Below are 68,080 nucleotides of genomic sequence, written 5' to 3' on the forward strand. Positions count from 1 at the left end.
GGGCGGGGAGGGCGTCGAGGGTGAGAGAGGAGGGGGTTGTGTTCCTGCTAATATCTGGCGTCTCTGGTCTCAGACTCCAGGGTTTCCTCCTGTGCCCCGTGAGTCATTTTTTTCCCAGCGACTGAGAATTGGGAAGTCCCTCCTTAGGTCTAACTTCAGTCTCTGTTGCTGCTCCTTTCTACTTGCCAACGCTTGTGAACTGCCTTCAAGGAATATGAAAAGTGAACCCTTTTACAGACCTTCAGAGAATTGCCAGCTTCCAGAATCTTAGAAGGGTGGAGCAGGAAGCACTTTTAGGAATCATCTGGTAACTTGATTCTAGTTTTAGGAAGGCAGCTGTCCTGTAGTGGTTAGACATGTGGGCTGAAGCGAGACTCTCTGCCCTCAAGTCGTGGTCATACTACTTCCCAGCTGGACAAATTGCTTGAACTATTTGTGCTCCGATTTGTTCACTTGTGAGAATGAGATTGTGACAGATACTTAATGGTAAAATTTGTACGAATTACATGAAAGAATATATTTACAGGGTTTAGGACAGCACCGGGCACGTGGTAAGACTGCGCCCCACCCCCAACTTTGCACCCGCGATAAAGCCTGTGGTTCAGGTGGTCCAGGGTCCTGCTCACCTTCACAGAGCTAATTATCAGAGAGCCTTGATGAGAACCCTTGTCTCTACATTCCCAAGCTGATGTTCTTTATTGGTCCTGCTGTTCACCCCACCTGTCGGGGCCCCTGCCTCAGCACCCTGAACTTGACTCAGTTTTGAGGCTGCTGTGTGATCTTTGTTCTTTGGAAGAAGAACTCTCAAAAGCACGTGTTCTGCGTTAGGACACAGGATTCCTGGGACTTGGAAGTGGGTTGCATGTGAGGACATTGATCTGTCCACCTTGACCTATGGTTCTTTCTGCGCTCGTCTGAATCCCTCTGGACTTCACTTTGTTCCCTCCAAACCGTGGACTTGGGAGCGGGGAGGGGACAGCGTGTAGCCAGAGCAGCGGTACTGTCTACATGACTCTTACATTCCAGTGCTTGCACAGTGCCCACCTGCTCCCCCCATTTCCAACCAAATAGACAAGAAATATCTCATGAGTAATCATAAATGTCTAATTCTTTACTTTCCCGCCTAAGCTTTGGGGGGTGGGGGGAAAGGGGTGCAGATCTCTGGGTCTTTGCCCTTGCTGGCTGGGTGGGAGGCGGTCTGTGGCCTCCCCATCCCTGACACCTTCGGTCCTCAACAAGGAAACACAGAGAACCAGCGTCACCTGGTGGCCACAGGTGCTTTCTTTAAGTTCACACGGGTGCTGACTAGGGTGACAGGATGTTGGTCGTGCTAGAGGAAGGGAACATGGTCTCCCCTCAGCTGGACCCCTGAGCCCTGTTAACTAGAGTCTCTGTTCTGCTCTCATAACCCAGGATGACAAGAACAAGTCAGGGGGAAGTGAGGGGCCAGGACTTCAGTTGATTTAGGTCTGACTGGTGTCACTGCTAGGGCAGCCGGAACCCCTCTCTGCCATTGCCTCAGCTAAGCTCAGTTCATGTCCACGGAGCAGGGGATCATCTCCCATGACCATTCTCTTCGGCTAGGGCAAGGGCCAGGGGGTTGGACTCACAGGAGTGTGGCTATCAAAGCTGGATTACAGGGTGCCTGGGTGGCTCAGTCGGTTGAGCTTCCGACCTCGGCTCAGGTCATGATCTCCCGGAATGTGAGTTCGAGCCCCGCGTCGGGCTCCGTGCTGACAGCTGAGAGCCTGGTGGCTGCTTCAGATTCTGTGTCTCCCTCTCTCTCCACCCCTCCCCCACTCATGCTCTGTCTCTGTCTCAAAAATAAATAAACATTAAAAAAAAAAAGCTGGATTACAAAACTTTTCTGAGCTAAATAAACCTGTTTGCGGGGATTAGGGGACTGGGGGCGCCGATCCTGGCAGTAGTAGTTAGGGGCAGGAGCCATTTCTGGGAAGTTAAATGAAAAGACAGGTGGATCCTCTGAAACAAACTCACATGTTTTATGCCCGTAAACCCCTCAGCTGAAGGCTGTGTCCTAGGCCCTCTGCTTCCCAACCTTGCCGTGACCTAGGTTACACAAACCCTCAACTGTTAGGTTCCAGCTGCACACCGGTCCTGGCCTATTATTCCCCAAAGACCACATCTGAGCCCTAGAAGGATAGAATTCATTTATTAATAATTAATAATGCATCTTGGGCAGCCTCGAGCTGAAGCATCGATCAAGGGATGGAGAAGCCTGGTTTGGGGATGGGGGGAAGTTGTCTGTGAAAATGCTCACAGGCCTTCCTTTCGTCTGCTCCCCTACCAGCTGGCCACTTTAGCTCTGTTCTGGAGGAGACAGTGCTGGATCCTGGTGACTGGGGAACACAGTTCTAACGGAGCCTACGGAAACTCTGGGGCCCTCGTCTCAGGATGGAGCCGTAGGCTTGGCGGAACTGACGGTTCATGGCTGCATAGAGCACAGGGTTGATGCAACCGTTGAGCCAGGTGAGGTTGGCAGCGAGCATGTGGACAACCCGAGGAGCGCGGACCCTGGCATCCAGGATGTTGAGCAGCAAGAAGGGGATGTAGCTCAGAGCGAAGCAGAGGAACACAGCGAAACACATCCGGGTCACCTTCCCAAACTCTGACGGAGAGTCCTGAGTTCTTTGGGCTCTTTTGGTCGGCCTGCTCTTGGCAGGTGCTTCTGGATGGCTTTTCTCTGCCGCCTGCTGACCTACCTCCCTGCTGGGATGGTCCTCCACCTCTGATGAGTCCCCTTCCAGGGTCTGGGTGGTGGCAGCACTGACCGGCTCAGACGAAATCCCCTCGCTGGGCCTTCCTGATGCCCGCCCGCTGTCCAGCTCCTGGAAACGACCAGGTGTGGCCTCATCTGTCCCAGCCACATGGTTGGAGTGGATACTTGACTGCTTATACTGATCCAGCGCCTGTGCTGCTCGCTTCACTTGCCGGTGGATGAGCCAGTAGAAGATGCCGACGCTGCTGAGCCCCAGCACAAAGTAGATGCCCATGAGGATGGTGGTGTAGGGCCGGCCTCGGATGCGGTCAAAGCTGCAGGTGCAGACTACAGGCACCAAGATGTAGATGCGCCAGAGAGGGGCGAAGCTGGCCACGCCTACCACCCAGGTACTCACCAGTGCCAGCACCATCCCCTTGGCACTGAAAACTCGGGGAAAGAGCTTAGGGTGGGCAATGAGGAGGTAGCGTGCCAGGGCAATGAGGCAGAGGGTCAGGATGGAGACGGAGTTGGATGCAAAGAGGAGGAGTCCAAAGACCCTGCAGAAGGTGGCGCCGGTGCGCCAGTGCAGGTGGAGGTAGGTGTCCACAGAGAAGGGCTGGAGAAGGGTGCAGTACAACAGATCGGCCACGGTGAGGTTGGCGATGAGCAGGTTGAAGCGGGTGCGGAGCTTGGGCTGGATGGCCAAGGCCAGCAGGGTGAGGACGTTGCCCACGGTGCCGGTGACAGCTACCACCACCCCCCAGCTAACTGCAACATAACGATAGCCCAGTATGGACTCATGGTAGCAGGAGAAGTTGGCTTCGGAGGTGTTCCACATGATGGAGGCTGAAGAGGAGAGTGCGAGGGAAAGAAGGAGTCAGAACCTCGCCTTGAACTTAGGTCTCTTGGACGGCTCTGGGGCCCCGGACACCTGAGCTTTTTCACAGGCTTGCCAGCCTCCTGAGCCATTCCCAGGTCTCTTCATCCCCAACCTTTCCTGAGATCCCCAACCCCCCTCCTTCGGGTCTCTCGGTCCTCTCCCATTCTCAAAGATTTCCCCCAAATTCTTCTCTAAGTATCTTTTGGTGTCCACCCACTCCAAACTCCAGGCCTCTTCAATGTCCATCCAGATGTTCTCGGTAACCTCAGTGCCCTCTGACTTTTTAATCTTTTCTCTTTCCCCTAAAACCACCCAGGAATTCCCTACCTCTATTCAGGATGCTACTGGTCCCCTCTGCCCTTGTCTGCTACACACACGCAGGTCTCAGGTCTTTTGTTGTTTCGTTTTGTTTTTCTCATCACCCGGGAGATGAGGAGACAGACAGAGTAAAAGTACACCCACCACAAAAGTACTCACCTGAGTCTCCCAGCCTTCAATTCTCACTCCAGTGGGAGAAGTCCAACTCACTTGAGTAGTCTTTTCTGGTGGGCGGTCAGGCTCCAGGACATGGTCGTGTGTCTCCTATTAATAAACTAGACTGAACGGATAAGAAACTCCCCAGTTTCTCAACCTCAGCCACTTCCTCTCTTCTCTTCAGTCCTACTCATTTTGCTTCGGCTAGTGCAATCTGGGCTTCTCTGGTGAAAATCCCCTGCTACTTACATCAAAGCTGTTTCGCTCCTTGCTAAAGACGAAGGTGTTTCTCTCCCCTCTTTGCATAGCAGGACACCTACAAGCTCATGGCCAAGAATTGTCTGGACAGGGAGACAGGCCATCAGAAGGCCTGGGCCACTTCTCTAGGGGCCAAAGAGCAGACCAAGTTCCAGGAGCAATTCTGGACGCCCCGGAAGCCTTGCGTTTGTCAGGAAGGAGCACTGCCTTTCTTCTCTCCAGGACTCAGAGATGGTTCAAATCAGGGGGTCCCATGTGATACCCTAACACATCTGATAAAAGGAGCCAGGTGAAAAAAGGTGAGAAAAGAAGTATCCGGGATTCTGGCTTCATTCCCCACAGGAGCACAGGCCGCCGTTCAATCGTTCATTCATTCATCTGTTCACTCAACAAACACGTGCTGAGGGCCTACTATGCACAAGACTCCGAGATAGACTCTAGGGATACAAGAAGTTGTGACACATGGGCTTGCACATAGTCTAGCAAGGGACACAGATATATAGATATATAAATGCTTAATTGATTCTCTAAGATAGGGGTCAGCAAACTTTGGCTTATGGACCAAATCTGGGCTGCCATCAGTTTTGTTTTTGTTTTTGTTTTTAAACGTTCATTTATTTTTGAGACAGAGAGAGACAGAGCATGAACGGGGGAGGGTCAGAGAGAGAGGGAGACACAGAATCCGAAACAGGCTCCAGGCTCTGAACTGTCAGCACAGAGCCCGACGCGGGGCTCGAACTCATGGACGATGAGATCATGACCTGAGCCGAAGTCGGACGTTTAACCGACTGAGCCACCTGGGCACCCGTTTTTGTTTTTTTAAGTAAGCTCTATGCCCAGTGTGGGGCTTGAATTCATGACCCCCGAGATCAAGAGTGGCATGTTCTTCTGACTAAGCCAGCCTGGCGCCCCCACATCTGGTTTTTTTTTTAATGTTTGTTTATTTACTTATTTTTTTATTTTATTAAAAAAATTTTCTTACATTTATTTATCTCTGAGAGACAGAGAACAAGTGGGGGAGGGGCAGAGACAGAAGGAGACACAGAAACCGAAGCAGGCTCCAGGCTCTGAGCTGTCAGCACAGAGCCCGACGCGGGACTCAAACTCACAAGCCGCGAGATCATGACCTGAGCCGAAGCCGGATGCTTAACTGACTGGGCCACCCAGGCTCCCCAGTTTACTTATTTTTGAGAGAGAGAGACAGAGAGAGCGCCAGCATGGGGAGAGGCAGAAAAAGAGGGAGAGAGAGAGAATCCCAAGCAGGCTCCCTGCTGTCCGTGCAGACAGGGCTCAATCCCATGGACTGTGAGATCATGACCTGAACCGAAATCAAGACTGACTTGAGCTACCCAGGCACGCTGCCCGCCCCACCACCATCTGTTTTTGTAGGGGCCATGAGCCAAGAATGTTTTTTTCCCCCACTTTCAAATGGTTCCATTAAAAAATTTTTTTTTCAACATTTGTTTATTTTTGGGACAGAGAGAGACAGAGCATGAACGGGGGAGGGACAGAGAGAGAGGGAGACACAGAATCGGAAACAGGCTCCAGGCTCTGAGCCATCAGCCCAGAGCCTGACGTGGGGCTCGAACTCACGGACCGCGAGATCGTGACCTGGCTGAAGTCGGACGCCCAACCGACTGCGCCACCCAGGCGCCCCTCAAATGGTTCCATTTTAAATGGTTGTATAAGTACCTACATAATACCCTCCCTCAGTTTTGCCTCTTGGCCTGCACAACCTATAATATTTACTGTCTGGCCACTTAAGAAAAAGTTTACCAACCCTTACTCTAAAGGGTAGCAGCGACTTAAAGGAGCGAAATCGCCAAGGAGAAGGTCAGGAAAGGGTTCACAGAGAGATAGCTGAGCTGGGTTTTGAATAATGAACAGTTTTTTGGAGGGAGGTAAGTAGAAGGACATTCGGGGGTGGGGTGCCTGGGTGGCTCAGTCGGTTGAGCGTCCGACTTCAGCTCAGGTCACGATCTCGCGGTCCGTGAGTTCGAGCCCCGCGTCAGGCTCTAGGCTGATGGCTCAGAGCCTGGAGCCTGTTTCCGATTCTGTGTCTCCCTCTCTGCCCCTCCCCCGTTCATGCTCTGTCTCTCTCTGTCTCAAAAATAAATAAACGTCAAAAAAAAAATTAAAAAAAAAAAAAAGAAGGACATTCGGGGCAAAGGGAACAGGATGCATAGAGTCGCAGAGGTTTAGGTAGAGGTGAACAAATACTGGGAAGTAGGGAGCAACAGAGAAGATCCTGGACAAGTGAGCAGGACGGGGGTGGAGGAAGTCCTTGTGCATCGTGTGAGGAGCTGGGGTTGTATCCTGGAGGCCATAGGGAGGTTTGCACTCAAGAAGCTGTAAGGAGTGAAAGCGTGCAGGCCAGCAGTGAGAGAGACCAGTAAAGAGGCACCAGTTCAGACAAGAGCGAGGCAGAGCCTGAGCTGGGGCCAGGGCTAGCTTCAAAGACATGCCACATATGTGATCACACGGGGCCCTGCACTTACAAGAGGCTGGGGTTGGCTTAACACTCCACACTGTCTTAAGATCCATTTTGAACAAGAAGTCCTGCTTTTTCCTCTTGCACTGGGACCACGAGCTACGTAGCCAGTCCTGGTTAGGGCAGTGGCTGTGGGCATACAGAACAATGATCAGGATCCATGGGTCAGTAAGAGGTCAAATTAACCCGGTAAGAGGATTTATTTAGTGCTTTAGTGGATGAAGGGTTAGGAAGAGGGAAGAGTAGGCTGATTCCCAGTTTTCCCAGTGGCTGGTGGTGCTTTGCATCAGGAAGATAGGGAATAAATAGGCAGAGCAGCAGGCTTAGGGAACGGGGTGAAGCATGAATTCAGTTTTATTTATTTATTTATTTCAACGTTTATTTATTTTTGGGACAGAGAGAGACAGAGCATGAACGGGGGAGGGGCAGACAGAGAGGGAGACACAGAATCGGAAACAGGCTCCAGGCTCTGAGCCATCAGCCCAGAGCCTGACGCGGGGCTCGAACTCATGGACCGCGAGATCGTGACCTGGCTGAAGTCGGACGCTTAACTGACTGCGCCACCCAGGCGCCCCATGAATTCAGTTTTAAACCAGGCTAGAGGTATGTATCTCAGCCCTCCTCACTCTAGTCTCTTCTAGCCTCCATCTCTATCCCCACGTGTGATCCAGCCCCTGCTTTTCTCCACCCTCTCTCTTATAGGACCACTCTTGCCTCTTGGACTTGGACTTCTGGATCGCCAGTCTCTGCTTTTTTTTTTTTTTTTAAGCTAGATGGCCTGAAAAAACAAAACACAAAAACCTAACCATCCTAAACTTGTTGGATTCCATTTCTAAACCCACGGTGAACTCCCACCCCCAACTTCATAGCTGACAAACCCAGGAGGCCCCTATTTCCCTTTCCTTCTCTGTCTCTTTTTTTAATATTTTTAAGTCTGTTTACTTATTTATTTTTTAAAAATTTTTGTCCACTTATTTTGAGAGAGAGAGAGAGAGAGAGGGAATGAGCAGGGGAGGGGCAGAGGGAGAGAGAGAATCCCTAGCAGGATCCGTGCACAGTGCCCAATGCAGGGCTCTATCTCACAGACCCTGAGATCATGACCAGAGCCGAAATCAAGAGTCAGATGCGTGCTTGGGGTGCCTGGGTGGCTCAACAGGTTAAGCATCTGACTTCAACTCAGGTCGACTTAGGCTCAGGTCATGATCTCACAGTTTGTGAGTTGGAGCCCCACATCCGGCTCTCTGCTGTCAGCACAGAGCCTGCTATGGCTCCTGTGCACCCGCCGCCCCCCACCCTATCCCTGCTGGTTCTCTAAATAAATAAATAAACTTAAAAATTTTTTTTTTAAAAGAGTTGGATGCTGAAGTGACTGAGCCACCCAGGTGCCCCTATTTATTTATTTATTTATTTTGAGAAAGAGAGAGAGTGTGGGGGAAGGGCAGAGAGAGAGAGAGAGAGAGAGGGAATCCCAAGTCAGCTCCAAGGAAAGGAGAAATCGAGACCTGAGCTACAAGTGGGACACTTAACTGACGGAGCCCCTCCCTTTCCTTCCTCTTTAACAATCTTTATTTCACCTTCCCTCCCCCTTTCCTCTGAAAAACTGAAGTGGGTGGAGGGGGGAAGTGAGCAAAGGAGATGCAATTCAGGGGGACCCTTGGGAAGATGCTGGGCTCTGGTCTGGCCTTTCTTTCTTTCTTTCTTGCCACGCAGCAGGGCTAGAGGGAAGGGGTTACAGAGTCAGAACTGTTCTTGGGAGTGTGACTGAGCTGAATTCTGGAGATAATAAAGAACATCTTCCCCCACATCATGTGCCAGGCTGCTGAACAGAGTGCACGTCTCTGTCCCACAGACCTGTAGGGACCCAGAGGAGAAGGTGTTCTAGCATACCTGCATATCTGTAAATGGCATAGCCTCAGTTCTTTAGTCTTGGAACATGAAGTCTCAATGAACTTTTAAGAGACCCAAAGCTGTTCATTTTGCATATGGGGAAACTGAGGTCCAGAGAGGGGAAGGACTAACTCAAGGTCACTATATGGGGCCCAGCAGTGCCTAGAGCTCAGATGCCTAGTCCCTGTCCCAGCGTCTTGCCATGCCTTGCGTGTTCCTGGCGTGGGTTTCCTATCAGAGGCACAAAAGCCCGGATTCTTTCCTTTGTCTGAGGCTGGATCTAGACTTGTTTTCCAGAATCTCGAGACACATGTGCCACAGGAGCGTCTTAGCCTAGGGGAGACTCCGTTTCCATGTCGTTGGCGCCGCCTGGTGGTGGAGTCGTGGAGAATTCTCAACTGCCGCGGCTACAGTCCGGCTACAGTCTTGAGACCTGGACTGGAAATGATTCCCCAGGGCCGAAGTTTACATTAGATCTGGGCGGGAGTGGGGGTGAGTGATATTGGGAACTTCTGCTCGCCTTGCACAGGCTTTGGATCTTGCCTTCTCCCACCCCCGTCTTTCCGGACCCCTCCTTCAGGCCCCCTTTCCCGTGTACCCTTACCCTTCACCATGCAGACAGATCTCCGGTTGAATAGCTCCCATATCGGCGGGCAAAGATTGAGAGTCTGAGTCTGGGGGACGGAGGGCAACGAATCCAGACTTTATTGTCGGGGAGAAGGAAAAGGGAAGACGTGGGTGGGGGGCCGGGGTTGCTACATTGTCAAGCAGAAAGAGTTGATGGGGACGGGAAGGCCAGTGGGGGCCCGTCCCTCTCCCGTGTCGGCTGCTAGAAGGGCTGACGATACGGAAACCACAGAGGGGTGGGGTGGGGGGAGGGAGGTCACGCCCCCGCCCGAGTTGTGCAGTGGAGGTGTCTGGTGGGAGGGACAGCCATGAGGTCTAGGAGCTGGGACGGGGAAGGCTACAGACTCAGCGAATCCTGCGGAAAGGGGAGGGGCGGGGGCGAGGCTTCTATTGCTTTTTGCTCACAGTTTTGCGGAAGGCGAGGCGGGGGTGGGCTCGGACTGGACACCCCTTGCCCCCCTCGGTACCCCTTGGGCGATGGGTGCTGGTGAAAAGAATGGAATCCAGACTGGGGAGGAAGAAGGTGAGGGAAGGGTCTGTAGGGGCATCTACTTGGTCCCACCCAAGTGCCAGAGATGCCCCCAAGTGCTGCCCCCTAAGATGGGCCCAGCTAGACCTGGGGCTGGGGCATGGTGCGGGGCGGGCACAGTGAGGTTGCAGGCGGTAAAACCAAAGTGCTTCTGAGGGACCCAGGATCCCGCCTGCTCCCCTCCCCCTGCGGAGGATGGGGGTGTTCACGGAAGCGCTTCAGTTTGGGGGCAGGGGCCGGAGTCCCAGAGTCCGCTTATTGCCAAGAAAAATCCATTTCTGCCCCCCGGACTCCGACCATGGCTTGTGAACCCCGTTTTGTGCTAGGTTTGGGGGGGAAGGGCTGAATGGACATGGCTTTTGGGAGGGGGGGTGTCTCCAAGGGGGCTCGGGGGTGAGACGGCCCCCCCTTTTCTAGGGGAGAGGGAAGGGCAGGGGGCGGGGTTCCCTGAGATCTGGGGTGTTCCCCCCCTTCTGAAGCCCCCCTCCCCCGCTACCCCTCCCCTTTCCTGGAACCCCGTACCTCGGGGTGGGGGGGAAGGAGAGAGAGAGATCATTCAGGGAGTGCCGGGAGTAGGGGCAGGCTTGGAGCCCGGAGGCCTGGGTCCCGGCTGGAGGTGGGGGGGGAGGTGTTGAATGGGAGGGGGTTCGGGGTTCAGGTCAGTAGGGGGAGAAGAGGATGGGTCCGTGCGCAGTTCGGATGGGCCCGGGTGCCGGGTGGAGCAGGGGGTGGGTGATCGGCGGTCCCTGGAGAAGAGGTGCGGCTGGGGCCGGGCGCAGGGAGAGCGGGGAGCCTGCTGCCGCTGCCATCACCGCAGCCACCGCTAGGGGGCTGGGTAGCAGGCCTCCCGCCAGGGACTTGGGCAGCTCCTTGGAGAAAGTCAGAGTGCCCTGCAGCGGGGAGAGGGGCGGGGAAAGAGAGACCGAGGAGTCATTCTGCGGCCCGCAAACCCCACCCCTCCCCGTACCGGCCCGCGTCCCCTTCTCCTCCCAGCTCCGGTCCCCCAATTGCCGAATTCTCCAGCGCCCAGGCCTCACCGCCAGCTCCCCCGCGCCTCTAGGTTTCTTGTGACGGCTCAGCAGCGGGTTGGGCTTCCCGGCCACGCCGTCTCGGTGCCGCCGGCTGGAAATGTGCTGCGGGGTGGGGGTGGGGGTGGGGGTGGGTAGGGAGGGGCAGTGGGTAAGGGGCTGTGAGCCACCCGGAAAGGAGTAACCGACGAGCCGGTAGGCACACCCAAAACACCTGGCCCCGCCCCTTCTGTGGTCCCAAGGAAAGGACCTGAGAGAAGCGCCCTCACCCAAGCTCCCTGTTTGTGAGTAGAACTCCCTAGAATTCCCAGGAAAGACCTTGGACCCACCTGTTTCAGTTGGACCTCCGAGTTGACCTTGACATTGCAGATCTCACAGTGGAAGGTTCGGTCCTGGGCAGGGGCCTCTGGTTCCCCAGGAGTGGGGGGCCCCAGACGAGGGTAAGCTTTGATGGGGCCCAGCCCACTTCTGGCCTCCAGAATTGTCTTGTGCTTAGTACCTGGGGCCCACAGAGGGCAGAAGGTAAGGGGTGGAGGAAGACTTCTCCAGGCCTCCTCGGCAGCAAATACCCACCTTCCCAATTAAAATAGGGGGAAGCATCAAGTGTGGGGGTTTTCCAATCCCCTTGGGACACCCCCAAACACAAGGTAGGTCAGGGGAGAGTCACAGGTCGAGGAGTTAAGCAGAGGGGGGACTGAAGAAGTAAGTGGGAGATGATTAGGGAGGGAAATAGGCTGGTAAGTCTTGGAGGGGCCCGGATGTTGGAAGCCAGGGGCATTAGAGGTGGGGAGCAGGAGTGGGCTGAGGATAGGGGAATAGGGGTCGGGGTGGGAGAGTCCTTACCTTTGTTATGAGCCTCAAGCTGGGACAGGGAGTTCACTGCCACCTTGCACAGGGCACAGTAGAGCAGCCGCTTGGCCTTTTCCTCCTCTTCCTTGCTGCCTCCAGGCAGGGAAGCTGGGGCTGGAGTGCCCCCTTCGCCCTTGGTTGTACCCTGACCAGTCTCCGGAATGCTGGGAGGGGATGGGGAGCCAGGCTGTTTCTCTGGGGATCCTGGGGCTGGACCCAGTCCATTCTCCATGGAGACTGTTGTGGGGGGAGAAACATAGGGGTCACCTCAGATGGTTTTTGGAGGAGATTCTTTATGTGGAGGAAACCCACCCCCATTTCCTGGAGGGCAAGGGCCCAGGAGTCCCCACCCTGTGACAACATGCATGCTCTCATGCCCTGGGCCCGAGCCAGATGTGGTCTAGCTGCTGCAGGCTGGGTGTGAGGCTCCAGTGCCTGGCCCATTCTCGAGAAGCTGGGAATGGTTGAGGGGTCCAGCCGCAGTGGCTTCCCCTTCAGGTTGAAGCTGGCAGCCAGCCTAGCCCTGGGGAGAGGCATGGAACAAGGATTCACCCCTCAGTGCCTGCCAGCCAGCCTGGGCTTCCTGCCTGGCCAGCCCCTTCCCAGAGTCCTGCCCAGTCCCCAGGGAGGCATGCCAGAGAGCTCTAGGAGGGGGCAGAGGCAGCGTGAGGAGAGGTCGAGAGAGACAGTCGCAGACACGGCAAAAGGGAAACAGAAACAGCAGAACTGGAGAGGGAACAGGGATGCAGTCTGCTCTATAATTCATGGCTTGATTAAAGATGCACAGGCCCCAGGCCTCAGCGCTGGGTTCTGGCCTCTGTACAGGGGAAACTCTAGCACTCCCATTCTTGCTCCAGCGGCCGATCCAGTTTCCGGGTTGTGAGACCGCAGGCAGTGGGGGTGGGGCACTGGCAGAAAGGGACCTCCTGACCCCTGCACGTGTCCCTTTGCTTGTCCATCCTGTGATCTTTCCCTTTATTTCTCTTACTCGTTTGACATCCTTGACCTCCATTCCGATCCAGATAGCACACCCACGTCTCAAACTGGACAGGGCTTCGTGGTTTACAAAAGTAGGGCAGGTATCATTATCTCCTTAGAGATATCCTGTCGGAACTAACTAAATGAGGTAATATGCATAAAGCACCCAGAACATGAAATGTTATCTACCACCACCACTATCAGCGTCATCCCCATTTTGCAGAGATGTTGCCAAGTTAAAAAAAGGTGACCAGGCTAAGAGCAGCCAGAGCACAATTAGAACTCAGCTCACCTGCCTGCCCTATCTGTGCATCCCTGAGGGATGTATGTGTGTGTGTGTGTGTGTGTGTGCGCGCGCGTTGACAGTGGGATCCTGGTTCCCAAGCTGCTGATGTGGATGCCTGGTTCTCATTCTACTTGGGGTGGCGCCGAAAGGACAGGCAAGGATAAGGAGGAAATGGGGATGTTCAGTCTTTCTGGAGTTGATCATGACTGATATCTGATGTGGCAATCCCAGCATGAGGGGGGCTCATATCCTCCTGTCTTGATATTCCTTCCTTCCAATTTCTTGGCTGGGAGTAGGACTGAAGATGGCCACCAGCCATGAGGGAGAAAGTCTCAGAGTTGCTTTTTGTAAACCTGGGAAAGACCTCCAAGATCTTAAGGTCTCACTCCCAGGACGCAGACTGGGCCAGAGAGGTCAAAAGATCAACCAAGATCATCCGGGGTGTTGCTTGAGTGTCCTGAGCTCTCAGTCTCCCCAAGGGGAAGCCCAGTGGGCAGGCCCTCAGATATCCTGATTCCCTCCCTGTCCCTCTCCCCAAATGAAGAGGCCTCTCCCTAGATTTGATGGTTCCCTTTTTCTTGAGGAAGTTTGCCAGGTGGCCTCACCCTAGCCCCTCTCTGAGTCACTGGGCGGTGGGGAGGACAGACAGTGGGGACTCTGTTGAGAGGAGCTGGGGCGGGAGTACGGGTGACAGGATGGAAATTTTGTATCACTGTGTTTGGCTCCAGGACTCACCTTGGGTAGGGGTGGGGGGGTGGGGGTTGAGGAAGAGAGAGATGAGAGCAGAGAATTCTGGGAAGCGGGCAAAGAACAGAGACGAGAGCAGCTGAATAATGTCGGGGTATTCAGACACACCTGGACGGGGGGCTACGCCATCCCCATTTGGGGGGGTGCTGCCTGGGGGAGCTGGGTCTCCAGGTTCCCGGACGCCAGGCTCCCTGCCTCGGGTCTTGGCAGCCTCGATGCCTTTGACTCTTCGGGCGTGGCGATTACCCTTGTAGTGTGCCTCAGCCTGGCTCTTTAGGGATGAAAGAAAAAAAGGGAATCTGAGATCACCTTTCACCCGACCATGCTCCCCACAGAGTTCCTTCGGGTCCTCGGGGTGGTCTCAGGAGGCTGCAGTGAATCTCTTACTATACCAGTGGGATGTAAAGCCATGCCGAGGAGCCCTGGTTTTTCCTGGGGCTCAGACTAGCTTCTCAACCTTGAGTCGCTGGGAACCTGGATCCTCACCTAGCCCAGACTCCACCCTACCACCGCACCCAGGGCCTGGCTGCTGACTCAGGCTTCTCACCTAGTTCTGGGTGAGGGAGGGTTACCCCAACCTATAATAGAATTCTAAATGGGAGGGGACCAGCAATCCAGCCAGCTAGCAGTCTCTTGGCCCCCTGGCCTTCTATGCGTGTGTCGTGTCTCCCGGCCTCTGGATCCAGGCTGCACTGCTTCTACACTCAGGCTAAGAGTCCCAAGAGCCCTGAGGCCTGGGCCCTACCCTGACTACTCCCCCCTGGTTCTCATTTTTCCTGAAGCCTCTGTGGACACCCTGGAGGACCCTGGCCCCAAGCCCAGCTCTGGAGATAGAGACAGCAGCAGAGACAGCTGTCAAAACAGAGCCACTTGGTGGGGGAGGGAAGTGGAGGGCTGCCTACTATTGGCCCCCTGCCCCTCTAGTCCTCCACCCTCCACCAGGGAGTGGAGCCAGGGTTGGGAGAGGGGATGCCTGGGGTTGAGGTAACCGAGAGGCCTAAAGCTGGGTTGGTCCTGGTTCCACCCCCACCCCCACGTGCGCCTCCTGCCTAGAACATACAGTTCTGGAGCCACAAGGTCACCCAGACAGGGATAGAGTAGAAATAAAAAGTATGGATAGGTAGGGAAAGAAAATTGATACCCCAGGGGTGAGGCGGTGGTGTGCGGAGCCTGGCAGCATGGTGGGTGTGTGTGCGCGCGCGCGCGTGTGGACTGGGTAGAGAAACAGAACGTGCTTTATTTCCCCCTACTCAGCAGAATGAGGCTCTGCTGTTTGTCTCCAAAAGCTCTCAGAACCTGCACCCCACAAAGTCTCCTCTAGACCCACACAGAAGTCCCGAGGGAGCCTCACAAGGAGGACAGGACAGCTGGGAGGCGGGATGCCTAGGTTCTGCGTTTTGGGTGGCTTCTCTCCATGGAAAGTCCCCCACGGGAAAGGACAGACAGAGGAGGAAGCCAGGTTAGAGTGAAGTGGGTGGACCAGGGGAGGAGTTTAGCAGAGGCCCCGGAGGGCACAGGCTCTGCAGGGGAGTCAATGACCTAACTCAGCCCAGTGCCCAAGGACCAGTGGGCCAGAGGCCACTCTTGCACCCAGACATGATGGCCACCTGTGTTCTAGGAAATTCTGAGCCAGGGATGCCTCAGTCCCCAAGGGAGGGAAGGGTCAACCTGAGAGGACTGGCCGACTTCACGTTGAAATTACAGCCACCGCTTGTCCCTCTCAAATGCCTTCCATCCGCCCCTGCCCCTCCTACAGTGTCCCCATTCCCTGCTCTTCCCGATATCCCCTTTATCTCTGCCCCCTGCCCGAGCTCCTCTGCCCTCTGCTCTCCCGAGATCTCCGGGCTACTGCTGCCCCACCCATTTGGAGCAGCAAGGCTTCTTACCTGCGAATTGAAGCGGATCTGACAGACATTACAGGAAATGATGGGCCGCTTGGTCTTGAGCAAGGGTCCCCCAAAAGTGTGGGAGAGCACAGCCTTCTGCACAGGGTCCATCTGCGGAGGCAGGCTGGGGTGAGCCAGGAACCCCAGCACAAGCTTATGTCCATCATCCCCCACATTGGATGCAGCTGGGTTGAACCAAAGGGCTCAGAGCCTCGTCCCTACCCCTCAGTTTGCCTGAGGGTTCTGAGCCTCAGTCCCCTGATCGCCTACAAGCCCAATCCTCACCCTACTAGAAGGACCTTGAGAGGCCAACTGGCCCAGTGCCCCCATCTGACAGAATAGAAGTGGTTGGCCCAAGGTCACACGACCAGTTAATAGCAAAACTGGTACTTGAACTTGGGCTGCTGTCTCAGTTCATCATACCATGAAGATCCAACTCTGCCTTTTTGATGTACAGCTCGGCCAACCCACCAAAGGCCCACTGATGGGAAGTCCCAAAGCACCCTAAATCCTATGGCCTTCAGCTGAGGCCTCTGAACTCTTTGGACCCACTCCGGGGCAAGATGTCTACCAAGCCAAGCTTTTGGTCCCAGGGGACAGACATTCCCAGCTTCCCATCTCTGGGCCCCAGGTTGCCCTAACATACTCCCTAGATCTCTTTAAGGCAGCAGGTCTAAAGGGAGTAAAAGAACTCAGGAGAGAGTACATGGCTGTAGTGAATAATGGGGGTTGGGGAGGGGGGCAGGACCTAAGAAGCTGGGCTGGCCTGAGGCAGTGGAGAGATCTTCTGAACTCTTCCTCCCTTGATCACAGGGCTTCTGGGGCAGAGCTGTGGGGCTGGGCGTGATTAGGAACAGTCTTGCCCCCACCCTGGGTCAGCAGATGTCTTTGCAGTCTCCTGCCAAGAGTTCACATGAGGAAGGGAGAGGATGGGAGTTTCTCTCTGAGGCCTTCAGCTATCAAGGGATGAAGCCAGGGGCCTAGAGGCATGAAAACTGCCTCCCTGCACAGTCCTCCTCCCTTCTGGCCCCCTAGGCAGCCAGGGAGAGGCGAGACTGGAATGCACCCGAGGCTGAAGAGGATTGGGTGATGGCTGGGACCTCTCATAAAAACAGAACGAAATTAGAACTGAAGCCTGGTCTTCCCGGTGGAAGGATCAAGTGAAAAATAGTTTCTGGGACCCGAGGGGTCCTTAGCTCCTCAGCTGCGGCCCTCCCCTATGCTCAGGTCTTCATGGTTCCCAGTAAGACACTGGTGAGAGACAGGCATGTGAAGCAGGGAGAAGAAGGTGGCTGGAATCTGGAAAGTCCACAGATCCTGGCTCTCCCCAGTAGTCTCACTGGCTGGTTGGAAGGGGGCTTTAGCACCCCTGTGACATGGGCTGCCTCATTTGGTAGATGTAGAGGCGGGAGCCATGATCAAGTTCAGATGACTCGTCTGGCTGACAAGTGTCCATCTCTTGGCCTGCCCTTGGCTGGAAGCAGCCCCTTTCAGTAGCTCACTTTTCACCTCCTGGAAGCCCAGGTCCTATTCAAAGAAAAGCCAAACAGGGGAAGAAGGGGTGTGACTGCGGGTGTCTGGGCAGGCTGTGATCAATCTGTGCATGGGTGGAGTGTGAAGGAGTGTCATGTGCTGTGTGCACATCATTTATGTATCAACATTTCTGTGTCGGGGGCTTTGCCGATGCCATGAATGGTCAGGTTGTGCAATCTTCAGCTGTGTGTTTATCTGTGTGAATGTATGATGTGTTTGGCAGAAATAAAGACAGACCAAGTTGGAGACAGGCTTTAATCAGAAAGGGGAGACAGATGCCTGCTCTCAGCTCCCAGTCTCCAGGTGTCAGTCCTCCCTATGCAGACACCCCTCTCCCCCTGCCCCAGGGTTCTCCTCAGCCCCTGGACTTCCTCATATGCTGGGTGGGGAATGGAATTCAGCCCAAACAGAAACCCAATCTAGGCCAGGAAACCTAAGTCGATGACAGCACTAGGGAGAGAGGAGTGGGATGGAGAGGGGACAGCAGAGGCCAGGGTTCTGTCTCTGCCCCACCCATCACCCCAGCCTGCTTCCCACAGTGCCCTGAGGACGACCTGTGGGCTGACCATGCCTACATACATCCCAGGAGAATGGTCCCTGCCCCACCTGGGTCCCTCTTCCAGAGTGAAAGCCTTTTCTCTTGCATACACTCCTCCTCAGGTTTAAGTCCATAAACACCAACCAGGGGTTGGGGAGTGGTGAGAAAGAGGGTATCAACCCAGTGCGCCATGGGTCCTTCCCACCCTCTCCTCCAGGAACTGAGGAGACACCAGACTGAAGGTGAGGGCTCCTGGGCCCAATCCCTGTGCAGGTGGAACGTGAGCCACTGAAGTGCCGCTCCAGGCCAAGGTCAAGAGGCCCTGGTGACCTAGATGAGGGCTCTCTGGGGAGGGGTGGAGGCCAACATCTCCCACAGCCCATCCCACTCCAGAGCCCCTACCCTGGGATTTTGGCCTAGACACTGCCTGGAAAGGGCCACAAAACATTCCTCTCCCACCTGCCCTCCAACAGCAGACATGAAGGGGAATCGCTCCCTAAAGCTGGGGCAAAATGAATCAGGAAGGGCAAGGGGGAGGGAAGGGAGGAAACCAGATCAGGAACAGGAGAGGGGGCCATGATTATATTTCCTTCCATTGCCCTTTATCTGATGGAAACCGCTGCCCCATGTTTGACCACCCCACTTCCCCATCCTCCCCCCCCCCACCCCCAAATAAAGGTAAAAAGAGAAGGAGGGTGCAATCTCGGGGATGGGAAGACCAGAGGGACAGGAAGGATTGAAATAGGAAAGAGAGTGAGCTAGGGGGTGTCTAAAGAGCAGGTGGAAGCTGGTGGGGGAGGGATGCTGGGAAAAGGAAAGATGCCGGGATGGGATAAGAAGGATCTAAGCGGCGTGGTAATTTGAGGGTACATGTAAGACCTGATGGGAAGTCTGAAGATTTGGGGGACTCCAAGGATCTGAGAAGCAGAGGTGGGGGTATCCAGTATGGTGGCAGTAGTCTGGGGGTGCCAGCTGGGATCCAGAGATTGGCAGGGACCGCGCCAGTTATGGGGGATGGGCCAAATAACCCGAGGACCGGGCGAAAGGAGAGGTAGCCCGCCCGCCAGGGGCGGGCGGGGATAGGGTGGGGGGGCGCTGCGGCAGCGGCGGGAGCCAGGGAGAGAGGAGGGGCCGGGTGGCTTACCCTGCGGGACCCCGGGGGCCGCGACTCCATGGCCCGGGGTGGCGGACCCGGGCGGGGCACCCGAGCCTGGCCGGGCCGGGCAGGCCGGGGACGCGGCGCTCGTTGCCCGGGTGGCTCGGGGCTGTGCGGCCGGGCCGGCCCGAGAAGGGGAGGCGGTGCCGGCCGGGACCGGAGCCCGCCCCGGAGGCGGGGCCGAGGGCGGGCCGCGGACGGGGGCGGGGCTAGGGAGCCTGAGCTGGAGGAAGGGGGGCTAGGGTGAAAAGAGGAGAGGAGAGGGTGTCCGTATCCGGATACTCGTTCCAGGGTGGTAGACCTTGTCCTGGTGAGGGGCTGCTCGGTCCGGCGATCGGGCATTGACCAGGTGACCTCGGCTTCCTCCACTGAGGATCCTTGCTGGGTCCCTTGTCCCCACCAATCCTAATGGACGGCTCTATTTCTCTAGCTCGGACATTTCTCCTTTCTTCCATCCCTTCCACCCTGGCCCTCGCTCCCTTGTTGACAACCCCTTTTCCGAGCCCCCAGACTCGTGTTCCCTCTGCACACGGCCCCTGTGCCCTTTTTACATGTCACTTCCCTTACTAGGGATGGGAAATCGAGCCCAGGTACCTAGGTGTCAGGCACTGCTCTCTCAGTGATTCCTCTGAAAGGTGGAGCTGGGAGGCGCCCAGAGCAGAAGCGACCTCATACTGGGGACAACGTCCCTAACCTCTTCTTCCTATCTCCTCCCCTCGCCCGCCACCTGCTGGACAGCTAGGTTCCCAAAGAGCTTATGTTTCGTGCACTTGCTGCCCTCTGGCGGTCAAGTAGGAGCAGCACTGGGGGCTCAGGGGCAGGAGGGCAGAGCCGCTCCCTCCCCCAGACACCTCCTCATCTTCTCCGAATAGGTCTTAGGATTCCCGCTCTATCATCCATCTCTGGTTCTCACCCTCTCCCATTCCGTCTAGGACAGAGAGATGAGTGAAGCAGCGGACTGAGTGTAGAGAGAGGCTGTCTTTGGGAGACAATGAGAGACGTCCAAGGGCAGAGGAAAGCATAATACAGGGAAAGGTCTAAGGGGTAGGAACTGCCCCAGTAGGAGAGAGATCTGGAGGTATTGTATTAGTCCAGAATCCATTAGCCATGAATAATACCACCACCACCACCACCACCTAATGTTGACTGAGCCCTTGGAATGTGCCAGCCTCTGTACTGAGCTCTTTGCATGGATTATCTAATTTAATCTTCACAACCACTATTCAGAATAAGTACTATTATTATCTTCATTTTATAGACGAGGGAACTGAGGTTTAGAGAGGTTAAATAATTTGCCCAAGGTCATAAGCTAGTAAGTGGCTGAACTGGGATTTGAATTTAAACCTGGGCAGCCTGACTCCAAAGCCATGTACTTAACTGCTGCACAGTACTGCCAAAGGTCTGTCTGCAGCTTTTCTGCAGTCCTCACTCCCCTGCAGAATTTGACACTATTGATGCAGCCCGCCACACTCTCTCCCTTGGCTTCTCCAACTCTACAGGCACCAGGCTGCGTCCCTACCCCCCTCCAGTGGCTCCCCCACATCCTTTGCTGGAGCCTCCTCCTATTCCTACTACCTAATTCTGCTTATTCCAAAAGGCTGAGTCTTGGCCTTTCTCTCTCTGGTCCTCTCTTAAATAAAAATAATAGCAATGACATAATAATAATCATAGCCGCCAGCACCAGACATCCACTTTGTGCTGGCTATTCTGATTATGTAATACGATTCTCCCAACAGCCTTGTGAGTCGGTCCTATTACTATCTGGTAAAATTCGGGTTTAGAGTAGTGAAGCCATTTGCCTAAGGTCACACAGCCAGTGCTCTCGGAATGTCAATTCAAATCCTGCCAGTCCGATGCCAGAGCTGGTGCTGCTCAACACCCTGCCGCACTCTCCGAGCTTATCAGGGCTCATGGCTTTAAATAGCTAGTCCTCACTAGAGGCAGTCGAGCCATGAACCCTGGGGGAGTGAGAAACCCTGAACTACCCATGCGAATTGCCTGGCTTTGTGACCTTGGGCAAGTCACTTAACCTCTCTAGGTCTGTGTTTCCTCATCTATAAAATGGGGGAAATGATGAGAGACCTAAGGGCAAGCGTCAATGAGGTGTGTAGATGGGGGAAGTATTCCCAGCACCTTCTGCTCCAGTCGAACTGAATCAATTGGACCCCCTCAAGTGCTCTTTTCTAGCTCTTATTCATGCTATTTGCTTCAGTCTGGAATGTTCTCTAAGGCCCCTTTTAAAATCCTACTAATAATTCTTCAAAGCCCAAATCCTATGTCACCTGCTCCGCGTTGAATCCCTTTTTCCTCTGTTCTCCTTTTCCTGCTCAGCTCTGGTTGGTCCCTTAGGCACCACCTCATTCAGCAAGTCTTTCCTGACACCCCTTTGGACTCCCATACAAGCTAAATGCCTCTGACGCAGCTCTTTTCACCCTACAGGGTAACTGTTAACTTGTTATCTTTCCTACTAAACATGAGCTCCCCAGGAGCACAGGCTGAGTCCTGTGTCCCTGACACCTGGTACAGTGCCCAGCACATAGTAGGTGCTCAAAAATTTTTTTGTTCACTTGAGCCATCATTGGTTTCTCTGTCACAATATTTATAACTCTGCCTCTGTTTTGCGTTCTAGATTGCTGCATACATTTCTATATTTCTCCCCTGAATAGAAGCTCCTTCCAGACTGGACCGTATCAGCAGTGCCCGGGGGGCTCAGTCGGTTAAGCATCGGATTCTTGGTTTCAGCTCAGCTCATGATCTCGCGGGTTCGTGAATTTGAGCCCCGCATCGGGCTCTCCAGCTGTGAGCACAGAGCCCACTTGGGATCCTCTATTCCCCTCTGTCTCTGCCCCTCCTCTGCTTGTGCTCTCTCTCTCTCTCTCTCAAAAGTAAACATTAAAAAAAAAAAAAACCCAAAACCCCACAAACTCTTAAAATTGAACTGTATTGTGTTTACCCTCACGTCTCTATTTTATCTAAAACAGTGCCTTGCTTATAGTCAGTACTCCATTTTCTCATCTGTAAAATGGATTAAACAATAGCTACCCTATAGGGTTGCTATAAAGACTAAGATATGAAGGATACTTTGTAAACTCCAGAGTGTAGTGCAGATGTTGGTTTGGATTCTTTGGGAGGAGTTTGGAGGAAGCAGCTGTGGTATAAAGAGAACTCCATTTGGAGTCAGATGCTACGGGTTCAAATCATACCTTAGGCACATACTATGTCAACGTAGATAAGTTACTAATCCCTCCCGAGCGAAACAGGAATAACAACGTCTCCTTTGTTGGGTTGAGGTGAAGACGAAATGAGATCAGGTATAGAAATATCTATGGCAGTGCCTGCTGCATGGTTGATACTCAGTACACGTTTGCAGCTGAATATGGTTTGATGGTGGGTTATTTGCGTGGACTAAAGCCGACTTCCCCTGAACCTTTAGCTCTAGCCCACTTTCTAGGACCCAAATTCCAACTGCCTGCTGGACGTTTTTGGCTCAATGTCCCACTGGTTCACCAACTCGCCATGTCCTAAAGTGAGCTTCACAGCTTCACCCCAGACCAGCTTCTTCCTCTAAACCCCTGCCTCTGTCGAGGTGACTTCTCCCTCCTAGCCACAGACGTTTGAATCTTGGAGTCAGCCTTGACTCATCCTCTCTCTTCTCCCCTACCCCCAAATATCAGTTGGTCACCATGGCCTGGGAATATTTCCTTGGAAACAAACCCCTTGCCCTTCCCCCTTCCTATATACTCACACTGCCACTACCACTGGCCCGGTGTGGCCTTCCAGGCTGCCCTTCAGGCCCACCTTGGTGGGACAGCCTCCTCCAGCCTCTGCTCCCTTTCATCCAGCTGTCCCAATCACCTTCCTCAAACACTGCTCTGACAAAGTCATTTTGCTGCTTAACAATGGATAATGCCTCCCTATTTCATACTGTGTTAAATCTAGACAACTTTGCCAGGCCTCTAAGCCCTACCCCACTGATCCTCCCCACCCAACTGTGGGTTCCAGAGAGCTAGAATTTACAAACAGGCAGGCTTGTGACCCTGCTTATCCCTTCCTTCTGGATTCGGCACCTGTCACCCCTCCCACCTCCCTGCAGTCACTATCACCCATCTGGGTCTCATTGCTTCTCTAGATGGTGGACTCAGTGAGATGATTCATATAAAACATGTAGCACAGGGTCTGGCTCAACAAATAGGAGCTATTATTGTTATTGTTGCTAATGGTATACCAGATAGCCAACAACGCTTGTAACTGACTAGAGACTAGAAGTCCGGGGAGATGGGGTCCTAAGGAAAGATAAGGAAGTAGATAGGAGAAGCAGGGAGGGGTGAGTCAGAGTGAAGGAAGGAGCTGGGGTCTCAGGAGGGTAGGGTGGGCAGGCAGGCTGCTACTCACAGTGTTGTAGTTGCCGAAGAGGCCCAGGGTGGGGGCTGGCTCCAGTGGGAAGGGCAGGATCTGCTTGAGGTCCAGTGGGGGCTGCATGATGGGGGGCTGCCGAAGCAGAGGGAGGGGCCCTGCCCGGCTCAGGCTGCCTGAAGGGCAGAGAAAACATTACGTGGGGCAGGAAGATTGAAGCTTGGGAGCCCCACCCAAACCTGTCTGTCCCACTCCCCGGCTGGGGCCCCCACACTCAGAAGTGTGACCCCCATGCGCACACACACTTCCCCTGCTTGCTAGCTCCGGAGCAATGGAGCACGGTGCCCTGTGGGCCCAGGGGAGAGTGCAGACCAGCCCTTCCCTTCTGGGTGGTTTTCACTTCCCCCTTCTCCAGCCTCCCTCCCCCAAGACCTTTAGGCATTTTACAAACCCAGGAAGAGGACAGACCTTCTCTGCTGGATCAGCAGGACTCAGGGAGCCCCACGGCTCTGGCCACTCCCTTCTTCTGGTTTTGTTTGTCCCCAAGGAATCCCAAAGGCGAGGTCTCACCCCAGGGGGGACAGGGTCAGGTGGGTGATTCCTCCCACTGCCCAGAGGGGAATGTTGAGGTCTCCATTTGGAAGAGGGCCGCTGAGTCTCTCGGGCCCAAAGAACTGTGATCTGTCCTGGCTGTTCTTAGTTAATTGTTGACATCTCTGGGGGTAGGTGATGAGTGAGTGGCGTTTGCCCTGGGAGGTGGACTGCCTGGGCCCATTCTCAGAGCCCCTTCTCCCAACCTTCCTGTCTCCCCCCAACCCCCCTGGTCTCCCTGAGAGTGTTCAGCTCCAGCACCGCGGGAGGAACCACCACCCGGGCCTCTGGAAGGGGAATGCCTGGGTCTGACCCCAAGGGGAAATGAAAGTCCAGGCCAGCCACTCCACTACCCACCCTCCCCTGAAACTTTTTCTCCTCCCCTCAGAGCCATGGGAGGAACCTTGCCAGGCTCCAGTGGGAGGAGGCCAAAGGCCCTGAGGACCCCTCTGGGCTTCCGCTAGCCCAGCTCCCTTCTGTGACCTCGAGGTCCACCAGTCAGGGAATCCTGGCTGCCCTTCCCTGCTCTAACAACCCCCTGCCAGCAACAGGGGTTCCCAGGAACAAAGGCAAAGCCAGGAGGCTGCAAGTTTGGCCCCGTCCTCCCTTGACCTTACTGGGGCAGAGGCTACCCCAGGATCCTTCCCTGCTCCCTCCACAGAGACTGCCCCTTTGCATACCTTCAGTTTCTGGTGCCTGCTGCCCCCAGGCAGTGGCCTGGCCCCGGCCCCCCAGGGGCCTGGGCCTGACAGCGTCCCCTTCCCTTGGTTCTGCCCCCTGCCCCCTCCCTTGCCAGCCCCCTCCCCCCCAAGTCCAGTCAGTAGAATCAGCCAATCAGAGTCCTGGAAAAGTGGGGCAGAGGGGAGGGCGGGGGAGCAGGGATTAGGGAATCGGAGGCGAGAGGGAGGGGGTGGGGAGGGCTCAGGCACAGCTGGGGGCAGGGAGCTGGTCCAGAAAGGTCTGGAGGGGTCTGGCTCTTCTGCCAGGGTGGGTGGCCAGGGTCCCTGAGGTCAAGCTTGGGCTCTAGAGGGCTAAGGGTTTGAAGGAAAGGGCAGGATGCTTGGCTTTGGCTCTTGGGCAGCTGGAGGTCTGTACACCCTGTGTCCATTCCCTCCTCTGCCATCTCAGAGTTAAGATGGGGTAGGGGGAGAGCAGAGAGAGAGAGAGAGAGAGAGAGAGAAGAGACAGACAAAAGTGAGTGAGAGAGAATGGGGAAAAAATGACAGAAGCCGGAGTAAGTGATTGAGAAAAGGGACAGAGATACTGAGAGAGAAAAGAATAGTGAACAATGGAGAGATGGAAGACAGTGAAATGAGAGAGAAAAAAAGAGACTGCAGAAAAGCTGGACACAGGGCTAGACCCCAGGGTGGAAAGACTGACAGAGAGCAGAGAGCAAGGAAGGGAGCGAGAAGAGAGGGACAGATGGTCTGAGGGGCAGTTTGACCACCTCCCCTTCCTGGTCTGTCCCCTCAGGGCTCCTCCCCCCATGCACAACACCCCCCCTCCACCCCAAGCCTGGCACACCAGACCAGGGCAGCCTTAACGAGCCCCGGGCAGCATCAGGAATGGTGAGAGAAACCTGAGCGCTCCCAGAGTCCCCGGCACCCAGCACCCACCCCTAGCAGCTGGTTTGGGGCTGGCACTTGCCCCGCCCCAGAGCAGCCCAGCTCCTTGACCCTTTTCCCAGCTCTAGATTCTCTTAAGCCCCCATTCCCTCAAGCCCCCATCTCAGAAGAGACAGATGAGTTCTGGAAAAGGGAATAGAAGAAAATACGTATTGTGGAGCCGCTATGTGCCAGGTAATGAGTTCTGAGTATTATCACATTTAATCTCTGAGGCAGCTATGATTCTATGGGGGTAGCTGATACTATTTTTCCCGCTTGACGTGCGTGGAAACTGAGGCTCAGAGGAGTTAAAAACTTTGGCTCATGTCACATAGCCTGTAAGTATCAGAGCTGGGAGCTAAATCAAGATCTGCTGCAAATTCTTTCACTGCTACATAACCCCCGAGGACTCTAGTGTCACTCAGAAGGGATGGAGGTCCCAGCACAGACTTCCATCTTGTTCAAGGAGAGGAAGGTCCCTGCATCTTCCTGGGGTTGGAGGAAAACAAACAGCAGTGATTCAGTGCCCTATGGCCAGCAACTCCTCTCCTCCAGGACAAGAACCCAGGAGGGAAAGGGGTGGGGGGGAAGGGGGAGGGAGGATGGAGTGAGGCAAGAAAGCAAGGTGGGTAACTGGACATTCATGTGTCTCCCCATTTTTGGGTCTACTGAGCTATGAGACGAGGAGAGGGGCAGATGGAGCTCACGGGCCAAGTGGGCAGAAGCAGAGCTCTCTCGTTTCAGGTAAGCCCAAGCCTCAGTCCCCTCTCCCTTTTTCTGACAATACTAATAGTTGCCACTTGTTTTTTTAACATTTATTTTTGAGAGACAGAGAGAGACAGAGCGTGAGCGGGGGAGGGGCAGAGAGAGAGGGAGACACAATTCGAAGCAGGTTCCAGGCTCTGAGCTTTCAGCACAGAGCCCACGAACCGCGAGATTATGACCTGAGCCAAAGTCGGACGCTTACCCGACTGAGCCACCCGGGCGCTCCATAATAGTTGCCACTTTTTGAAGGCTCTTTACGTGCCAGTCACTGGACATACACCGTCTCCCTGAGGTTGTCTCCACTGCTCAGAAGCTGGGGAACTAGCTCCTTCGGCAAACGAGAACAATAGTACTGCCTCAAGGAGTTGTTGAGAGGATTGAATCTATGTAAATTGCTGGCATGCCACAAAGGGAGCTAAATAAATGTTTGTTAAATGAATGAGTCCTCCTCTTATCAATGAGGACAATCAGCTTTGAGAGGGGGAATTACTTGACCAAGGTCACACAGCTAGTGAGGGATGCGAACCTGTCTGTCTGGCTCCAGAGACAGGGTTTTCAAGCACTACACTTTTGTAGGTAGACTAGGGATAGGGTATTGGAGGGAAAGGCAGGTACATAGTAAGGTCTGGGGAAGCAGGAAATCCAGGGCTTCTGACATCTGACTAGGTGAGGTCTTCGGGCAGGTTTGGGGGGGTAGGACATCGAACTGGAGTGCGTGCATGTGTGTGTGTGTGTGTGTGTACACATGCATGCACGTGTTCTTGCATGGCACACAAGTCAGGCAGGGCAGGGAGGAGCTGGGGCCTGGCTGGGGCAGGCCACTCCAGAGGGAAGCTCATTAGAGTAATTACCTCCAGCAGATAGAGCCCCACCCAGCTCTGTGGGGGAATTGCCAAATGCTTTATTAAAGACAGTTCCCAATGCACTTTAGAGGGGATGAACTCTCAGACCCTTGGATGGATGTCCATCTGTCTCTTTCTAGGTCCTACCTAGCCCTAGGCCCTTTGATCCCGCTCACACTGAGCCACAACCAAGCCACATCCAACTCCTTCCATCCCACTGAAGTCTGGTCTTTTTCTTCCTCCCTTTCCCAGAAATTTTGACCAGGTCAGAGTCTCAGCCCCTTGGCTGTCTTAGGTCAGGTCTGGGGCCTTGAGCCCTTGTAGTAAAGAAGGGGAGTGTCTGCCTTGAGCTAGCTCAGGGAGGGGTCCTGTCTGGTAAGAACAGGAGCCGGGAGAGGTGTTAGGGTAGGGCTGTGGGTTAGTGCTGGTCTTGGAGGTTGGGCCAGGATGAGAGTGAGACGAGATATATGGTTGGCGTTAGGGTTGCAAGTTGTATTAGGGCCCTAACCCCAGGTGGTGAAAAGCCTGGATCAGCACTGGGTTAAGTTGGGGGAATTAGACTCTGGAGCCAAGGGAGGAACTGGATTGGAGACTGGACCGGAATCTCATCTCTAATCCATCTCTTTTTCTCTTCAGGCCTTTTGGCCTCTTCTCCCTCCCCAGCAGTGCCTGAAACTGGGGAATGAGGGGAGAGCCTTGAACTCCTGCGTCTTGGGTTCTTGACCAAATCCCATGTTTCTGTTCCTTTCTGCCTTGATTTCCCTCATCTGGACAGGAGGCAGGTTGAGGGCTGGAAAGGCTTTGAAGTCAAAGATTAAAGGAACAAGGGGATGATTATGAACAACTACTTAAAACATCATCCTTAATAACTCCAGGGTGGATGTAGGCGGGGGCGGGGCCTAAAGGGAGGAGGTGGCCAGGAAGGGAAGAGAGGGAAGATCCCTGGGAAATCTTCCCAACCTGACAGGACAGGGCCTTCTTCGATGCCCCCTTTCCCCATGGGACCCAGTTGGAGAGGACAGTAAGAAAGGCCCAGAACAAGGAACGGAGCCCAGAACCACCATCTGCTTAAACCTGGGCCCACAGTCTAGATCTTAAGCAGGTAGGCCGGGCCCCACCTGCTGGTCAGGGCCACCACGTACATGGACTCAATGGGCCTCAGTATTTGGAAGCTGAAAGCCTACAATGGCATGGCCCGGAGTGGGGGGGTGGGGGGAGGGGGGTGGGCAAGGCCTGAGCCCTGGCTGGCAGTTTCCCCCCTCTCTCCTTTCCTCACAGAGGGCTAACATGCGTGTGGGCCAGCAGGCTTCCCGCCCCTCTGTAGGTGGGCACAAGGAGGGAGTTAACTACAGTGTCCTGTCCCACATCGGGCAGATGTGGTGGGGGTCCAGTTGGCAGACCCAGGCATTTTTCCTGTGGTGGGGTCTTGGTCAGGCTTGAGCAGGTCTCGGAGGTCGTCTTTAGAGCCCACTGACCAGGGGAAGTGTGGCTCACACTGGTTTATTCCGGAAAAGCACGATGCTCCCTCTGGGGCCCGTGCCCAGGGTGGAGCCTGCGTCCAGGGTGGGGCCAACATGCAGGGATTGCACACGTTGGAAGAATGTGGGGCCTGTGCTTTGGGGACCTGAGTCCCAGATGTGATGGTGAGGGTCACTTTAGGCTGGGGATAGTCTTCATAGTTGGGTGGGGAGTCTCTTCTTTGCTGGAGATACTCATGGGAAGGAGGCAGGCACCAGTCATTCACGCCTCTGTTCCCTCATTCACTGAATAGGTATAGTGGAGTGTTAGGTGGAGCGGGCAGACGTAACATGGTGAAGGAGTGAGGAGGTACAGGAGGAGGAGAGAAAGAGAGAGAGGAAGGAGGGCAGAAGGGGAGAAAGACCACTAGTGGGAAGTCAACAGGGATCAGACGAAAGAAGGGAAGCCAAAGAGCAAACTGCAGAGGGACCCAGCAGAGGCCGGGCAAGCCCTCCATTGGGAGGCAGGGAGACCACAGGTGTCTGGGCCCGGTTGTGGGGGGGCATCTCCCACCATAAACAGGGCCCAGGAACCGGCCCAACCAGGGCAGAGGTCAGAGGTCAGAGGACACAGCAGGCCGGCCTACTATTGTGGAGGCAGGGGCCTGGAGCCCCTGGAGCTGAGGAGGAGTCCAGACGCACAGCTAGTCCCTCTCCTCCCCCACCCAGGGGCTCCCTCGCGATGTAGGTCATGAGGATGGGGTGGCTGTGGCTGAAGGGTTGTCAGAGTCCCGCGGGGGCTCCCCTCCCCCATCCTTACTCTCTCCATTGCCCCTTGTCTCCTGGCGCCCCTGGCCCAAGGCAGGGGTGGGGGTGGGGGAAGAAGGAAGAAGAAGGAAGCTGGGAAGGAAGGGCCCAGGCAGCCAGAGCAAGGAGACAGCGGGGCAGGTCCCGGCGTGTTGGGGCAGGATGGCTGCGGAGACAGGATCCGAGCCGCAGGGGCCCTGGGAAGGACAGTTTCCCACCCCTGCTTCTACCCAGCCCCCTTATCTCCAGCCCTCAGGTTCCCACCTCCCACCACACACACCTCGAAGCTACACCCACCATCTTCTCCCCGCCCGCCCCCCACTTCCTCCTTTCCCTCTTATCCTGGGCCCAGAAGGATGTCGGAGTGTCTGAGCTAAGGGTGGGGGAGGGAGAGTGTGTGCGGGGACGGGTCAGAACCTTTCCCTCAACTCCACTAGGCCAGGACCAGCCCTCTCCCCCAGCCTCTCGTAGACCGTCATATAATATTCATGAGCCTCATGAATACGCAATATCCTCATTATGGGGCGGGGGTCTCACTCGGCGCTGCTCTCTCCTTCACCACTCCCTAAATTACCCGGGGAGACGGCAGCGTGGGGAAGAGGGGAAGAGGGGACCCCCAGATGTGGAGCCAGATGAAGGGGGAGGGGGAGCCGGTCGCTGACGGGCGGCCGCAGTCACCGCGGTGCCGGGAGGTTGGGGGGGGTGACCTACTGAGAGGGACCCAGGAGCCCGGAGCCCAGAGCCGCAGAGCCCACTCACCGAGGATCATGCTGGGGACCCAGGCGCCCGGGGTTCCGCGTCGCTCTGTCCCGGGGGCCGTTCTGGCCGGGCTGGGGGTACAGGGGGAGGAGTCGGGGGAGGAGCGGAGGCCGGCCCAGGCGGAGCGGGGGCGGAGCCCGCAGCAGGTGAAGACGGGAGGAGGGGGAACCCGGGCACCCTGGGCTCCATGAGGGGGCGTCTTGACGGTTCCTCGCCCCTTCCTCTCCTACTGGCTGCCCCTGGGTCTCCTGGATTTACCGTGTCACTGCAGCCAGGGCCGGGGGAACAAGACATCTACAAGACGGTGTGAGGTGACGGAGGAAGCTGGGAACTAAGATGCCTGGGTTCCTGGGAAGGGCTGAGTCTGAGGGCAGGAAGTCTGGTCGTGGGCTGATATAGGGTGGGGGATGCCTCAGTCCTCTGGGGAGGGATGGAGCCTGGGATGGGTGTGACACCTGGGTCCTCTCCGGAGTGACAGGCTGGGCAGGGTCGGGGTGGGGGGAGTGCAGAGAATGTTAAGGTCCTTTGTTTCTTTGACTTTGGAGCAGGATGCCTGGGGGCTGGGTTTCAGGGGTGAAATGTGGGGCTGAAGATGGGTCCCAGGTTGATCTCTGGCTGGGGTTCAAATGCCTAGGTCCTCAGGGAAGGTCTGCATGAAGAGAGTTGCAATCAATGCACTCAAAGAGGTGGAAAAAGAAGCTTGCCACTGAGATGATTTATTAGGGCAATCAGAAGATGATAGAGGATCCAGAATTGAGACTCAACCCTGTAGAGAGGACCTGAATTGGGGTGGGGATGGGAGCACCCATCAGGCATCAGGGTCTGAACCCAGGGCATTCACCAAGGTGAGTGTGGATTGTAGAGGACTAGTGTGTGTGGTGAGGTGGAGGGGAGGATGGAGAATAGGGACGAATGTATGGGCTAGGGAGTGTCGGGGGGGAGTACAGGACACTGGATGTATTTTAAGGACCAACAGGGGACTCGATTAGAGGTGGGCAACTGGGACCCCAGCATGAGGCTGGAGTCTGGGAGTCTGTGAAGTGTCTGGAGAAGATGCAGCTGCCACAGCCTGGACCTGTCTGTACCTGCCCCTAGAGGGAGGGCGGCAGGAGGACTTCCCAGAATGCCACACGGCCAGCTTCAGGCCAGCCCCCGCGCCAGAGGGAAAGGAGGTGTAACTGGGAAGTAGAACGCTTGGGATATAAGGAGGGTGGAGGCAGGGAGGAAGAGGTTGGTAGAAGGGTGTTGAGACTGGAGTCTTGGAACAGTCAGGGAAGGGGACTGGGGACTGGCATTCCTGAGTTCAGCAGGGAAGTTGGGACTAGATGGCTAATTAAGGTACAAGAACTTCAAATTCCTGATTCTGAGCTTCAGCAGTCTCTTGCCTTTACCCCACTGATCTGGTTTGACAGAAAGATGTTCCAGCTCAAGGGCAAGAGAATGCTGGGGATTCCAGTGCCTTGATCTTGTTCTGATCCAGAGGCCCAGAGATTTCAGGGGACGGTGGCCTTGCTGCCCAACTGTGGCCTTGGGGGAGAATGTAGGGTCTCTGAGCCAATCAGAGGAGGTCTTGTTACTCCAGCTCCAACCTGCCACCATGTTGTTCAACTCTAGAGTCACAAAGCCTGCTTCTCCCCAGGCCCTGTTATCTAGCCTCCCCCCACCCCACCCCTCACACCTTTCCTTTTCTCTTCCCACTCTTTCTCCTCCTTGGTGAACTCAGAAAAAAACAGAGTCAGCATCAGGTGTGGTTGATTGGTGATACAGACCCCTTTGCCCTCTGATTTGTCCACCATCCCACGCTGTCTCCAGGGACTCTGAGTTAGGGAGGTCACAGAAGAGACCTCTCAGAAGAGGGGTTGCTTAGCTTACCAAGGTGAGGCAGCTGGCTGGAGGGCGGGGTGACCTTGCAGGCAGCTGGGGGTGGGGGCAGTGTGTGGGGTGAATTCATTATTGATGAGCCCTGCACCCCGGGCTACTAATGAGCCCAGGCTGGTTGCTCTAATTGATGTCAAGAAACTTGAGACCCCCAGATCAGCTTCCCGCCTGCCAGCTGCCTCTCCTGAGTCCCCTCCCCCTCCCTGTACCCCCAGCTGCTGTTCCCTTCCCAGGGCCTCCTTTCCATCGACACACAAACAGATAAGGATAGGGCTCAGGCCTCCTAGCCCCCTACCCTCATGTCCCTCTGGATCACTCAAGTCTCAGGATGAGAGGCAGACATTCTCTGGAAGGGCTGGGAGCTTTGGAAGGGAAACAGACCAGAGTCTGAGAATTACAGTTCAGGGGCAGAAAGCCTGGTGCTAGATTACAACTGCGGCACTTCTGAGCCCAAGGAATTCCTTCCTTACGTCGTCGTGCACCCTCACGAGAGACCTTGTCACTCTCTGAGACTCAAAGGTACAGGCACTACACAGACACACCCATGACCCAGCTGAGTGGTCACAGTGCACTTCCCCTCCTCGTTTCCTCCGGCTGATGGTGTAAGAAATCTCAGATCTGCCCCCTGGAATTTGGATGATGCCAATCCCAGCCCTCCGCCAAGAAGGGGAGTATGAGATTTCCTTCCTTGAGAATTCCCAGTGTCTTGTTATGCTTCAGCTGCAATCCTTGGAAATACTGGGTAGCTCTTGGCCTCACTAGGTCTCTTCCTCCTTATCAGTCCCTCTTCATTTATGGGTTCTGGGAAGAAGTTCTAGGGTACAGAATTATCAAGAAGTCACGGATTGGAGTGTGCAGCAGCCTTGGTCTCCCAGGAGAGATATTTTTAAGGTGACGTAGGCACTGCTAGGCAGGAGTCTAAGTTAAAAAGAATAACCCCGGCGATGGGGAAAGAGAACGAGATGGACTTCACGCACTCTCCATCCCCCAAATTCCCACAAATTTGTGGCTATGCTGCCCTCTGGTGGCTGAAGTCTGGTCTAGCATGACATGGACATCTGCCTCCGACAATCCATTAGAATTTCTTCACCCCTCTCCTTCCTCTTGTGGCACATTAGGACAGGCCTTGAAAAGACAGAGGACCCCGAGGGGCTCCCTTACTTTGATTTCTCTTCAAAGACCTAAACCCTGTTGGTTAAGAATGAGGGCTTTCACAGTCAGACAAGGCTAAATTCGACTATGCTCTCGCCCTCACTGGGTGACCTTGGGAAAGTTATATAACCTCTCTGGACCTCAATTTTCCCTCATGTAAATGGGGTTAATTGTACCCACTTCACAGGATTATGGATAGAGAAACGAAATGAGATAAGGTATGCAAACTATTTAACACCCTCTCTACCTACCAGTATACAATAAGCAGTGATAGCAAAACAAAACAGAACAAAAACCTAACTGGCTTTCTTCTGATTTAGTTTTGTGGCTTTTTCTCTCAAGCCATTTCGTTATTCTGATTTAGGGAAGCCCAGGTGAGCATTCTGGACCATCGTCCTCCACCTTCAACTTGGACCTCCCCCTTTGCACTCTTCCCTAATGCTCAAACCCAAAAAGAAGGAATTCTTTCCCTTCTCTCCGGGAGGCGCTGGGAACCAGATCTGGTGGAGCTGGGTGATGGGCAGAGGAGTCAAGTCCTCCATTCACCCCTTCCATCATCACATCATCTCTTTCACCTGAGAGAAGGGAACCCAAAAAGTAGTTCTATAGTTCCTGGGGGTCATACTCCTGGCTCCCAGTGGAAAGAAGCTGTGAAAAACAGACATTTCCTATCCACTGAGCCATCTGGTTCCAGGATGGGCTCGGAAAGAGTGGGGTAGGACACAAATTCCGGCTCTGGTCAGTGGGGGCACCGGGCCGGGTTTATTGCACTTGCAACAGAGTTTAAATAAGTCCCGGATGTCCGGAGCTGAGGTGAGGGGGGGTTGGGCAGGGAGAGAAGGGGCAGCGTCAGTGCAGCTGGTGGGCAGAACCCAAATCCTGCAGGCCCAGGACAGTGGGCTCCCCTTTTTCTGGGGGACTGGGAGGGCCTGCGTCTGGCCAGGCTGAGGTTCCAGATCTGTTGCCATCATGGCCCCTTCAGGGTCCTGGGCAATTCCTGACTTCTTCTGAGTCAGAGGTGGATTGGGCCTCCAGGCCCAGGTCTGGAACAGGCTCAAATGTAGTCCTGGATCGGCTTGGTTAGGTTACCAATGTCTGAGTCTGAGTCCCAGATCAACCCCAGGCCCCAGGTTCGATCTGGCCCCATTAAAGTTCTGAGTCCCCTTGGAGCTGGTTCTGAGCCAGCATCGATCCTCGTTTGGGATCTGTCCTGAGCTGGGCCTGGGGCACCATCCACGGTTAGTGTTTCCTTGTTGGCCCACCAGGGTGGGGGCTGTCCAGAGCTTCCAGGTCTCACTCCCCAGGTTCCAGGTTCTTAGCTGGGGGGCTTCCTGTGGATCTCTGGCAAGGCTGAGAATAGATCTTTGCAGGCTGGAGCTGGACAGTAAGTCCTGGTGGCACATCTGGCCCAGATAACTGGGACTGGATTCCCCAGGTCTGGTTCCAAGTTGTTTTCAGGAAACTCTCTCCAAAATGCAAAGGCTGCAGGGAGGCTGGGGCCTCTATCCCTGGATCTGAGTTCCCCTCTCCATGAGGAGGGCATGTGTAAACGAGGGTCCTTCACAGTGCATGGGGGGAGGGGATCCCCAGCTCCTCACCTCCCGGCTCTGGCCCTTCAAGTATGTCTCTGGGCTGGGGAGAGGAGCTTCTCCCTGGCCCTCAGCACCTTCAGGAAGCGCCCAGCCCCCTCCCTGTCAGTAGACTGAGGGTGGGGGGACTGGGCCTTGAGGCTTGGGAGTCTGGGACTGGGAGGAGTCAGGCATCAGAGGTGGCTGGTGGCTTGAGTTGAGCTTTTTCCATGGCGGTGCCGTATGGGAGGGAGCGTTTGAAGAATCCGAGCTAATGAGAGGGGGGAAGAAGGGAGAGTTTAGATATTCTGGCTTCCATTTCTCCCCAGATCTTATCCTAAGCAGAAATGAAGATCATTCTAGTGCTTCTAATCTCCCCATCTTGGGAAAGTGGCCTAAATTTCTGGCTGTTAAGACTCCCTCTCCAGGGGTGCCTGGGTGGCTCAGTCAGTTAAGTGTCCGACTTTTTTTTTTTTTTTAGTTTGAGAGAGAGAGAGAGAGGTCACAAGTGAGCAAGGGGCAAAGAAAGAGAGAAGCAGGGCTCACGGGGGCTCGAGCTCACCCGATGTGGGACTGGAACTCATGAACTGTGAAATCACGACGTGAGCCGAAGTTGGATGCTTAACGACCGAGCCACCCAGGTACCCCAAGTGTCCAACTCTTGATTTTGGCTCAGGTCATGATCTCACAGTTTGTGAGTTCGAGCCCCGCACTGGGTTCCATGCTGACAGTGTGTACGGCTTGGGATTCTCTCTCTTCTTCTCTCTGCCCCTCCCCCATGCGCGTGTGCACTCTCTCCCTCTCTCTTTCTCAAAATAAATAAATAAGTAAACATTAAGAAAAAAAACAAAGACTATCTCTCCAGTAGGTCCAGTGGGCCAGGAGGGCTAATGCTGGGAGTGCTTTTGGTATACGGGGTTCGTTCATCAGTGCTGTGAAATTGCCCCCAGTTAGGCCAGGGCTGGCGAATAGTTTTGAATTCAAGATCCAAGTCTGACTGCTTAATAGTAGCTGCCTCTTGAGAAGGATTCTGAGGCCACTTCTAGGGTATAGTCAAGTGGTGATGGCTGCCATTAGTTTTTGTAGGAAGTGATATCACAAATGCCACATATTTGCCACTTGTGAGTAACATTGCTTTTTTAAGTCTAGGCAAGCTTAGCAGCTTGGGTCAAGAGACTCTTTCTGAGCTAGGGGTTTAGAAGGGAAGGATCCGACAGGCAGGCTCAGGATGGCATGCCTGTGGCCAGGGCAGAGGTAGGGGCACGTGGCTGGAGAACTGGTCTGGAGATAGATGCTTGGGACTACGTTGGGTTAAGGGCAGAACCTGATGAGAGGGCGGCCAAGTCACGGGTAGGATGTGGCTGACCTTGTAGAGGATGTAGATGAGCAGACCTAGGAGCAGGAGGCCAATGAGGATGGCTAGGATAATGATCCACAGTGGGACACCGTGGCTGCCTTCTGCCTTGGTCCACTGCACAGCCGTGGCCACCTAGGGAGCAAGTCAGGAGAGGTCACTGAAAAGTCCTTAGTTCTCCCCACCCTACGCTTGGCTGCCACTTGCCATCGGACCAAGACCCACCTCTCACCTCCCATGTTGGGCTAACACAATTCTGGACATTATAAAGTTTAAATTCCTCAAAGGTGCGGCGTCATTGTCTCTTACTTTTGGGTCTTCACCCCTGCTGACTCCCCCTCCCCAGAGAATATACCTTTCCTGACTAATCAGCTTGGTAGTTCCTGTTTATTCTTCAGGTCTCGGCTGAAACATCGCTTCCTCCAGGAAGCCTTTCCTGACCCTGCAAGACTGCGTTTCACTGTCCCTGTGATGTGTTCCCTTAAATATCCTGGCATTTGTCACACTGTGTTCTCATTGCCCACTCGACTGTGAACTCCAGGAGTGAAGATACTCTGTCCATCTTGCTAATCGTTATATCTCCAGGGTCCAGCCCAGGCTCTGGCACCTAGTAACGCTCAATAAACATATTTTACAATAACGAGGCCAGCCCCCACCCACGTCCCTGTTCTAGTGCCAGGCCCAGTACTCCAAGCCCTAGTGTCCTTGGCCCAGACCTCTGGCCCAGGTTCACCTGAAGTTCCTTTCGGGGAAGCTGCTGAGGCAGGATTCGGTAAGGCATCTTCAGGGCTTCATACACGGCTTCACACTGCAGGCTGAAGGGCTGGTGCTCCCGCTGTGGGTGGGGACAAGGTGTTCGGGGAAGCCCCCCTTAGGATCTAGAGGACACAGGGGCTTCCCCATGATCTGGCTCAGGTTGTGATCTTTCCTATTTTGGACCCATTCTCTCCTGAATATCTGTGTTCCTTATATGAGATAACAGACGTGTAATTAAATAGGTGTAACTAAATAATGTATAATTAGATGATGGCATGTTCAATAAAAAGGTTTTTTGAGGGGCGCCTGGGTGGCTCAGTCGGTTGAGGGTCTGGCTTTGGCTCAGGTCATGATCTCACAGTTTGTGGGTTTGAGCCCTGCTTTGGGCTCTGTGCTGACAGCTCAGAGCTTGGAGCCTGTTTTGGATTCTGTGTCTCCCTCTCTCTCTGCTCCTCCCCTGCTCATGCTCTGTCTCTTTCTCTGTCTCGCTCTCAAAAATAAATAAACATTAAAAAATATATATATATATTTTAAAGTTTTTTGAATCATTGATGGGGTTAAACAGCCAGGACACTCCCACAGCGTTTGCTCAGTAAATAACTGCTCTTTACTATTCCTACATCTGCTTGCCTCTCCACTATGGATTCATCTTCCATCCCTGTTGTTTTTATCATTCTCTGCATGCTGGTCTCTCTCCAGTTCTCCCTCCTCTGAATGGGCCCGGAGAGGGAAGCTGTCACTCCCAGTGTGGCCACCAGGTGGCACAAAGGACACACAGCCCAGTCTAAAGGAGGGTGAGGGATGGGAGTGGGAGTGCTTGGGTCCCATTCACCAAATGAGTTGGCTTAAGCACTAGGGAAAGGGAGGGGAAGATCAGGAGGCTCTGAAGGTCAAGGGTCAGGGCTGAGGTAAGGCTCCCTCACTTGCAGGAAGGTCTTGGCCCACACTCGAAAATGCAGTTGCAGACTTCGGCTCTCTTGCCGGTGTAGTGGCCCGAGCTCACAACGCAGCCTAAAACATTCTGCCTCGGGGCATTTCTGGGAAGAAAGGAGAGGCTTGAATGTGGAGTTCTGTCCTTCTGGTGGCTCTGAGAACCCAAGTCCCAGTGTGACTTACCAGGATCTGAGGTCCTGAGGAGGCAGGGCTCCGGCCTGGAGCTTCCCGTCTCTGCAGCAGGTGGTGCTGGGAACCCTCAGGATCCAACTGGAAGAAGAAAGAGACCATTAGGGACCACTCTTGCCCCATCACAGTGTTGAAGTCAGCCAGCACCTGGGTTCCAGAGCAGCTTCAACCTACGTTTTTTTTCAACCTGTTCTTTTCATCCATCCAGTGACCATCTCCTATGGCAAGGCAGCAAGCTCGGTGTTGAAATACAGACACGAACTAAACTTGGTCCTTGGAGTTTACAAGATGTGTAAGTAAATAGTTAGGTTCCCATCCCTGCCTCAGGGCCTTTGCACTGGCTGTTCTCTGCTTGGAATGCTCTTTCCTGAGTCTTCACAAGCAGGTTCATCCTTGTCTTTGAGGCCTCAGTTCAACTGTTACCTTCTCAAGAGATTTTCCCTGATGACTTCATTAAAAGACTCTGGTCCCCTGGCCTTTCCATGTTAACATTGCATGTCGATTACTTTTCAGTACTTGTTAATCTTTCCCTTTTTAATGTGATGTAATATAATGTAAATGTAATTTTTTAAAATGTTTACTCATTTTTGAAAGAGAGAGAGTGTTAGCTGTGGAGGGGCAGAGAGATGGGGGTGGGGGGCATAGAAAGCCCAATGTGAGGCTTGAACTCACGAACCCTGATATCATGGCCTGAGCTGAAGTCGGGTGCTCAACTGACTGAGCCACCCAGGCGCCCCTCGCTTTTTCATTTTATTTATTTATTTATTTATTTATTTATTTATTTCATTTTAATTGTCTATTACCTTCTACTAAAATGTTAGCTCCATGAGAGTGGGGGCCTTGTTAGTTTTGTTTGGTGAGATATTTCCTGAGCCTATAACAGTGTTCAGTGTAGACACTCATTTAATTAAATGTTGCCAATGGGTAAACAAACTTTAAACCAGGCATTAGGGCCCAGGGAAACAGGTCTGAAGGGGCCTTCCCAGAGAAGGTGGGACAGAGATGGGCCCTAGAGGTATGCCAGGGCCGGAAGGAAGGGAAGGATATTCTAGGCTGTGTATAAAATGGTCTTTTTCCCTCCCACAGCCTTGAGGTGTCTGTGGCCCTTCTGCCCCTTGTTCAGTGACCTCAGTCCTAAGCTTCAGGCACATCCTGGTTCTTCCAGGCCTCCAGGGACCTTCTTCAACCCCCCCAGCCTTGGTCCCTCTCCCCATGCCAGTCTCCAGGCCTCTCACCTCCAGGCCCTGTGAGTTGGGGGGGTGACTGGTGGTGCAGTTACCAAGTCCTGTAACCCTGGTCATGTAGAGAAGTTGCTGACCTTCCAGAGCCTGGGGACAGCTGAGTTCCAGCACACCCCGGCTAATGGAGCTGGGGCCCAAGTTGATGAGCTGAGGAGAGGAGAACATAATCATTCTGAGAAGGAAGGGAAGGCTTCTGCCCTATTGAGACCCTGGGTCACTACGGCCCGCCTTCCCCTCCTGCATGTCTCCCACCTCGGAAGTGAAGGAGGAGATCAACAGGTAGAGACAAAATCCTCTACAGCCAACACTCTTGGAGATGGATCCGTCCTTCCTTTCCAAGTCACTTAACTGGCTGGTCTCTCCTCTGGCTTTCCCTCACAAGGACCCTGTCCAGGCCTTCGCCTCCCCCTCCCCCTCCCTCCTCTCTTCTTTTCAGTCTCTCTCTCTAGTCCCAGCCATCAGTCACTTACAGTGAGTGGCTCCCCTTTCCCTGTCATTCATTCTGGTCCCACCCCTCCACTCCCAGCAGCCTGCCGGGAACCAGCCCAGTGCCTCCCCGCCCCCGCCTTGACCGTCCCTCACCTCATAGACGTGGTGGACAGCAGGACCCACATCTCCCTCCTCCTGAGGCTGGTCTCGGGGATGCCAGTCGCTCACTGGGAATAGCACTGCCTCGGGTTTGGAGACACTAAAGAGGAGGGTGGTTTAGAGGACAGTGGAAGGGATCCCATATGCACGCTTTCCTAGAAGTATCTCCCCTCCCAGAAAGGCCCCATTTTTGCCCCGGGGAATTTACCCGTTAAGGGAGACCTGGGCCTGAGCCTCCACTGAGAGCCTGAAGGAAACTACTTCGCTTTGGGAGTTGTTGAGATTCTTGCTGTGGGATGGAGGAGAGACTGAGGCAGTGCTGGAGCCCAGCTAAGGAGAATGCCCCCTGCACCAGGCCCCGCCCCCTGCACCAGGCCCCGCCCCACGGGCCCCACTGGTTCCCTACCTGAGAATCTGGAAGTCAAACTGGATGGTTTTCTTTGTGTCCCGGAGATGAGGGACTGTGAACCGCAGCCCCCCCCAGATCTGCGGGACAAGGAGGGAGGACAAAGGAGCCTGTCAGACTGGGCATTTGCCTCACCCCAGTTCCAGCCCCCTTCCCTATTCCACAGCTGTGCTCTGGAAAGGCTGGTCACTGTCTTCTCAGATCCTCACTCCTGTGCCAGACTTACACTGGCTCCTGCCTTCATGGGGTTTCCCAGGTCACACACCAGCAGGCGGCTCTGGTTCACGGCAAAGTAGTCACAGCTCAGGCTGGAGAAGTTCTGGAGGTGGGGTGGGTATAGGTAAAGCTTTGGTGCCCCTCTGACGGGGTCTCCTCCCAAACCCTGCCTCAGAATCCCCTCTCACCCCTGGGTTTCTGACGAGTCCTGAGTACTCAGCCTCTGGAGGGGCTGTGACCCGAAGCTCGGCCTCATAGGCGCCGCCCTCACCCACGTTCTGGGCGTGGAAAGTTAGGTTCAGGGAGTTCTTGTCACCCAGGTACACGTGGTTCTGCTCCCTGGAGGGGGAACACCGGGTAAAGGACACTGGGAAGTTAATCCCCAAATCAGGACAATGAACCATAACAAGAATAAAATAATAATAATAACAGATACCATTTACTGCGTTCCAACTCTACGGCCAGAAGTAGGCCAGATGTTTTATGTAGATTATTTCATTTAGTCCTTCCAAAAAGGCAGAGAAACGGATGCTATTATTCCCACTATACAGATGAAGAAGCTGAAGCTCAGAGAAGTTGAGTGACTTCCTAAGGTCACACAGCTTGCTAGTATGTCCCTATTCTACCTTTGCAGGTGCCAAGTGCTTCCAAACGCCACATGTTCTGCTATGCGACCTTGGCATCTTGGAATCCCCCAGCTTGCTGTTGGCCTTCACTTACCCAAACACTTCCAGCTGTAGGTCTGGCACACAGATATTGTCTTCTCCACAGTCCAGCAAGATCTGAGCCTGGGGAGCAGGTTAGCCTTGAGAGGCGGACTTTAGACCTCCTCCTGGGCTGAAGGCTCCCCGCTCCAGGGCACTGCCCCCAGGTGCCCAGGCCTCTCTCCTCCCGGGTCTCATCGCTCCCCCATCTCCTCACCTTGTCCTCGATGCGGCTCTTGCTCTGGTAATGTAAGACTGGCCGGAGGCCATGGCTGTCCACAGGGGCTTGGGGGTCCAGGGAGAAGTTAAGGGCGATATGAATCGGGGAGAGCTTGTCTCGGAATTCTGACTCATTCTGGGGGTGGGGAAGAGGGTTTGCTGTGTCAGGGGGCATTGGGGACTTGGTGGCCCTGCTCCTCAGCCTCTCACATGTCTCTTGGCCCATGCAGGGCCCTCAAGAATCCAGGTGCCCAAACTTGACCATCCACTTTGTTTCTGAGGCCCTGACAGCCTGCTTCCCAGTTCCTCTGACAGAAGGGCCCCCTTCCTTGCCCCCAAAGTCCTAAGTCTCTCACTGGACTCTCCTAATCTCTCTCTCTCTCTCTTTTTTTTTTTTCTAAGAGGGGCCCCAGTTCTCTGTGACGCCCTCCCCAGGCCAGTCTGTTCTCCGCCCTTGGGCCATACCCTGAGGTAGATCTTCATCTCTCTGCAGTCCTCCCGTGCCCCGTTCTGGATGAGTAGGGTCTGGGTCAGGGTCGCCTGTCTGGAGGCCAGGAACAGTGCCCGCCGTACTCCCCCCTTCTGCTTCTGCCAGTCCAACTGGAGTTCTACTGTGAAGCCTGCAGCCAGGAACATATGTTCAGGAGAATCTGTCTTTCCCTCCTAACCTATTCAGAGAGAAGGGAGGTGCCAAGTTCCCCTCCCCCTCCTCCCCACCCCCTTTCCCAAGGCCTAAGAGATTAGACAGTCTCTCTCACCAATGGAGTCAGGAACATGTTTTCCAGAAGCATTGAGGCAGAAGCTAAGGTTGATGCTGGAGGAAGACCAAGAGGAAAGCTGGTGAATGGGCACCCTAGCCTCCGGCTCCCCCCCCCAGAAAGACCCAGACTGGGGCACCTCCTTTCGTCCCCTACCACAGACGTGGTTTCTCTGCCCACTCCCAGGCCCAGACTGAGGTATTCCAGACTCAGTCTCTGTAATCTCCTGGGCCCCTGCTCACCAAGCCACAGGGTTCCCCTCCAAGCTGCAGCTACGCTCCTCTGGGTTGAACATGGCAGGGAAGATGGTGAGGGAGGCACTGGTAGAGACGATGGGGCGACCCCTGCCAAGAGTGGATATGGGGTCAAGAGAACTAAGACTTCTCTGGAACCCTGGGCACAGGAAGCTGATGCCCAAGCCCCGGGAAGCCAGTGGCCTTTGTACACTTTCCCAGCCTTAGCCCATCTGAGACGTTCCCCAGTTCCCACTTCTCCCCCTGGAATTCATACCTGTACACCACAGCCTTGTCCACACCAAAGGACCCCACGATCAGATCTGCAAGAAGTCCAGAAACTACCCCTTACAGCGAGCCCCACATTAAGGTCCTCCTTTCCTAACCCTCTCTAGTGTCATTGCTCAAAGGAGGCCGAGGCTAGGGGACAGCACCACCTGGTGGCGTTATCCTAGAACTGCACCCAGGAGCTTAGGAAAATGCAGAAGTGGGGGGAAGGGTCCGGGACCAGGAGAGTTCTCAGGTGAGAGGGGCCTGGGACACTACTCACCAGGGTATCCGTTGCCATCCAGGTCTCGGCCTCCTCGAAGGGCAGAGCCAAAGAAGTTTGGCGTGTGGCCGGCTGCCCACAGGGGCAGCAGAACCTGGGAAGGCTTAGAGCCTAGCCCCGCTGGGCCCCCAGGGAATATAAACACCACTCCCTGCTGGGTGTCTCCACCAAAGGGAGCTCCAATCGCTACATCTGCAAGACACAGAACACACACTAGTCTGGAGGCCAGGAATCCAAGAATCCAAATCTCTACCGCCAGATCCCAGAACTCAGGAGTGTGTTTTTTTTTTTTTTTTTTTTTCCAATCTGTCATTCCCAGTTTTCCAATCTCTTCAAGCCCCAAGACCCAGACAGTGGGGTTAAAGTCAACACACCTCCTAGGGAAGTCACTGGGGGGTCTGGGTATCTTAGCTGACAGCCGCCCTCTCCCCAAATCCCTTCTGACTCAGGCTCCAGACTCCTCCTCAGCTCCTGGGGCCTCTGGTGCTTACCATTGTAGCCATCCTGGTCCAGGTCCCCCAGGGGTGTCAAAGAGCTGCCAAATCGGCCAAACTCATCATGGCCAGTGAGGGTGAGGGTGGGGGTGGGCTCCATGCCAGCCGGGTTCTGCAGGTAGATGTAGACCCTGCCCACTTCCTGAGGCCGCCCATCAGCTGTCCGTTCCATGAGCAGAGGCGCCCCCACCAGCAAGTCGTCCAGCCTGAGGGAAGGGGAAAAGCTAGGCACCCTGATACCCTGCCTTGCCACCTCCCCAGTCCCAGTGCCAGGACATCCTAGGCCTCCTGGATCCCAGGCTCTTGCCCACCCGAGTGAGAAGACTTGAGATCTTGTGGTCTTTTAGCTCTCAGCTCTCTCCTTGCTCCTGAGCAAGGGGATGACAGCACAGGAGGAGAACCCAGAGCAAAAGCCTGGAGAAAAACTCTCCTTGGATTTTTCTGTCCTATCCCCCGCTCTTTGGTCTTGGATCTGGGAAGGGCATCGTAGTGTGCCCTCTTCCCACTACTCACCCGTCCCCGTTGACGTCTGTGGCAGCCACTGCATAGCCGAAGTAGGACGCCATCTGGGGTGGGGGTGGACACAGAGGCAGCACTGGGTCAGAAGTAGGAGGTCACTCAACAGGATCAGCAGGGACTGTGGCTGGGGAGGTCAGAGACTCCAGGGAGCCTGGGCTCACTGGCTTACGCCTGGGACTTGGTTGGCAGAGGGCCAGGCTGGGTTGTGTGTGGGGGCTGTCCTCACCTGTTCCCCTGAGAAGTTGTAGAGGGATCGGATGTCTGAGCCATTGAGGATGGTGACCTGGGGATGATGAGATATACCCATTGGTCCCGGACTCCCAGACCATCCCACGGATAGAGAACAAACAGGTACAGGATATTCAGGGGGAAGGCATTTGTTGGAGACACAGACCGCTTGTTTGTTAATTCCCTCCTGACTTTGCTCTCACACCCCCATCTCTGTGCCAGGAAGCTCCACCACAAGGCACCCTCACTATTTTTCTCCATCACTTATCAACTACTGACAGAGGTTACGTTTGTCTGTCTGTTGTCCATCTCTACCCACTAGAATAGAAGACCAGCGGGGGCAGGAGTTTGGTTTTGTCCTTTGCTTTCTCCCCAGAGCCTGAAGTCGTGCTTGGTGAGCAGCAGACACTAATTATTAGTTGAACGACTGAATGCACCCTGAGACCTCAGGCGTCCCTCATCCTTCAGGCCTCCCAAACCACAAACAGCTCATGTCTCCCTTTGGTCCCCCCTCAGTGACTGGCCCACCAGTCCCCTGGTCGCTTGGCTCCTTGCCCTCTTCCCCACTCTCGCTGCTCCTACTCTGGGGTGAGTCCTCTCCCAGACTGCTGGACGGCCCCCCAGCTCTCTCCCTGCCTCCATCACCCTACCCCGACTGCCTCAGTCGGACTGATGGTCCCAGAGCAGATCCAGGAGGGGCACTTCTGGCTTGGAAACCCAGAGTGATTCCCTGCAGCCGCTGCCCAAATTCTCAACTTCTCGACTGGTCCTCTGATGGATGCCCTGGGGAATCTGGCCCCAACTAATCTGTTTTTCCTCAACCTTTCCTTATTCCCTTCATGCTCAGTCAGCCCACGAGTCTGCTACAATGGCCTGACTTTTTTCCTTTTCTGCCATGCTCCTGTCTAGGATGCCCTCTTGCCACATCTCCACAGATCCTTCATAGAACCTTCTCTGATCCTTTGCCACTACGTGGATGGAACTAGAGGGTGTTATGTGAAGGGAAATTAGTCAGAGAAAGACAAATATCATACGACTTCACTTATATGGGGGACCAAACAGATGAACACAAAGGAACGAAAGCAAAAATAATATAAAGACAGGGAGAGGGACAAAAGAGACTCTTAAATATGGAGAACCAACAGAGCGTTCCTGGAGGGTTTGTGGGAGGGGGGATGGGCTAAATGGGCAAGGGGCATTAAGGAATCCACTCCTGAAATCATTGTTGCACTAGATGCTAACTAATTTGGATGTACCTTAAAAAGGAAAAGTAAAGAAAAAAAAAAAAGAACCTTCTCCGATCCATTCCTGCCCTAGAAAAGTAGGTTATTCCTTCCTCTTAACTGCTATATCCTCTTAACTGCTTTTCTGAAACTTCTCATCGTGCAGAAAGAACGCTGACTTTGGACCAAGACGGATCTAGTTTTAAATCTCTCTCCAGCCCCTTACTAACTGGGTGATCTTAAACCACTTACTTGGTCTCAGAGCCTCAGCTTTCTCACGTGGAAAAGGTGTATGGTATTATCTACCCCCAGAAGCTTGTTGTGAAGAATACACATCATGAGAAGACAGAGCCTGACGCAGCGGCGAGCTTGTGTAATAGTAGATACACCTCGGATTATAATTGTATGTGTGTCTTATCTTACATACTTGATTAGAAGCACGTTACGAGATGGGGTACGGTGTCTTATTCATCTTCTTATCTTTGACCTGGCCTTCATAAATGTTGTTAATTGAATGAACTCCTATGGCCGTCTTATCTGTGTCCTTTCTAGAGCGCTTGTCACGGTCTAATAATAACAGCTACCAATTGTACACCGCCTCATAGTTCACTAAGAACTTTCACAGGCGTTATCTCATTTCATCCTTACAAGAGCCTCGTGAGGTCAGAACTATTATTATCCCATTCTACAGAGAAGAATGAGGCTCAGAGAGGCTAAGTAGGTCTGGGGATTTTGTGGAATGCAGCGGGGGGTATATGAATAAATAACAGAATGACTCATTCAGAGTAAACGCCAGTACTTGAACCCAGGTCTGCCTCCAGAGCCCGTGTTCTGATCCACTTTTTGAACCCTCACAAACTGCCGTGCATGGTTCTTTGTGATTAACCAGGGGAGGGGAAGGGGAGAGAGGGAGGGAAGGTCAAGTTGGGTCTTACATAACCATAAGTGAGGTTCCCTTTGGGCACGCCAGCGACAAAGTCTGCAAAAGAAGAGAAAGTTGTGGGCTAAGGGAGGGGAAAGGGAAATCTGACCAGCAGGGTGTCTGGGTTCCTGTGGCCCTAGGTCCTGGGTCTCCATTCGTCCCCTCCCTTGGCCCCCGCCTGGAGACACACTCACCTTCTGTGTCATCACCACTGAATTCACCCACAGCCACAGAGTATCCTGGGGGACAGGATGGGTGGATATTAGTATTCCTGAGGGGACCCCTCTGCTGTGGCCCATCCTTCAGTTCCTTCCCCAACCCTACTGGGCCTTCCTACACAGCCTGCACACAAGTAGGGCAGGGGGACAAAGGATGCCCGAATGGAAGAAGAGAGGTGGGCGGGGGGTGCAGGGGTTGGGACAAGACCACTGGAGGTTCTTCCCCCCTATTTCCTCCCCGGGGCTCGCTCACCCAGGTAGCTGTCATCGTAGATGGAACTGGCCTGGCGGGTCTGCAGCTGCCCCTGAACCAGGTTGATCAGGTACTCGGGGTAATAGGATTCGGCAATCTGTTCTTGGGTGGCCGACAGGATCTGGCCTGGGGAAGGGGGTGAGGAGCTGGACGGATGGAGGAGGAGGGTGGCAGGGAGGGGGGCGCTGGGAGCTGATTGGGTGGGATTGCAGAAGTCTGGTTCCAGGAAGGGAAGCTTGTGGAGGGTGGTGGAAAAGGGTACAGAAGTCTCAAGGAAGGGAGAGGAGAATCTGGGCAGGGAGGGAAGAGGGAAGGACGGTGACCTCAGACTGGAAGAGGGATGAGAGGCTGTGTGCCAGGGGACTAAGGGACAGCAGAGGAAGGACTTACCTTGCCAGAAGTAGCTCCCTGGTCCACCCAGGACCACGCGCCCAGTCTGTGGAGGGAAGGAGAGGAGTCCACATCTGGTCCTGACCCTCCTGGGACACCACCCACAGCTGCTTCTCTCCCAGCCCACACTCTTACCTTGGTGAACTCAGCACTGAAGCCCCCTTGGCAGTAACCCTGTCCTGCGGCCCAGCTGAAATCTGTGAGGGGAGAAGGTGGTGGGAAGGAGCCCGGCACAGACAGGTCACCCAGGAAAGGAGAGAGAGCTGAACCAGAGAAAGGATCTCCCTGGACCAGACAGTGATCAGAAAGGCTAAGCGGGGTGGGGAATCACAGGGAGGAGGCAGACACAGGGCACATGCCCCTCCTTGCCCTACCTGAGCGGCAAGGTGCATACTCCAGAATTCGGGTGAAATTGTCCGTGGAGAGGTAGCAGGTACCCACGGGATCATTCAGCGGCTCCTTCTCTGTGCGCCAGCTATATAGAGGAGCACAGGCCTGGCGGGGCCCAGGAGGAGAGGGCTTCAGGTGAGTCCAACAGGGCCTCCCCCACTCCCTCAGGCCTCTGCTCCATTCCCCCGGTCACACCACACCACACCACACCACTAAGAGCCACTGTCAGCCTGCTGGGCCCTCACCAAAATGGAGGAGCCGTGGGCTCGAACCGTCGCTCCAAACCACTGCAAGGACTTGTACTCCACAGGCTCCTCTCCCTCTGGGCTGGGCAGTAATGACTCCAGGAGTCGAGAGCCTTGGAGAAGTGAGAAAAGGGAGTCATGCCGGGCTGTGGATGGCTGAGCCCTAGAGCGGCCCCCACTCTCAGTCTGGGGGTGCCCGGGCACTTGCAAGCCCTGAGCTCCATGACTCACTGGGAGGAGTGGGGAGGGGGTCTCAGAGTCTGCTTTGTGTAGCCTGACTCACCCCTTCCCTGACACGTGTGCATCCACGGGTGCGCACACAGAACCTAGCGTTTCTAGAGTTGCTGTCCCCTGGTGCCCCTGCCTCCTCACCCAGCTGGGACAGGGACGCTTGAAGTGATGTGGGGCCACGGGGGTGGTAAGTAAGAATGGCTGTTTCCCGAGAGGGCAGTCCTCTGGCTATGCTTCTCTGTACCTGGGTCGGTGTCTCTAACAGCACCTTGTCCCATCCCTTCTTTTCTGGCTCTTTCTCACAATTCTGGATCTCTGTTACCTTATGTCTCTCTCCCAGCATCTGTCTATCTCTCCAAGCCCTATCTCTGCTCTCTATAGTACGGTTTTTTTCTTTCCTTTGATTCTCATCTGTCTTTCAGATTTAAAAACAAAAGTGGTGGGGCGGGCAGGGAGCCTGGGTGGCTCAGTCGGTTGAATGGTGGAGTGCATCTGACTCTTGATAACGGTTTGGGTCACGATCACACAGTTCATGGGATCGAGTCCTGCATTGGGCTCTGGGCTGTCAGCAGAGAATGCTTGCGATCCTCTCTCTCCCTCTCTCTGCCCCTACCCTGCTCTCTCTGTCTCTGTCTCTCTCTCTCAAAATAAATAAATAACTAAACTTAAAAAAAAAAAAAAAATGAATGTGTTTCATGATCTTATCCCTGTCCCTGCCATTGTCTCCGTGTTTTTATCTCTCCTCTTTTTGTCCCTTTACCCCAGTCTTTATCTCTGGAGCCAGACTGTTCAAGTTCATGCCCTGGCTCCACTATTTACTAGCTGACTTTGGACAAGGGACTTAACCTCCATTTTGTCATCTATAAAATGGGGCTAATACCTCACACGGTACTGAAAGGATTAAGTGAATTAAGTGAGTTAAGATATGCCGGGCGCTCAGGACTGTACCTGGCACAGAGCAAGTGCTCTTGAAGCGTTCGTTAGCTGTTATTGTTTATCTTTCCATCTGTCTCCCTCCCAGCCATCTCTGCATCTACTCTGGGCCTTGAGCTCCCTGAGGGCAGTGGTTTCATCATGTTTCAGTCCCCTGCAGCACCAGCACAGTGCCTGGCGTGCACTGTCACTTAGTCAGTGCTTAGTTAAACGGACTGAAAAGTCTGTGTGACTCTCCCTGTCTTTGTGTTACTGCCCTGGCCTCCCAGAGTTGTGGGTGATTCAGGGGAAATGAGAGCCACATGTTTCTGAATCATGCCCGCCCTCCTTGGGCTGGGCTGGACTGGGAACATGGTGTGAGTGCCACGGGAGTCGCTGCACGGCTTCTACACTGAGCCGGAGCACCAGAGCCTGGAGGGAACGTGGCCGTGGAACTGGACAGGCTCCACCCCTCCCTCAAGGCACCCTTCGGCCCGCCCCCAAGCCGCAGTACCACCCCCAGTCCCTTCCTGAGCTTCCCCGCCTACCAAGGAGGTTACCTTTACTGTCAAATTCAATGGGGGTGCAGTGTACCGGGCTGGTGCCCCAGGGACAGAGGTAGACGGCACCACCCTGCAGCACTCCCGGCTGGCTGGTGTTGGCCTTGGGAGCTCCCACCAGCACGCTGACCCTGTGGGGGCGAAAGGAGAGGCGGTTCAGAGTGACTCCTTCTCCAGTCCCCCCAGGCCTCTGGGCCAGGGGCTGGCCGGGGGTGGAGTAGATGCCCCCTGGGTTGTATTTATATCTCAGAAGATGCCACAGATGCCAGAGGCACAGGCTGGAGTCAGGCGGTCCCCATGTGGCGCTGTCACTAACACAACAACCACCCCCCTCCACCACCTTCCCTTGTTATTAAAGAGAGGAGGAAGCGGAGTCAGTTCTGAGAAAGGAATAGGGGCACCAGAGGGCCCGAACCCCATCTTCTCCATCTCCACTCTGGACCTGCCAGCATCGGATATGCAGCCCCTGGAGCTCCAGGGTCCTCTCATCCTCTCACCTAGCCTCTACCCTCTCGTCCCAAGCCAAAGTCCTTCTCTGGGCCGAGACCCAGGCATCGGGCTGCCCAGCCCTGGGGTGTGTAGGAGGAAAATGTGAGTCTTGGGAATCAGTCAGTAGAAGTGGAGAGTGGAGCTTGGAGGATGGTGAGGACAGATTCCCCTGGGCTCTGGGGTAGAGCTCCCCATCTTGGCTGGGTTTCTGTTCAGCCCCTGACCCCTTTTCCCGCACACCATCCCTAGGAATCTGAATTCAAATCTTGCTCTCCTGGGGTGTTAGCTCTGAACACGGTGCTTCGAGACGATGAGGAGAAAGTTGCCTTTGCTGGGAGTCCTATGTAACGGGGTGGTCAGAGTTAAGGTCCTGGGCAATCTTCTCACCTTCGACTCTGCCTCTATCATTGTCTTTGAGGTCCCTTGTCTCCAAGGTCTCCACGCAGCCATCAGCCCTCTTGATTTTCGCCTCCAGGGTCTCCCACAAGGACCGCATCTAGCAGCTGGGGGCAACTGGACCTGGCCCCTGGGCCGGTGTCCCTGCCAGTCTGGCCTCTACTCTCCTCCCATACCTGCCTCAGACACTGCTTCTCAATCTCTCTGTCCCTCTGCCCTTATGATTACTTGCTTTCCTCGTTTTGGTTTTTTAATCCTCTCTCTTGATCTCAAATCTTGTGTTCTTCATCTCTACTGTTTCTGGCCCCCTTCAGCTTTCAACATTCCCGGTGTCATCCCTTCCCTGATATTTGGGTATGTTCCCTAGCTTTTCTTACCAAGAAAGAGCCCGAGTGGGTTAGTATGGTAGAGGTCCCAAAAGCTAGGGGTGTCTTCCAAGAGGACCAGGAAGGGCAGGGGTGAGTGGGGTGGGGTTCAAGAGGAATAATGGATGGAAGCAACGAGGGGGCAGGACCATGGTACTGAAGGGGGAAGTGAGGAGTGGGCAGGGAGGAAGGGAGGATGAGAACAGAGGAGGGAGAAGGCAGGGTCCAGAGGAACAGGAGGGGGGCCAGAGAGGAGAGTTCCTGGAGTGAAGGGGGGTGGGGTGCGAGCCCTGGTTACCCTGGGGACAGGAAATGTTTACTGCCTGTGGCTTCCTGTCTGTTTCCAACCTCTCACTTCTCCGTTTGTCTCCCACCCGCAGGGCCCCACCCCTCTCACTCAGGCATTACATCCAGTTGAGGGGGGTGGGAGCTGGCGACTTGGAAGGCAGGGACCCAGTCAGCTGCCAGGCCCACAGCTTGGTGGCAGGCAGAGCGTGAGTGCATTGTCCTGGGGCTGGGTGAGGAGAGAGGGGTGCAAGCCTCTCTTAGTAGGGGCAGCCCCAGAGAATTGCTATGATACAGGAGGCAGTGAAAAGAGCACTGGACCATGAGTCAGGAGTTCTGGGTCAGGCACCAGCTCAGTGTGGACTTGGGCAATACCCTTTCCCTTCTCTCTCCGGGTGAAGAGGTTGAATAGGCTGTCTTGAAGTCTCTTGGAGCTCCAGCACTCCCTTTCCAGGAGAGCACAGGGCTGCAGCCAAAGGACCCTGCTCCCACTCCCAGTTTTCCCACTCCCCTTGCTCTTGGGGAGCAGCTGAGCCTGAGTGCTCCTGGGCTGGCTTGTGGAAGAAGCTTGGAGCCTGGCAGGGTTAGAAGGCGAGAAAGACCTTACAAAGCCTGGGAAGCCCACAGGCTCGTGAGCCAGGGGTGTGTACATTGTAGTTGTGGGAGGGTTCAGGAGATGTGGTGTGCAGGCAAGGGACACAGACTCAGATGCCCGTCCCCACCCCATGACTTATACCTGCGGGTGCAGTGGCCCTTCCATCCCAATAAACAGTGCCCTCTCCCACGTGCCAAGCAAAGTGCCTGGTGTCAGAGTAGGCACGTCACCGAGCTTATCGCTGTTCTCCCTCTCCTAGTTCTTGCTTCCTAAATCTGGCAACAGTTGGGCCCTCTTAGGGGTCCAGGAAGGTAACAGCGGAGCGTCCTTGCGCTATTTTCAATATTTCAGAAAGCCTCACGGAAATCATGCATTTACCTGATAAGGTGGCTGGGCTAATTAAAACCTCAAGGGTATCTGCTTTGGGCTATAATTATATCAACTGATGTAGGGAAGCTGGTTATATCTCAAATTGGTTGAAAGCTCTGATTGGCGGCTACAGATGTCTTCTTGTTCTAACTTCTAGTTGATAAAAAAAAAAAAAAGACAACAGGGAAAAGGAATTAATTATTCCTTATTAAATGCAGTTTGGCAGATAAACTCTTCCAAAATGCCAAGTTCAAGGGAAGAAATCATTGCCATCATTTCTTTTGAAACCTCAGATCCCTGAAATTCTAGAGTTGGTTCTCGGAGACACGGACCACCACAGCTGCAAGGCACCAGAGAGAGCATCCACTGGGTTGAAGACTTCCTTGCAGATGCCTTCCTTGCAGACTTCCTGCCACATGACATTTGAGGAGGCCAGTTTGGTCCTGACAGTCCTCCCCATCTTCTTTTAGAGCAACCTCTTTTTCCCGTTTTATACAGAATGCCCTGGAAAGTTATTGTTTGATTTTAAACAAAAATACAGAAAAAACTTGTGGTTTTTTTGTTTGTTTGTTTGTTTTTTGAGAGAGAGAGAGAGAAAGAGAGAGCGAGCACACTCAAACAGGGGTGGGGAAGAGGGTGAGGGAGAGAATCTTAAGCAGTTTCCAGACCCAGCACGGAGCCCGATGTGGAGCTCAATCTCACCAACTGTGAGATCATGACCTGGGCCAAAATCAAGAGTCGGACGCTTAACCGACTGAGCCACCCAAGTGCCCCCAAGAAGAAACTTTAATTACAAGATTGCTGACCTAGTCCCATGTTCTCATTTTACCAAGGAAGTTAAGGAACATGGCCAAGGTCACTCGGAATCCTTCCTGACATAAGAACCAGAAGCCACAAATCCTCATTCCTAGGCCAAGGTTCTGGTCTACCCTGTTGCCAATTTACCCCCTTCTCTCCCCTCTACTATCTCCCCAGCCAGGCTTCTGATTAACCAAGTTCCTGTTCAATACATGGTTACTGTTTGACTCTGTTGGCCTGGCAAGATTGGGGGTGGGGAGTGTCAATTGGATCAGGGCCCAGCTCCTGTAGGTCCTATAGCAGCCCTGGCCAGTCCCCAGGAGGACATCTACATCCCCCAGTGTGTTCTCAAGAGATATGTCCGGCTGCTTGGTGAGGAAGAGTTGTGGCAGTACCAGAAGAGAAAGAGAGCTGGGTTAAGGCTGAGCATCTTTCCAGCTGGTGACCTGGGCCAAGTCACTTCTTCTTTCTAAGCTTTGGATTCACTCCCTATAAAATGATGGATTGCCCTTGAATGGTCCCTAAGCCAATTTCTATAATTCCGGAAGCATCGGCTTTATATGTGCATATAAAATGGGGTAATAGTGTTTCCTCTAAGGCAAAGATTTTTGTAGCCATCCGGTGGAAAAATTGATATGACAGTGTTAAGGAATGTGAGGGACCATTATTACGACCACTACTATAAACAAATACTAGAAGCAAGTAAGAGATTGGGGGCGGGGGGGAAAGTTAGACAAAGAACTAGGTGATATCCAAGGAGGAGAAAACCAGAAAACAGAAAGCGACCCTGTAAAAATCATGCCTCCCGTGTACTGATCACCTTCTATGGACCAGGTGCCTTTTGTATATATTGTCTCATTTAGTTCTCAGAACAGGTTCATAAATTAGGTGTCCGATTTTCGTGAAAACACTTTGAAACAAACACAGACCTTAAGTAACTCGCCCTAGGCCACACAAAGAACAAGTGGTGGGGCCAGGACGCACGCCCAGCTCTGCCTGACTTAAAGCTTGGCCCTTTCCTGCCACATAAACCTCTCTTGTGCTCACCCTGCCCTTTGATGCTGTTTCAGGGTTCCTGTGAGAGGGGTTGTAGGGGGAACAAGAACACTGAGGCCCTCCGTCTCCAGGATGATGGCCCCAGGTGGGGGCTGTGTTTGTCACCACTGGGCAGGAAGGGGTTGCAGGCCCAGCTGTGGAGGGAGGAAGGTCACTGGGGAGGTGGATTGTTCAGAGCCCTATTCTAAGGGTGTATTGTAAGAGAAAATGAGAGGGGAGGAGTGCAAGCTGGACACCTGGGTTCTCTTGGGAAGAGAGATGAGCAGGAGGGGATGGGGGAGGATGAGAAAGCGGGGTCCCGGTTTGGAAGACTGCTTTAGGGCCTGTAGGATCAGGCCAGGGGCCAGACAGACACCTAGGGAATGGGAGTGTGGGAAAGTCCAGATGTTTTAAAGGAGTGTTGGAAAAGGGAGATGACACTTTAGCTAGGTGGGGGTGGGGTACGAGCGAGGTTAAGAGCCAGACAACTGGATTTACCCTGATATGGGGGAGGATCCCATCCCCTCCCTGCCGGGTCTTCTCTATTCCATTAGGGTTGTGGTAAGCAGTTTGAGGGGGCCTGGGGGAGGCCAGGCCTGGCAGAGACTCCAGGCCAGGGTGATGCAATGGGGTTTGGGCAGGAGGCCAGGGGGGGTGGGGTGGGGGTTGGGTGGGGACCTTGAATAGCGCAGAACCAACAGCTGGGGCCTAATCATCTTTCTTTTTTCCTATCCCCACATTCGTTCTCCAGACAAAGAAGAAATTTGTGTGCCCCCCCCATTGAATTAGCTAGATTAACCCCTTTCCTCCAAAAATTAAAGAAAACGCATAGAGATCAGTTAACTGTATCCTATATAAAAACAGCTCACCTCTGACAGAACTTCTATCAAACCCTGAGACATTGGGGTTGGGGTGGTGGTGGTGGCCGGGACCAGTGGAAACTCAGAGCCCAGAGACGGAGAAGAAGGAGGATTTCCCAGTTAGTGTGGAGGATCAGGAATCTGGCACCTGGGAGTCCCTGGCCGGGCCCAGGGGCAGCTAGCTACCTTCTCCTCTTCCTTCCCAACCCCCCACATTTAAACAAACACTCCTGTTCTCATGTTGCCTCAGCTCTAACTCCGGTTTCCCTAAGTCTATGGGCTCCCCACTTTCCAGGCGGTCAGGTCCGGTCTGCTTGTCACCCTGCTGAGCTGGGAATGAGGACCCTCCTTTGAGACTTCTCCAGTCCTTGATGTCCTATGTTATGACGCTCTGGGGCCCAGCGAGCCCGCGTCTCCCCAGCTTCCGACCCCAGCCCTGGAGTCCGGTCTCAGTCCAGCTCCAGACTACAGGCTACAGGAAATCGGCATTTCTCTTCCTCCCAAGAGCTAGAGGAAGAGGGAAACCGCCCACCCCCCTTCACGCGCGCACACACACCCCTCCCGACACATCCGAGCACCCGCCCTTGGCCGAGCCCGCCACAGCGCCGGCGCCCCCAGTGCCCGGGTCCCGGGACTCTCCTCAAGTTCCCGGGTCCCCTCGTCTGAACGGAGATTGGGGGTGGTGGGCGGAGTAGGAGCCCGAGGAGAAAGGGGAGGGAGCCGCCATCCCCCTCCCGGGTCTTTCCTAGTCTGAGCGGAGGGGGAGGGGAGGATGGGGCTGGTCCCCATTTAACCTCCGGACCCCCTCAGTCTCAGACTCCCCTCTTACTACACACAGCTCATTCTACCACGACCCGTCCTCCCTCCGCACAATGGCCCTCAGGAGTCCCGAGGTCCCGCAGGGCTCCAAAAAGCCCTTCCCGGCCTCCGCGCCCCCTCTCCGCCCTCATCCGCCCCGGGTCCCCGCAGCTCACAGATCTCAGCCAGAGACCCGCTGCTCTCCACTCGTGCGTCCTCCTTTTCCTTGGCCCCGAGACCCTTGCCCAGACCTCTCCAGCTTCCAGTTTCGTGTCTTCTCCCCACCCCACACATGTCTCCCCACTGATCTCAAACTCCAGGCGCCCAGCTCCACGCCGGCCACTGTCCCCTCCCTACTCCCGCGCGGGCCCCCAACTCTGGCGCGGGCCCCCAACTCCAGCCCTAGTCCTTCCAAACTCCGCCTCTCAGACTCAAGCCTTGGTCCCCTCCAGACTCCAGCCGCGCCCCCAGTCTCCAGCCCCCCACCCTCCCAGCCCCCATCCCGCCACTAACCCTCCTCACTCACCCGTCCGTCCCCGGCCGGTAAAACTCCACCGAGAAGCCGAAGAAGGAGCCCGGGGGCCCAGCGAGCACAGCTGGGGCCTCCGCGTCTAAATTGAAGCCCCCGACCCTGGGTGGCGGCGGCAGCAGCAGCAGCAGCAGCGGCGGCAGCAGCAGCAGCAGCGGGGGTCGGCGCCGGGGGCCCCAGCGCAGTTGCACGGCGTGGAGAGGGAACCCTGGTGCCCGTCTCCCCATAGCGCCCGCTCTTCCCTGTCCTGGGGCCACCGACCCGGAGCCGCTTCCTAAACCTCCCAGAGGCGAATGACTCAACGCGGGGAGGAGTTTGCCAAACTCCCGGCTGAGCCCTCCCCCCGCCGGCCGGGGGGGCGAGAGGGGGGGCATTCCTGGGTCCTTGGAACGCTGAGCCCGCGCCCCCCACCCCGAAGGGGCGTGGGGGGGGCCGCACCTCTCCACTCCCCTTTCCTTAGCCCCAGCTGGAGGCCGGTTGTCTGGACTGGGTCAGACTGGGCGGGTTTGGGTTTCCCCCCTCCTTCTCTCTGCTTTCCCCTCCTTCCTCCCCCCTCCTTTCCAGATGTACAACGTAAACGCTCGGAAAAGGAGTCGGAAAAAGGGAGCGGAGAATTTCCTAATGAGGAAAGGAATCACCTCTAAAGGGAGGAGGGAGCCTGTATATGTGTGTGGGGGGGTCTCCCTCATTCCTTCAGGGAGGAGACTTTGGGGTCTAAAGAGACAGGAGACACCTCTGGCATCTAGCCAACTGGGATTCCCCTTGCCTTCCCGGGCCACTGGGTGCCTGGGTTCTTGCCAGCTGGATTTGAGACTCAGGAGTTGAGGTACAGAGTGCTACCGGGCAGCCTGATCTGATGGGGGACCTACCGGGGCTCCTCGAGTACTGACGCCCCCTCACCCCCTCCTCCAAGCTGGTAGAATTGAAAACCCAGGAGTTGGGGATCACTCACCAGGAAGATTCTACTTCAGGTCACCCCCTTCTTGGTTGTAGGGTATGGAAACCTCTTTTGAGACCCTCCCCAGAAACTGGCAGTTGACCAGGAGCCTGGGAGTGGTTGGGAGGTGGGGTGCTTTGGGCCCCTCAGTGACTTCTTGACCAAACCGGCCTGAAGAATTGTAGAATGGGGTGGGGTGGGTGGTTGGTGGTGGTGGTAGCGTCTTGCAAACGCACCCAACCTTTAGGTTCTGGAAGCTGGAACCCAGAACCCGTTATCCCCGGATCCCCTGTGAATATAGAGGAAGAGACTCTTTCTCAAGGGAAGGCAGTGACCCCCTGCCCACCCCTTCCCCCAGCCCTGGCTCTGTGTGATGAGATCACCTTTCAGGATTCTAGTCTTTATCTTAGTCTGGGGGAGGGGGACCAAGGGGCCTTGATTTTCTCCTAAACTTTCCTTCCCCGCCCCCTTCCTGCCTTTTTCCTCCAGGACTTCTCCCCTTCCAGAATAATAATCCCCCAAATCAAACCCTGCCTCTTCTCTTCCCCAGGCCCCTGACCCACTCTGGCCTGGGGGACTCAGAATGAAAGTACCCAGAGTCAATGCTTTTTCCTTCCACACGAGTCTCCTCCTCATTCTGCTACTCTACTTCCTGTCCCAAATCACCCAGCTGTTTTTTTAAAAGCCCCTCTCCAGAGCCAGCTGCAGCCCAAGGGAGAGGCCAGCTGGTCCGACTGTGGGGTGATGCCGGCCCCCATCCCACCCTCACATCTTCAGGTCCTGACCCTTTGTTAGGCGAGGAACCCAAGGAATCTCTGTGTCAGAATCTTAAGCCCACCACTGCTGCAAAGGTAACCTCTAGGTGAAAACTGCCCAAGCCAAGGGCTGAGAACCCCCTTTGGGAAGAGAGGAACTGCAGCCTGACTGCTGTATAATCCAGCAAAGCACAAATGTATGAACCCAGCTCTCTCGTGTTTTTTTTTTTTTTTTTTTTCCAGCCCAGGCACCAACTCTTTAGATTTTTCCCAGGATTTGGGAGCTTGGGGTGGGGGCGGGGAGGGGAATAGGGAGGGAGGTGTGTGACTCAGCTCCTCCCAGGAGCCCTGGTGGGGGACAGGGGACATAGTGTCCTGCCCCAGTCCTCCTCCCCACTCCACACCCCCAGCCTTGGCCAACTCAAACAGGCCCCCTCCCTGTCCATTCCTGGCTCCTGTTTATACCGGGAGCCCCTTAGTCATTCTCTGGCTGGCTTTTCTACTCTCCCCAATATCCCTCCTCTCTTGGCTCTCTCTGCCCTTATAAGTCCTCTCCCAGTGGCCCCAACACCTCCTGCCTTTCCTCTCACCATGCCTGCTTTTGCCTGGCTCTGCTTTCCTCTGCTTCCGGGTCAGGCCTGGCTTAGGGTTCCCTTCTAGTTGGAACGGCTTCAGCACAGCCCTCCAGGTCTGGAAGCTGGCCTAAAAAGGTCAGCCAGGAGGGGGTCAACCTAGAGGTTATCAGCCCAACTCTCTTTCAGAAGAGGAAATGGGTGGCGACAGATGAAGTGACTTATCCAAGGTCACGCGGCTAGCAAGTTAGTGGTGAGTCTAGAACTTAAGTGTTTTGACTCAACCCAATGCCCTCTCTTCTTAGGCAGCTGACCTCTAAACATTCTGTCTCCTCTCCGCTTTCTCTCTTTTGTGTATGTCTCATCTTGTCTCTGGCCCAGCCTGTGTATCTTCAAGTGTCTCTGTTTTCTCTCTCAGATCTGACCTCTCTGGTACCCTCTGTCCCATCATCGCTCCGTAGGAATGATTTGCTGTGATGACGGACACTTATTAATCACAGTCTGCTTGACGGAGGGGCAGAAGGGGTGAAGGGCAAGGGCAGGACACTCACCAGGCTCCTGCTGTCACCAGCCTGCCTGCCTGAAGGCTGGAGCCTGAGAACCAGAAGAGTAAATTTGCAGAGGTGGTCAGGGTAGTGGTGCAAGTTCTAAAGCCAGGAGCCATGCTTAGTTTCAGTGGGATGGGAGAGGGCTGGGGAGTATTGATAAAGGTTTATTCAGCATGTGCTCTGTGCCTGGTCCTGGGCTTGACCTTTAACTTGTCTTTATCCTACTTAATTCTTCCTAACTCTTCAGCATTGAATGTATTATGATCCTCATTTTATTGTCAAGAAACTGAGGCCCACGGAGTGAAGTGACTAAGCCAAGATCAACAGAAAGAAAGGGGCAGAAGTAGAATTCAAATTCAATCCCAACTGATTCCAAGGTCGTTGCTTTTCCCACTGTACTGTCAGTTTAGCGCTCTAAACTGGGCTGGTTTCTGTGGGGGAAGATTCTGGAGCAGGGATCTTTAAGCTAGGGTCACTGTCCCCAGGGTGTGGTAGGGGGAAGATGGGGTACACAATCCATGAATCCTCTGAAACTGGATGGAAGTATGCATGTGATTTCTCTGGGGCGAGACTCAGTTGTTTCTTTTAGATTCTCAAATGCCTGGAAATTTTGAGAACACTGAGGCCGGGTGTCCTGATTTCAAGGAGTAGATTCAAGCCTTGTTGGGTCTGTACGAAGCCCGTTTGGGTGGTTTGGACTGAGTGAGGTCTTCGTGAAATAAAACTTCCTCACTGGTATGTGGTATATCACACACAAATGGGTTGTAGGTACCCCAAGACAGATACCGATCCCCTCAACCCTTGTAGCCTAGAGAGACCCGGGACTGCCAGAAACCCCCGGCTGGTGGCTCTCACTTACCCTGGTGGACTGTGCAAATATCATGTTCTCGAGGTCGCTTGATACAAACAAGAATTGGAAGAGTTTGCTGGACAAAAGGGGCCAGGCCAGAGGAGTTGGGTGGTTTATGACTCCTGGCTTTGGCCTGGGGGTCCCGCTCCTTCTGCCCTATGGTGGGGTGATGAGTGGGAGTCATTCTCAGAGAGGGATGGAAGGAGAGATACTTAGGAAGTTTATGGAGCTGCAGGGGGCTCTCTGGAAGGAGAGTGGAAGCCCAGTTATCTCAGGAGTCTGAGTCCAGAGCCTGCTAACACCGAGGCACCGCTCTGAGCTTGTGTATTTAAGAGAGAGCAATTGGAAAGGACGGGAGCAGGCCATGTGAACCCTTGGGCTCTGTCACTGCCCTGACTCAGGTCTCAGTCTAGGGGAACTGATGGCTCCATCATCTGTGAGTCACCACCCACCACCCCCACTCCCTGTCTGGTGGGGAGAACCCCCTCCCCCATGTCCTAGACCTAAAATAAACTCAGACTACCCGCCCCTTTCCACCCCCACTTTGCTCAGAGCACGGGAGGGGTAGATGAGAGATGTTTGCTAGAGTGACAAGACCAGTCCTGGGAGATAAGATGCTTGAGTTCTCTTGGTGCTCCAGGGCTCTGAACCTAGGGCTTGAGACTGTGACCAGATATCAGTTTGGTAGGAACCAAACTGGGAAATTTCCCAAGCTGGGCTAGGTTAGGGAGAGACAGAGGGACAGGAATTAGGGGGAAGGGCATTGATGGGAGAGGAGCAGGGCTGAGGAGACACTGGGGTAAAAAATATAAGATCCGGGAGTACAAAACAAGCAGATCAATGGGAAGGAATTTCCCCCACCCCAGCTGGAGTCTTCTCTTCCAAACCCTCTTCGGTTTTCTATTCTTTTTTTTTTTTCCTGGAACAGAATTCTACAGAAAATGTAACAACCCCAGATAGGAAGTTAAAAGGGAAATACGATTCTCTGGGGTGTCCTAAACGTTGACCTCATTTTATTTGCTCACCCACCCCACCCCCATTACTTTCCATCTTTTTTCTCTTCCTTGCTGCCCTGTACTTACCTCTGGACAGGAAAGGAGTGCCTGAGGCTTCTGTGCTTAAGGGCCTGGGGGCTGGAGGAGAGATCCATCCGGGGTGGGAGCTGTGGGCGGGAGCAGCAGTTTCCTGGGATGGCCTTCCCAGATGTAAGCACATCTGGAGCCCATCAGGGAGGGACCTGGAACACCAGGATTCCCAATACACATCCGATCGGGGCTGTGAGGGGCTGAAGATGAGCCAGGCGGTCCCTCCCACCTCCATAAGTTTGCCTGCCATTTCCAGCCCTTTCCTGGGAAGGATTACCAATCCCAGACAGGAAGTTAGGGCATTGGAAGGGGCTGGGAGCCGGGCAAGAGACTCCTGGGATTTGCACCTCAAACCCGGACATACTGTTTCATTAACTTCAGCTCTTTCTGGCTACATAGACATGACAACATCCTTGATCAGGCAGGCATCAGGATATGTGTGTGTGTGTGTGTGTGTGTGTGTGTGTGTGTACAGCACAGGTATGCCATGTGTCCTTAACAAAATAATAAAGTTATGGTGGCATGAGGTTGGGGTTGGGGGCCAGCATGTGCCCCCTGCTTGCTTCTCATGAAAGGACAGAAGTCCTCCTCCCCATGAGTCTCTGGACCTTTTGCACTCCTCACCTCTCCACCCCTAAACAAACACACACACTCCTTCCTTGGCTGCAAATTCCTCTCCGTCCATCGTCACCTTGTAATGAACACATTTGTTTTCCAGGGATCACGTACAGGGCTAAGAATAGGTCTATCCCTTGCCCTTCCTTTCAGAGAGATCTAACCTGTTGGGGTGCTGAATTTGGGGGTAAATGGGGCGCACAATGACCCCTGCAAGGGGGTCCAGGTGTCGCCAGCAGCCAGCCCCGAAGGGTAAAACAGAAAGTCTCTGGGGCTGAGACTCAGGAACTCACTGCTATGGAGCACTCCTGGGGGGGGGGGGGGTGGTGCGGGCAGAGCCCTCTCCCTTTCTGCTACAGCTATAGCTTGATGGGGAACTTCCTCAAACCTTAAAAGATTCTTAGCCAACTTCTGGACTCCAAGGCTGTGGTTTGCTGAGTTGAGATAATAATATAATAGAAGGTAGTGTTGTACACAGTTAACAAGCGCAAACATATATCAGGCTTCCTGCCTTACCTGCTGCAAGGGTTGAATGGGCTATGCCCTTTGAGCCTCTGTCCCTTCTCACCTCTGACCTCAACCTTTGATTGGACTTCAAAGCCCCAGGGGAGAAGCCAAGGGGAGGAGTTCCCTGACCTGTTGGCATAGATCCCTTTCAATAGCTATCCAGCAGCTCAGAGGCTGGGCACCCAACACCTCCTGGCCAAAGTCTCTGATCTAGCCTTGGCTAGGGGGTCCCAGCTGACAGAACTGTGGGGTTAGGAGGTTGGGGTTAGGGCTCATGTCCTCAGGTCTCTAAGATAGAGGTGTGTGCGTGTGTGTGTGTGTGTGTGTGTGTGTGTGAGATAGAGACTGATCTGGGAAGAAGGGAAATGGGGTTTGGTAGAGAGCTGAGTGACTGGGGAGGAAAGATTGGAATGGAGCTCAAAGCTTTCACCTTGGGGAGATCAGCCCTTTCTTCAGACCACACCCTCACACCCAGCCAGCCACGGCTGGCTGGCCACACCCCCACAGCTGGCTGGGAAGAGATCACAACCCTACCCCCCCCCCCACAAGCCAATTGGTTACAGATGTGCCACAAAAGGGGGGTGGTGGTGTTGGAAGGAGGTTGGGTGGATGGAGGTGCAGGGAGGGAAGGAGGGGAGACTCATGGAAGGGAGAGAGGGAGAAGTTGTGGTCAAGGGGAGGAAGACTGGAAGAGTTGGAAGGAAAGAGCTGGAGAGGGAGAGGGGAAAGGGGAAAGAAGGGTCTCCTTCCCCCTGCAATTTTCCCCACTTGCTGCAGGCAAATTAATCTCCTTAAACCAAAGCTCTGATGATGTTGCTTCCCAGCTCAAAACCTTCCACGGCTCCACTCTTTTAACCAGTAAAGATGTGTCTACTCTAAAGTGCTGAGAACCAGGCAAGGCACATAGGAAGTGTGGTTGACCCAAGTCCGCCTACATTTTGAGTGCTAACTATGTACAAAGTTGAGTGGGCCATGCTCAGGGGAATAATAAAGGAGAAGAAGGAGGAGGGAGAATCAGACTATGATGGAGAATGAAATAGGAGCAAAGGGGTAGACAGAGAGGGGCCATGGAAAGAGAAAAGGCAGAGCGACTGGACAGCAGAGCCAGTGAAACAGAAGGGGTGGAGGCAGCGAGAAGGAGGGTCCTGGAAAGATGGTAGGAGGAAAGGGGAAAGGGCCAGGAAGGCAAGAAGTAGGGGGAAGAGGGAGGCTGTGGAGGGAGGGAGGAGGCATGGCAAGTGGGAGATGATAGAACTGGGGGACCATCCCTTCCTCCTGCTGGGGCAGGAACTCTGCTGGCCACCAAGAGGCACTTTGGAGTGGGCAGGAAGCCTGCAGGCTGCCTGGTCTGCTCCTCACCTGCTCCCCATTTAGGACCTAGCTTTGTCTGTTTCTTGCCATTTTGGGGTCCTTGAATTGACTATTCTTTCTCTGGTTCCCTGTCCTCCTCACCCCCACCCCTTGGGTACCAATTTCTGAAGTCGGCTTCCTCTGAACTCATCACACCACAGGCCGGTCTCCTGCATTCCTCTTCTATGGGTTTCTTTCCATGAAGTGTGTGGGCAGGGGTGAAACAGACCCGGAGGTGCTTCCAGCTCTCGTCTGCTCTCCACTCAGTGTCTCTCCTTCTCTGATAAATCCGTCCCAGGCTGAGACATTTGTGTCAGAGGTCCCTCTGGCTCCTTTCCTGCTCCTGAATCCCTGGGGTGGTGTTTGGGGGTGGGAGGAGGGGTAAGGTCCGAGGTGGAAACTCTGACGCTGAATGCAGGCCCCCAGCCCCACTCAGACTGGCTGAGCTCATCTCTCCAAGCAACCGCAGCTGGACATTTTCCATGTGATCACCTCAGGGATGGGGGCTGGGTTCCAGAAACCCAGACAGAGCTGACTGAGTTTCACAACCAGCAGGCTGGGGGATGGATCACCCTCAGGTGCTCCACCTTACCTCTGCTGTGCTCTGTAGGGAAAGCCATGGAGAAGCAAGGCCAGAGGAGAAATAGGCCTGGAGAAGAGTCAACGCTGGGATAGATCTTGGGCCCAAGTTGGCCCAGTTTCCATATCCCTGCGTGGATGTTCACCGTTTGTGCTGGCTGGGCTGGGAAAAGATCCTGTGTGATGTGAATGTTTATGTGAGGTGAGAATCTGTGTGTGTGTGCGTGTGTGTGTGTGTGTGTGGTCTGAACACCTGCACATGTGTCTGTGTACGCACATACATGGGTGGGGGGCATCTCTGTCCTGAGTGGTCAACAGGCCACAGTTGGGGTGTGATCTCTTGTCAGTGCAGGGGGAGGTGAGAGAGCTGCCTGAGGGATGAGAGCTGCCTGTTTTCCCCACCGCCCCACCCCTTCTCTAGCCAGTGGCCTTCTCTTACAACCACAGATAACCGGAAGGACAGAGAAAGCAAGCCATAAAACAGAAGGAGGAATGGGTCACTTTCTTCCTCAGTGGAAAAAATTGGGGCAAGGGGCTTCGGGGACTGGCTGACGTGGGGCTGATCGGCCAGCAGTGGATGCAGGGGTTGCTGCGAGAGTAGCCCCTGGCCTCCTGCCACAAAGGCTGCGGAGCTGGAAGCGGTAGATGGTGTCCAGCGTGGGTCTCCGCACCCTTTTCCCCCATCTCCCCCAGGCCCCGAGATGTTGGGACACTCTGGAAGAGGTGGGTGGGGGGTGTTCGGTGGGGAGGTAGAAAAGAGAGTGGGCAGGAAGCACTTGGCTGTTTGTTCCCTCTCTTTCCTGACTCCTTTGTGGCGGCAGACGGGCTTCCTTCCTCCCCAAGCCACCTTGGCTCCGAGCTCATTTCCGCTTTTATGCCCTTAGCGAAGCTCTCAGGCTGGCACAGTGGAGTTTTTCCAAGCTGAGTGTTCTGGGAACGGGGACCCCTAGAGGAGTGGGAATAGGGGCCGAGGAATGCAAATGAGATGCCAGTCCGGCCCTCTCATAACACGTTTCAAGGTCAGTAGCCCCACTTGAATGAACTGTGGGAGGGGATCATTGGCCAGAAGATGGGAAGCCCCTGCACCAAGCAGGGACCCAGGTATTTGGTTACCTGGGGCCTGCCCCTCCTGCAGCTTGGGATGTGGAGACAGCAGGGCTGAAGAGACACCCCCAACCCCCCTGCAGCCTAGCTTCCTTCTCTGTATCCCTACTTGGCTGTCCTTGCCTCGGTCTGCCCTGCCCCACCTCCCACCTCCATCCACTGCCCTACAAGTCAAGGAATGTAAGTTTCCTCTCTCACTCTCTCATTGATTAGTCATGGGCACCCCGATCCCCACGGGAACTGTTACTCACCCTTGGGCCCCCCCTCACTGGCAGTGGTCTCCCCAGAACTGGCTGAATTCCTGTAGGAGGAGCTCACAGTATTGGACATGGAGGGGAGGTAGTGAGGGTTGTGGGTGGTGGGCAATGTCCTAGAGACAGCCAAAGCAGGAGGCCCTCCGTCTCCCCAACACACGCATGCGGGGAGGTCCTCCTCCTGGCTCTGGCCACTTTAATGGTCGCAGAGGTTTAGGCAGAAGGGGTAGAACTGGGGTAGGGTCTGTGTGCTGTGACTGTGTGGAGAAGGGCCCAAAGCAACTGGGCATCTAGTCCCTTCACTGGTGCTGGCCAGGACAGAGCCTGGGGCCCGCTCTTTGGATTTGGCTGAGTGCCCAGGCCTGGCCTCTGTCTCCCAGAATTAGACAGGGGCCTTCCCAATAAGGAGCCTCCCAACTCTGGGTCTATTCCCTTGCTGCCCCCACTCCCTCTCCCCTCTAATAGCTCCTCTGCCCTAAAATGGCCACGTTTTTTCCCTCCTTTCCTCCTTCCCTCCCCCATATCCAGTTTTGGGCCCCAGGGGAGGGAAGGGGGCTTGGTAAGCATTAAGGACTGCCCAGGGGCCATATGGACTGGTTTGAAGGAGGGTAATGGGATCTCAGGAAAAGAGGGGAATCAGGCCATATGACCCAGGTATATATGGGGTGGGAGTAGAGGCAGGGCTTCCTAGGGTTACTGTCTTTTCCTATAATAATAGCGTATGCTACTGTTATATATACTATATGCGATTATACATATTATAATACACACTATGTACTATACTATGAGAGCTTTACACATATTAACTCATTTACTTGGCACTGTCACTGTATGAGGGAGCTACTGTTGAACCTGTTAAGATGAGGGAACTAAGGCACAGAGAGTTTAAATAACTAGTCCAGGGTAAGTGGAAGAGCTGAGATTCAAACCCAAGCGATCTGGCTTCACTTTAGGAGAAACTGACCCACTGGCTTTGTGGAATACTTGGGCCTCACTGGCCGAGGCATAAGGAACGCCCAAGTGACTTATAGGGTGATGCTCACAGAAGCTGCCAGTTAAATGTGACCCATTAAGGACCCTTGGGTATTAGCATGGGTACAGACTAAACACTCCCAGAGAGTCATTGGTCCGTTAAAAAAAAAACAAAAACAAAACCCAACAAGCGTATTGTTGAGTGACACGCAAGTGATATGCAGGTTAGGACAGAAGCCAAATAAATGTGACTGGAGGGCTGGGGTGGGGGTGGAGGGTTGTGGGGATGCTAGAAGGGGCCCCAAATAAGATCTAGGGCTAAGAGGGAAGAATGAAGAAGAAACCACAGGTGTGTGTGGAGGGACTTCCTTGAGCCCTTTTCTGGCCTTTGCTTTGTTCTAGGCATTAAAAAATAGTGACTTATTCTACCTACTGAGGTGGAGAAAGGAAGAGGAGAATGAGAATTCTTCTAGCTCTGACAGCAGGCAGGGACCCTCTGGGATGGATCCAGGTATTTGACCTGGAAGTTCCTGTTTGAGCAAGACTCTGCTCTTCTCTGGTTCTCAGTTTTTTCTTTCTTAAACCAAGGAATTGAACTAGATGGTCCCTGAAGTTCCATCTCCAACACATTCAGATGCCTAATTAAGAACCCAGTGGGGGAGGGGCGCCTGGGTGGCTCAGTCGGTTAAGCGTCCGACTTCAGCTCAGGTCATGATCTCACGGTCGGTCCATGAGTTCGAGCCCCGCGTCGGGCTCTGGGCTGTCAGTTCAGAGCCTGGAGCCTGCTTCGGATTCTGTGTCTCCTTCTCTCTCTGTCCCCCCTCTTTCTGCCCCTCCTCCACTCACACTCTGTCTCTCTATCAAAAAATGAATAAACGTTAAAAAAAAAAAAAGAACTCAGTGGGGGAAAACCAGCGTGGGGGTTGGAGTCCTTGTGTGTGTGTGTGTGTGTGTGTGTGTGTGTGTGTGTGTGGTGGAGGGGGGGGCAGGACTAAACAAACACTTGGTAACTAGGATGAGCTCAGGGCTCTGAGGGAGAGACTCTGCAGGGGGTGACGGGAAGGAAACCAGGCCAGGCCAGGCCAGACCCCAGAAAAGTGAATGGAGTATGGACTCATTCATTCACTCTTTCATTCATTTAACCATGTACCTTCAGAAATTAAAACCTAGGAATCTGAGCTTCCCATCCAAGGAGGCTCTAATGCGGCTAGGAGCTCTAGATGTCTAGGAGGGGCAAACTTTCAGGTTCCTCCCCAATTTTTGAGGTATTATGGGAAAAATTAGCTAAGTACCAGGTACAGATCTGAGCATTATGCGTATATTACCTCATTTAACCTCAAAACAATCTGATGAGGCAGCTGTTTCATTCTTTCAAATAATTTCCCTATTTAATCTTGCCAACAACCCTCTAAAGTTAACAAAGCCATCTGACTGATGAGGAATCTGAAAAAGCAGGAAAAGGCAAAATTAGATTTCTTTTTTTTACAAAACATTATTTATTTTTAAATATTTATTTATTTAGAGAGAGAGTACAGATGAGCAGGGGAGGGGCAGAGAGTGAGCGAGAGGGAATTCCAAGCAGGTTCCACGCTGTCAGCACAGAGCCCCACGTGGGGCTTGATCCCACGAACTGTGAGATGAAATCAAGAGTCAGACACTCAACTGACTGAGTCACCCAGGCGCCCCCCAAATTAGATTGTTATTAGACGTTTCTAAGTGGTAAAGGTGGGAGACCCTGGAAGGAGTTGTGGGGATTCTCACTTCCTGTGAAGATCTTTTCTGCTCTGGGTTTCAGGATTGATTTAGCTGAAGGACAGAGGGGTGTAATTTGGAGCCCTTGACAGACAGGGAATGAATATGCACATTAAGGTGCCTGACAAGTTACCGGTTATGGCACCTTGATACCTTTGCCTTTCGAGACAGAATAGAGTTGGGGAATTACTTTAAATTGGCCACAGGAGACTGGGAGGCCAGAGGCTGAATTCTGAGTGAACTAGCTGGCCTTTGTTTCACCAACTAACTACTGGCTCAACAGCAGGATAGAAGGGAATTAGAT

General features: G+C 54.2%; 3 protein-coding genes across 6 annotated transcripts; all 3 read right to left on the reverse strand.

Moving 5' to 3' along the window:
• Positions 1 to 2,154: 2,154 nt before the first annotated feature.
• Positions 2,155 to 4,174, reverse strand: GPR84 (G protein-coupled receptor 84). The gene is made up of 2 exons (XM_047066022.1): positions 4,080 to 4,174; positions 2,155 to 3,568 (listed from the first exon to the last, which is right to left on the reverse strand). Exon 2 carries the CDS (start codon positions 3,558 to 3,560, stop codon positions 2,376 to 2,378), a length of 1,185 nt encoding a protein of 394 aa, XP_046921978.1. The 5' UTR covers positions 3,561 to 3,568; positions 4,080 to 4,174; the 3' UTR covers positions 2,155 to 2,375.
• A 5,218-nt stretch (positions 4,175 to 9,392) lies between these two features.
• Positions 9,393 to 30,301, reverse strand: ZNF385A (zinc finger protein 385A). 3 transcript variants are annotated; one of them, XM_047066111.1, is made up of 8 exons: positions 30,048 to 30,301; positions 23,262 to 23,394; positions 15,643 to 15,753; positions 13,865 to 14,027; positions 11,740 to 11,982; positions 11,226 to 11,395; positions 10,906 to 11,001; positions 9,393 to 10,758 (listed from the first exon to the last, which is right to left on the reverse strand). In XM_047066111.1, the coding sequence occupies exons 2-8, from the start codon at positions 23,346 to 23,348 to the stop codon at positions 10,528 to 10,530; spliced, it is 1,101 nt and encodes a 366-aa protein (XP_046922067.1). In that variant the 5' UTR covers positions 23,349 to 23,394; positions 30,048 to 30,301; the 3' UTR covers positions 9,393 to 10,527. The 3 variants fall into 3 exon arrangements, with proteins under 3 accessions (XP_046922067.1, XP_046922064.1, XP_046922065.1); XM_047066108.1 differs by having other exon boundaries at positions 23,262 to 23,398; positions 30,048 to 30,141; XM_047066109.1 differs by lacking the exon at positions 30,048 to 30,301 and having other exon boundaries at positions 15,643 to 15,766; positions 23,262 to 23,333.
• A 3,510-nt stretch (positions 30,302 to 33,811) lies between these two features.
• On the reverse strand, positions 33,812 to 56,255 carry ITGA5 (integrin subunit alpha 5). Of its 2 annotated transcripts, XM_047065239.1 has the most exons (30): positions 55,894 to 56,253; positions 49,378 to 49,508; positions 47,675 to 47,787; positions 47,414 to 47,534; positions 47,175 to 47,236; positions 47,040 to 47,085; positions 46,650 to 46,775; positions 46,373 to 46,417; positions 46,192 to 46,235; positions 44,032 to 44,088; positions 43,800 to 43,852; positions 43,284 to 43,492; positions 42,793 to 42,984; positions 42,520 to 42,565; positions 42,252 to 42,353; positions 42,010 to 42,065; positions 41,717 to 41,871; positions 41,250 to 41,387; positions 41,049 to 41,116; positions 40,517 to 40,667; positions 40,339 to 40,431; positions 40,113 to 40,192; positions 39,915 to 39,995; positions 39,701 to 39,806; positions 39,113 to 39,265; positions 37,872 to 37,958; positions 37,679 to 37,792; positions 36,733 to 36,834; positions 36,012 to 36,134; positions 33,812 to 34,916 (listed from the first exon to the last, which is right to left on the reverse strand). In XM_047065239.1, the coding sequence occupies exons 1-30, from the start codon at positions 56,121 to 56,123 to the stop codon at positions 34,833 to 34,835; spliced, it is 3,168 nt and encodes a 1,055-aa protein (XP_046921195.1). In that variant the 5' UTR covers positions 56,124 to 56,253; the 3' UTR covers positions 33,812 to 34,832. The 2 variants fall into 2 exon arrangements, with proteins under 2 accessions (XP_046921195.1, XP_046921196.1); XM_047065240.1 differs by lacking the exon at positions 39,915 to 39,995 and having other exon boundaries at positions 55,894 to 56,255.
• Between the last annotated feature and the right edge of the window lie 11,825 nt (positions 56,256 to 68,080).

The sequence above is a fragment of the Lynx rufus genome, unplaced genomic scaffold (assembly GCF_022079265.1).
Source record: "Lynx rufus isolate CCGP_SWC_20201006 ecotype Redwood Valley unplaced genomic scaffold, mLynRuf1.p SCAF_7, whole genome shotgun sequence".
NCBI lineage: Eukaryota > Metazoa > Chordata > Mammalia > Carnivora > Felidae > Lynx > Lynx rufus.

What these genes read in the sequence shown, in the direction of transcription:
- ITGA5 (XM_047065239.1), bottom strand. Translation starts at nt 56,123, where the DNA reads ATGGGGAGACGGGCACCAGGGTTCCCTCTCCACGCCGTGCAACTGCGC. An exon ending in AGGGAGCTACTTCTGGCAAG is followed by an intron (nt 46,776 to 47,039) that starts GTAAGTCCTTCC and finishes CCCCTTCCCCAG; the next exon opens with GCCAGATCCTGTCGGCCACC. An exon ending in GGATGGCAACGGATACCCTG is followed by an intron (nt 42,566 to 42,792) that starts GTGAGTAGTGTC and finishes GACTTCTTGCAG; the next exon opens with ATCTGATCGTGGGGTCCTTT.
- ZNF385A (XM_047066108.1), bottom strand. An exon ending in TGGCGTAGCCCCCCGTCCAG is followed by an intron (nt 11,983 to 13,864) that starts GTGTGTCTGAAT and finishes CCCCCACAACAG; the next exon opens with TCTCCATGGAGAATGGACTG. An exon ending in CGGAGGTCCAACTGAAACAG is followed by an intron (nt 11,002 to 11,225) that starts GTGGGTCCAAGG and finishes CCCACCCCGCAG; the next exon opens with CACATTTCCAGCCGGCGGCA.
- GPR84 (XM_047066022.1), bottom strand. Translation starts at nt 3,560, where the DNA reads ATGTGGAACACCTCCGAAGCCAACTTCTCCTGCTACCATGAGTCCATA.